The 72,089-nt window shown below is 41.0% G+C and overlaps 1 protein-coding gene across 5 annotated transcripts; it reads left to right on the forward strand.

The window, feature by feature from the left end:
- Positions 1 to 26,254: 26,254 nt before the first annotated feature.
- On the forward strand, positions 26,255 to 53,517 carry LOC143031681 (uncharacterized). Of its 5 annotated transcripts, none has more exons than XM_076195808.1 (6): positions 26,255 to 26,388; positions 33,259 to 33,423; positions 44,822 to 44,900; positions 51,386 to 51,537; positions 51,631 to 51,791; positions 51,968 to 53,517. In XM_076195808.1, exons 2-6 carry the CDS (start codon positions 33,307 to 33,309, stop codon positions 53,013 to 53,015), a joined length of 1,557 nt encoding a protein of 518 aa, XP_076051923.1. In that variant the 5' UTR covers positions 26,255 to 26,388; positions 33,259 to 33,306; the 3' UTR covers positions 53,016 to 53,517. The 5 variants fall into 5 exon arrangements, with proteins under 5 accessions (XP_076051923.1, XP_076051928.1, XP_076051925.1 ...); XM_076195813.1 differs by having other exon boundaries at positions 51,389 to 51,537; XM_076195810.1 differs by lacking the exon at positions 26,255 to 26,388 and adding an exon at positions 26,504 to 26,635.
- Positions 53,518 to 72,089: the final 18,572 nt, after the last annotated feature.

The raw sequence follows: 72,089 nt of genomic DNA on the forward strand, positions 1-72,089 counted from the left end.
CTCTACCCAGTCCCTCATTGGTTTCTTACAATTAATAAATGAAATAATAAATGATAAATAATAAATAATAACGTAAGGTTTCCAGGTACTTTTTTGTTAGTAATATCTATCTATATTAATCTATATTAATTTCGATCTATATTCTATATATTTTTGTTTTTGATTGATGTACATACACTGTATATCTTATGAATGCAATTTGTTTTATTAAGTTTATTTCATTTAATAATTTTATTTATTTATTGACTTATTTACATATTGTTTTTACGTGTTTTAATTTTTGTTAATTCCTTTGTTTTTTCTTTATTAATTCTATTTGTGGTTTTTTTTTATTGTTATTATTTTTATATTCTCAAGGGACAAAAACACCTTTACGGGTTTTTGGGGAAAAAAATATCGACTGTCTTTTTGTCATGTGTGAAGGAAGTCCATGTGAGGAAACTACTACGGTATTTCTGTCCCGTTGAAGGAACTCAGTCGATGTGGGATTTTTTTTTTTTTTTTTTTCACGCGAATAAAACAAAAAATAAACGATTTTTCTGCCAAATGTGAAGGAAGACATCGACGTGGAAAACCAAAATCGACGGCATTTTGCCTAGTGTGAAGACGGCATTTTTGCCTAGAGTGTACATGAAAATCGACGGTAATTTTGCTTAGTGTGTAGATGGAAATTGGAGGAGGAAATCGACGTCATTTTTGACGGCTTTTTTCCCTGTGTGAAGGAGGAAATCGACGGCATTTTTACCTTGTGTGAAGATGGAAATCGACGGTGTTTTTGCCTAGTTTGAAGATCGACATGAAAGGGAAAGATGTCATGGTATCAGGGAGCGAAATTTTCAGGTCAGCACGTGGCCTTACGTAACACTGAACGAAACATTCTGAGAAAGTCGTGTAGAAAAAAATGTTTTAAGAAGAAAAGACGATGAATTTTGACAATTGGTCTTATCAAAACAGAGCGAAACATTCTGAGAAAATCCTTAAATACATGTAGAGAGTAACGTTTTAAAAATATGGAAGAGACGATGAATTTTGACAATTGTGTTGAACGAAACATTCTGAGAATTTTTTATGCGACATGACGTCATAACGTCGGCATCAGAGCGCGAGAAGATATTTCGGTCCTTGTGTATGGTCATCGCGAACAAAACAAAAAATAAATGTGAAGCAAGATATCGACATAGGTAACCAAAATCGACGGAATTTTGCCTAGTGTGAAGATGGAAATCGACGGCATTTTTGCCTAGTGTGTACATGAAAATCGACGGTAAATTTGCCTAGTGTGAAGATGGAAATCTACAGCAGTTTTGCCTAGTGTGAACATGGAAATCGACGGTATTTTTGCCTAGTGTGAAGATGAAAATCGACGGCGTTTTTGCTTAGTGTGAAGATAGTGATCGACGGAATTTTTGCCTAGTGTGAAGATGGAAATCGACGGCAGTTTTGCCTAGTGTGAATATGGAAATCGACGGTATTTTTGCCTAGTGTGTATATGAAAATCGACGATAATATTGCCTAGTGTGAAGATGCAAATCGACGGCAGTCTTGCTTAGTGTGAACATGGAAATCGACGATATTTTTGCCTAGTGTGTAGATGGAAGTCGACAGCATTTTTGCCCTGTGTGAAGGAGAAAATCACAGGCATTTTTGCTTAGTGTGAAGATAGTAATCGATAGTGTTTTTGCCTAGCATGAAGATGGAAATCGACGGCAGCTTTCCCTATTGTCAACATGGAAATCAACGGTATTGTTAGTGTGTAAATGGAGATCGACGGCATTTTTGCCCTGTATGAAGGAGGAAATCGACGGCATTTTTGTCTAGTGTGAATATGGAAATCGACGGTATTTTTGCTTAGTGTGTAGATGGAAATCGACGGTATTTTTGCCCTATGTGAAGGAAGAAATCGACGATGTTTTTGCCTAGTATGATGATGGAAATCGACGGCAGTTTTGCCTAGTGTGAATATGAAAATCAACGGTATTTTTGCCCAGTGTGTAGATGGAAATCGACGGTATTTTTGTCCTGTGTTAAGGAGGAAATCGACGGTGTTTTTGCCGAGTTTAAGACGACGTGAAAATGAAATCAAGATGTTGTCATGGTATCAGGGAGCGAAATTTTCAGGTCAGCACGTAGCCTTACGTAACACTGAACGAAACATTCTGAGAAAGCCGTGTAGAGAAAAATGTTTTAGGAATATAGGAAAGACGATGAATTTTTACAACTGTGTTCTTATCAAAACTGAGCGAAACATTCTGAGAAAATCCTTAAATACATGTGGAGAGAAACTTTTTAAAAATATAGAAGAGACGATGAATTTTGACAATTGTGTTGAACGAAAATTCTGAGAAAATTTTTAAACACGTGGAAAGATGATATAGAAAATGTGATGGATTTTGATGCGACGTGACGTCATAACGTCGGCATCAGAACGCGGGAAGATTTTTCGGTCCTTGTGTATGGTCATCGCGAATAAAACAAAAAATAAACTATTTTTCTGCCAAATGTGAAGAAAGACATCGCCATAGAAAACCAAAATCGACGGCATTTTGCCTAGTGTGAAGATGGAAATCGACGGCATTTTTGCCTAGTGTGAAGGAGGAGATCGACGGTATTTTTGCCTAATGTGTAGATGGAAATCGACGGCATTTTTGCCCTGTGTGAAGGAGAAAATCGACGCCCTTTTTGCCTAGTGTGAAGATAGTAATCGACGGTATTTTTGCCTAGTGTTTACATGAAAATCGACGATATTTTTGCCTAGTGTGTAGATGGGAATCGACGACATTTGCCCTATGTGGAGGAAATCGACTGCATTTTTTCTAGTGTGAAGATGCAAATCGACGGCAGTTTTGCCTAGTGTAAAGATGGAATTCGACGGTATTTTTGTCTAGTGTGTTGATGGAAATCGACGGTATTTTTGCCCTGTGTGTAGGAGGAAATCGACGACACTTTTGTCTCGTGCGAAGATGGAAATCGACAGTATTTTTGCCTCGTGTGAAGATGGAAATCGACGGTATTTTGGCCTAGTGTGAAGATGGAAATCGACGGTATTTTTGCCCTGTGTGAAGATGGAAATCGACGGTGTTTTTGCCGAGTTTAAGACGACGTGAAAAGGTAATCAAGATGTTGTCATGGTATCAGGGAGCGAAATTTTCAGGTCAGCACGTGGCCTTACGTAACACTGAACGAAACAATCTGAGAAAGCCGTGTAGAGAAAAGTGTTTTAAGAATATAGAAAAGACGATGAATTTTGACAATTGTGTTCTTATTAAAACTGAGCGAAACATTCTGAGAAAATCCTTAAATACATATAGAGAGAAACGTTTTAAAAATACACAATAGACGATGAATTTTGACAATTGTTTTGAACGAAACAGTCTGAGAATTGTTTTGAACACGGGGAGAGAAAGATGTTTTAAAACTATGGAAAATATGGATTTTGATGCGACGTGATGTCACGTCGGCATCAGAGCGCGGGAAGATTTTTCGGTCCTTGTGAATGGCCATCGCGCGTAGGCAACTTTTTCCTTGACTTTTGCCGACGAAGACATATTTCTGTATTTCGAGGACCAAAAACTCGATGGAGATAATCAGGAAACTTAATATATACATATATACATACAAAAATATCGTTTCTATCGACGTCACGAAAATAATGACGCAATAGAGCGCGGTGCATTGTGGGATTACTGACGTCTTTCCCAATGTGAGAATCTAAAGATTGTTTTTCTTTTTCTTTTTGTCAACTATGCATGAGCACAGTTGTATGATGAAGCAGTTGTTACACATAGATATTTGTGATAACAACACATTTCCACCAAAATGTAAATATTTCTTTTCCAAACTCACCCTTTTTGGCGCATTCCGTGTTTTGCAAAGTATCTACATTAAATACAATGTTTTCTTTTGATTCCTTCTTCCTTAAAGAACCTAATATTGCAAATTAATCGACAAAAGTAATTGTAAAGATACCAAGTAATAATGTTGATCATCAAAATTCGCAAACACAATAGCGACGTCTCTAAGGACATATTCAACAGCATATGACGGAGAGATAATTTGTTGTTTGGAGATTTGAAAAATTAAAATTTGTAACCATATATCAAAATCCCACGAATCAAAATGCCATAGTCAATATTATCCCATTGTTCATAATCCCACACATAATATTCCAGGCTGTTGATAGTATTAATAAACACTATATATTAAAGTATGATTTCATTTGATAAATTTATTAAGTCATATTCTAGTTGTATTCTAGTTGTAGTCAAATGGAGGAGGTTGGAGGTAGGAGGATGTCGGAGGAAAAATAGCCCAGTGTGATTGATAACCCTCCTGGAGGTCAGCCATATTGGATTTGCAAGTCTGCACCTAGATGCTACGCAAGTTTGACGACAATTATTAAAAGATCAAACTACTTGTAACGAAAATTCCCTTAACGATAAGAAATATAAAATAATGAAAATAATAATATATATTTTGGGATACGGCGAATTCAACGACAACAATTCATCGACACGCTCAATTCATCGATATACACAATTCACCCCCCCCAAAAAAAAAAAATATATATATATATATTCTAATTTGAAATATATAATTAGGTTGTGTTTTCATCCTTGATTTAGCATACTTTTACCTATGATAATAAAATAATTACTTTCATAACCTTTATTTAGGATGAAGAATTTCTTTTCGTAGTATTGATCAAGAATAGTTAAATTCTTTTATGACAGAACTATTGAAAATGACAAATTAGTTTAAACTAAACTTAGAACTATAAATTGGTTTACTTAAAATGATAAAGCTAGGTTATGGGCTATTGCCCGCAAATAATCAACGACGTTGCTATATGAAGGATATCTTTCTACAATGTTTTTTATCCGTTCAGAAGAGTCACGATATTTCTTTCTTTGTAGTCGAGATGAAGTACCAGCCAAGTATTGATCGACTTTGACTTCATTATAGTTTTGTTCCTTGATTTAGCACACTTTACCTTTCATAATGAAATAGTTACTTTCATAGCCTTTATTTAGGATACTACAAAAACAAGGTAGAATTCCTTTTCGTGTTTATTAAGAATAATCAAAATTCTTTAATGACAGAACTTTTAAAAATGACAAACTAGTACTTAAAACTATGGCATAAGACATTTGAGACACAGGTTGCTGGACACCACCCTAATATTTGGATTTTTTTCGACTGCCTGAAGAAAGAACAAAACTATAATGAGGTCAAAGTCGATCAATAGGCCTACTTGGCTGGTACTTTATCTCAACTACAAAGAAAGAAATATCGTGACTCTTCTGAACGCATAAAAAACATTGTAGAAAGATATCCTTCATATAGCAACGTCGTTGATTAATTATTTGCGGGCAAACATGTTTGTCAAACGTGTATGAAGTGATGTTTGACCGTGTGAATGGTTGTCAAACGTTTTTAAGTGATGTTTGACCATGGGAGTACTTGACAAACGGTTTGACCGTGTGAATGGTCCTTTATACATGAATATCTCCCTTCGACATGTCGATTTGTACACAAACATTTCACGTCGATACGTTTAGTCGACACGTTTAGTCAAACGGTTTGTCAAACACATTTGACAAACGTGTTTGAAGTGACGTTTGACCGTGTGAATGTCAAACGTGTTTGAAGTGGTGTTTGACCATGGGAATGCTTGACAAACCGTTTGTCGAATGAGTGAAAAGTAATGATACAAGATCCATTTCAACATCCTTGTAAGTTTTGACTAATTCATTACATAGTGATGGATATGTATATGTTGATGTTAGATGTAATTCTTCTTTCCAGGCATTCTACCCATCATCCATACGTACCACACGACTAGCCCATCTCAGTTTTGTTCGGCTTATAAATGTTAAAAATGATAATAAAGAAAATTAAACTAAAGGCTGCATGTAAAGGTGACACACACCCCCAACACACGCTGTTCCACAAGTGCAGGTTCACATATTCTTATCTTTTGCATACTCGTAGATGTAACAGTTCCACATTTTGTGTCGAAAATAATTTCTTTTAAATTATTTTTGTTTGTTTAGGGGGTGTTGACAATTATTTTGGCCCCTTCCAGTGGTTATTACTTGTTTTTGTTTTTGTTTTTTCGTTGCTTTGAAATTACTCTCATAAATTCCACATTGATGGGCGTCATGTGTACATTGTATTGATATTAGTGATCCAAAAAAACGTTTTTTTTTAATCGCAAGTTTTATTTAAAAAAAAATATATTATTTTTTTACACATCCAAATTTGTTCAGATATTAGATATCAAGTATATGAAGGCAGGTGTAAGTACTTGATTCATCCCTCCACATATGCGCATCTACCTTATCCAAAGAGACATCAGACGCAGTATGAAAATAAACAAGTAATTGAGCTTTTTAGTCAGGACTCTTAGTATAATCTTCAAAGATTAAACACTCCAAATTTCCTTGTCATGAATGGTTAAACACGCACATAAAATAGGATACACAATAAGGTATGCACAAATTACTCATGGTCTACGGGCCTGGAAGGAAAAAGCAAGAAGAGAGTGCAGCAAGGAAGGATAGGGGCAAAGGAGCCTTCCATCTGTCATGGCCATCCCCTGGAGGGGGCAGGGGGGGGGGAGTTCCCTAAGAGCAGGCATCAGACTCAGACATTGTAGGGCTCACTCTGAACTTCTGACTCGGTTTCTGCTGTTCCTCTTCAGGCTCCTCTACTGTATATCAGATGGGGACATGTGGGGCCGGCCGGCTGCCGGGAAGTGCTACCGGGAATCGAGTACATCGATGCGACTTATATGAAATAAAAAAAAATTAAGTTACCCCTTCAACATGTTTATTTATATGTTCATTTAATTTAGTAACAAAGACCCAATGTTGTATACTAGTTTTATCACAAATGTCATTTATTTTTATTTTTAACATTTTAAAATATAAACATATATATAATAAATATAGCATTATTATTGTTTCATTTGTATTAAAATATTCATTATATATATTTTAATAAAAAAAAATTAATTTGAATATACCGCATATAACATCGTTGTAAAATTTTGGAATATATTTTGAACAGGGATAATTCCCTTGGATAGATATCATCAGAAATTTGCTTTAACTAAGAAGAAGCTTCAGACTGAGAGTAGGAGGGTGATCAAAAAGAGGAACGGTGAGAGGTAGTTTGATATTACGGCAAAGATATGTCGCTATGCCTAAATTGACATCATTTGTTCAGCATTAAAGAAGTGTTTAAATTACTGGCCAGCATAAGTGCCAATAAGGCTATAGGGTTAGACGACATTCCTGCGAGGTTTGTTAAGGGTGGAGCCACAATTATAACTCCCCCAGTAACCCACATAATAAATTTGTCTATCAGTTCAGGATTTATCCCAAGCGACACTAAAAGGGCTCAGGTAACACCTCTGTATAAGAAAAACAAAAACTGAGGCAGGCAACTACAGGCCTGTTTCAATTCTAGATATCATTTCCAAGGTTTTGGAACGTATCGTATACAATCAGTTAGATACCTACCTCAGGGAACGTAATCTACTATACGGCATGCAATCTGGTTTTAGAACGAATTACTCAACAGACACCAGCTTAATGTATCTTTACGATCTCATAAAACAGGAATGCGACAGAGGTAACTACACGGGTTTAGTCTTGTTGGATCTACAAAAGGCATTTGACACAGTGGATCATGATATTTTATTAAAAAAAACTTCAGGCATTAGGAGTGGCGAATATTGGCTGGTTCAAGTCCTACCTTACAGGTCGCAATCAACTTTTACAGGTAAATGGAGCCTGCTCAGATGACGGAGAGATAACTTGTGGTGTACCACAAGGTTCAATTCTAGGACCGCTACTGTTCCTGGTCTATATTAACGACATGCCAGGTGCGGTGAACTGTAAGTTACTGCTATTTGCAGACGACTCCGCACTAATTGTCTCAGGTAGGGACCCAGTTGAAGTAGAGGAGAAACTGAGTTGCGAGCTGTCATCAGTCCAGGACTGGCTCATAAATAATAGGCTGTCTTTACATACATACGTACATACATATACCAAGGCTTTTTCCCCCTTACAAGGGAGGTAGCCAAAAAGGAGAAGGCATAAAATCATTCCCACCCATTCCATCCCTGAATACACTCCACGGGTATCTGTAGATATGGTAAGTTTCTTCTGGGAGGAATGTATGTAGTGGCAATGGTGGTGGAACCCAGTGTTGAGACAATGGTGATAACTAGTGTGTCGGAAAAAAAATATGTCAAAGATTTTTTTTTTTTTTTTTGTATTTACCTAATTGTATTATATGGGAAGGGGGGCTATGCTCGTGGTAATCCGTATTTCTATCTCGCAACATCTAGTTTGTTCTTAAATTCTTGTATGGCGTTTCCACACACTATTGTTTCGTCCAATTTGTTCCAGACATCTACTACTATGTGGAAAACTGGTTGTTTTTTCAGATCTCTTTTATAACTATCCTTTTTGAGTTTCTTTTCATGTCCCCTTGTTTTTCTTCTATCACATCTTAATAAATCTCTCATGCCTTTCATGATTCTGTGGATGTATTTGTAGTGAAATGCTGACGCCGGCGTGCGTTTCTGCAGTTGTATTTTTCGTGCACATGTGGTATCCGGGAATTCTGATTGGGTGTTCCGTAGAACAACCATATGCATTCCTAATGATGATGTCTGTGTTAACCCATTCAACTCCGATGACAAGATGTCTTGTCATTTGGTCAAATAAAACAAAAAATCATAATAAAACAACAAAATGTTTGATGATCAAACAGCACCAGAAAAATATGACGTCATCAGTCCTCCTCCTCGAGGAGGAGGAGGAGGACTGATGACGTCATATTTTTCTGGTGCTGTTTGATCATCAAACATTTTGTTGTTTTATTATGATTTTTTGTTTTATTTGACCAAATGACAAGACATCTTGTCATCAGAGTTGAATGGGTTAATGTGATTGTATGTGTTTATGAGCTCAAAGCGTCTCGGCCGTCAGGCCAAGACATTGTGTTGGATAATGGTGAGGGTGTTGTACATGTTTGTGTTGCAGGCGCTGTCGATAACGTGATTTGTAATTATTTCTTCTGTTTGGCTAAGATTCAACCACAGTTCATTATTGTAATTTTTGCCAGAGTGAGTAGCATCAAAATCATATTAACTATCTGGTTAATAATGGTGATAATAATCTATTTAGATATACTAGTATCTATTTACTTCCATAGCTGACAAGGGCGATCATTTATTATTATTATTATTATTATTATTATTATTATTATTATTATTATTATTATTTACGTGATCATGAGGATAGAGGGGACGGATAATCAAATTGATATATATTTTCTACTTTATTGTTTGGTTCGTCGTGTTAGCAATAATGCTAACAGTAACGACGACTTTCTTCCAAACTCAAGCACAATCATTGTGTTAAAATACTACATCTTATTTGTATTTGTCATACATAATATGGTAATTGATATAATGCACATATGGGGAATCCAGTGCAACGATGGCATATACATGGATTCAGAAATGCTTAAGTTTCCCCTTAAATATGTTTATTTGTATGCTTATTTAATTATATAACAAAGACGCAATGCAATGTATACTAGTTTTATTACTAATTTTGTAGTTATTGTTTTTTTGTTAAAATACAAAAGTAATAATAGTAAACATAACACTATTACTCTTTTATTTGTATAGAAATATTGGATATATGTTTCTTAAAAATACCTTTTTTAAATCGATACGATAGACACCTGATATAACACTACTAATTTGTTGAATTTAATGTATATATTTTGCAAAGGTAGGACCAGATCCTACCTTAATATCAAGCATATAACGAACAATAATTTGTGAAGTCTGGTGAGGTAAAGTACAGGATCCGTGAGGAGGGTCGAAATGTACAAGGGAGTTCATAATCGCTGCAAAGGTGCATTATGCTTAAATTGACATCGTTTATTCTGTATCTATGTTGTGTTGCTTGGTTTAACAGGATTATTAAAGCATACATTAATATTCATGACTGCCTACGTAAGGAGTGGCAGGCCTAACGTGGCTGGCCAAATGTGAAGCATCTAAACATATCCTGCTATACTACTTGACACACTGCGTAAGAGACCACTACAGAAATTGCATTGTGTACCAAGCAGAGCTTTACACTTCATCACAAACACGAAATATACAGACCTAATAACGGCCGAAGCCACAGACACAAATACACCAGCAATCAACATACAACTTCACATTCAGTCAGTTAAAACATGATTAAGATTGCTCACACTCTACACAAGGTGACACTACACATACAAGAACTCACATCATTACCAGAAACCACTAAACAACACAGAAACTTGCCACTAAGCAACGAAATAAACATGACGTGATCTATCTCCACAATACACAACATACACACGGCGTAACTAATAAAATCTCACAAGGACATTGCAACTACACACCCATAACCAACTCCCACTCCCGCCGGCACCCTACAACCACCCGACATGCAGACAGCCACTGACAAAAGTTTACCCACCTCCTCCACTCACCGGCACACTCCAAATCCCTTCCATTCCGCCCCCACCTCCACAGCCTAAGAGGGCCTTGACAAGGTCTAACGGTTCGACGAGCCGTTAGACCGTGTAAAAAAACCCTCTAACTCCTAACTACCCTCCATACAGCTCACTCCCGATTAGAACAAAAAGCACGGCACACATATCAACGCAAAACACAGAAGACCCGCAAACAAGCACATATGAACACAAACACGCCCACTCAATGGAAATTTAAAGTCCGCCCTAAACAGTGCTCAGAGACCCATCCAATCAGTACTACTCCCCAGAAAAACGTACAGCGTGATGGGTAGGGGTGTGTTGATACACACCTGCACGCACCTACCAATTGTGTCAAGTGTGACTCCCACAGTCCAGTTATTAGAAGACCAGTCAATCCTCCCTACGCGGTGTTAAAAAAAAAAAAAAAAAAAATGAGACACACAGCTCGTTGGTAGCCCAACACACTTTATATCTCTCACTTCTTTCCTGACTTCAAACTTTCTCCTCCACCCAATGAGCATATCCTCCTTGCCTCGCAGTTACCGTCAGATACTGCTAATTTGTTGAATTTAATGTACATATTTTGCAAAGGTAGGATGAAATCCTACCTTTATAGAATCACTGTTTAACAATCATTTACTAGGGACCTCTGGTTGGTTATAGTATGGGATCCGTGAGGAGGGTTGATATGTGAAAGTTAGTTTGAAATTGCTGCAAAGATATGACATTATACGAATTCTGACATAATTCATTCTGTATCTATGTTGTATTGCTTGGTTTAACAGGATTATTAAAGCATACACTAATATTCACGACTGTCTACGTAAGGAGCGGCAGGCCTAACGTGGCTGGCCAAGTGAAGCAAGGCCAAACTGTTTCGCCCTTCTGTATCGACTCTGCCAAGAACAGGAGGACAAAAGGTGCGCCTAATGCTCTTCTCCCTTCCTCACCCTCCGCATCCTCTACCTCCTGCATCAGAATCTCATTCCAAAAGACGATATAACGGGTGTCATCCCCCGAGGCTTGCTACTGCCCCTTGCAGTCTACTGGCCAATTCCACCCCCGCCTTCAAGTTCCGGTGCCGTCATGTCCGGGGCGAGGACAACTACCTTGACAATTAGTTGTCGACTTCCGTGGTGGCGTGTGGTGGCAGTTATCCTCCACCATCCCACAGCCCTCGGTCGCACGGTGTCCCAAAGGAACGCACCTGCACCTCAGCTGCCCACGTCAGGATGGACAAGCTGTTCCTTGAGGACCCAGCTCTATACACTCCATTCTAGTTAGATCAGTGGCCAGGGAACGCCTTGCGTCTGGCTTCCCAGGCATCGGCACATGGCTCCCTAGCGGACAATTAGAACACGGGTCATGACCTGACCCGGTATATAAGCTGCACGGAGTCGCCAAAGATTCAAATAACCTCGGAGTACCACGTTACAAGCCTAGCTTGCTGCCTCCGTCACCCCCTCCACCCTACCCTACTGGCAGACCGCCTTGTGGGAATCACTTGACGAGCATCGCCGTCGACTCCCTTGCCGTCTCCTCTTTGCCATTCTCTTGGCGCCCAACTAAAATATAAATCTGTATACCCCTAGAGTGTTTACCATACAATACAATAGGGGGTAGCTAGTATGAAGGGGGTGGAAGGTGAGGGGGGTTAGATGAAGAAGATAAAGTAGAAGATGAAGGAAGATGAGTGTTGCAGAGTGGGGCAGACCCATTTGCATGGTTTCTTTACTAATTTGATTACAAAGGATTACAAAGGCGGAGCATGCCGACAGGAGACCTTTTGATCCATATCTAGGTCGGATGCAAAAAAAAAAAAAAATCATATTAATAATAAATTAAAACTATAATAATGTAAATAACAAATAAAATACATAAATAAATGCATAGGTATAGTTGAATAACAAACAAACAGGTAAATAGTAAATGATTATAAATTGACATATAACTAATAATAAATGAAAATCAGACAGACAAATTATAACAAAACAAAAACAAATAATATAATATAAATTATAATCATTACAGCATCTTACTTAGGTATTTATCTAAATGATTCTTAAAGCTTCGAACTGAACTACATTGCACTACCTGTGCAGGAAGTTTATTCCATTCATTAACTACACGGTTGGCAAAGTTGCTTCTACCTACTTCCAAATTGAATCTATTTCCGGACAGTTTGAGACCATTGTTTCTTGTCTGATTCTCATTCAATGTGAAAATTTGGTCACTTTTGATGTTGTCAATTCCCTTTAAAATCTTAAAGACCTGTATCAAGTCACCTCTGAGTCTACGCTTTTTTAGGGAAAACAGATTCATGTGCTTAAGTCGATTTTCGTATGATTTATTTTTGATATTTGGAATCAGTTTTGTGGCTCGCCGTTGTACTTTTTCCAGTCTGTCAATTTCTTTAATGAGATTCGGTGACCATACGGAAACAGCATATTCCAAATGTGGACGAACTAACGATTTATATAGCTTGTTAATGAGTGATGGACTTTTGAAATCAAAAGATCGCGCAATCAATCCCAGAATCTTATTTGCTTTCTCAGAGGCTGAAATACACTGCTTGGATGATTTGAGGTCGTTACTGATAATTACGCCGAGATCTTTTTCACTATCCACTTTTGTTAACGAATTTCCAAATAACTTGTAATCGTACTTATTGTTATTTTTACCTATGTGCATTACCTTGCATTTACTTGTGTTAAATTTCATTAGCCACTTTTCAGACCATTGCTGTAATTGATCTAAATCTTCTTGAATATCTAATTGGTTTGAGTGATCATTTGCCACTCCGCACAGTTTTGTATCATCAGCAAATTTGGAAACAGTAGATTTTAGTCCATGGTCTATATCATTTATATATACTATGAATAGAAGTGGCCCAAGAACGGAACCCTGAGGAACTCCACTTGCAACACTTTTCCATCCAGAAGTTTTTCCATTTAAAACAACTCTCTGTTTTCGACCTTTCAACCAATTACTAGTCCAACCTAATAGGCTACCACTTATTCCATGCAAAGCTAATTTAATAAGTAGTCTTTCGTGTGGGACGGTATCAAAAGCTTTTGCAAAGTCTAAATATATTAAATCTATATTGTTTCTTTTGTCATAATTCGAGATAACTGTGTTGTAGAATTCGAGTAAGTTAGTCACGCAAGAACGTTTGCGTCTGAAACCATGCTGGCTATCATTTATCAAACGGTTACTTTCTAAATAATATTCGATAGCATCTCTGATGATAGTTTCCATTATTTTTCCTACGATTGAAGTCAAACTTATAGGCCTATAGTTATTTGGTTTATTTTTGTCACCTTTTTTGAATATGGGAGTAACGTTAGCTAGCTTTCATTCTCTTGGGACATCTCCGGATATGATGGATTTCTTGAAAATAATTTCTAATGGAACAACAATCTCATTTTTCATTTCCTTTAAGATTCTTGGATGCCAACCGTCAGGCCCTGGTGTTTTATTAACTTTGAGTTTGTCTATACACCTTTTAATTTTTTCTTTTGTTATATTTACCGTAGTGAGTAAGTTTACCCCAGACTTTTCACAGGTTTCAGTTTGGAATTCACTTTGAGGTGTTTCGTTTACGAATACCGAGCTAAAATAATTGTTTAAGATATTACACATTCCTTCATTTGACGTTGAGTGGGTTATTAAGGGGTGAAATAGGATGTGATATGTTTTTTTTTTCAATATGTATGTTTTATATTTTCCCTTTATATAGGATATATAATATCCTATATATATAATATATAATATAATATACGGGGTATTTGGTTGTCGATATGGATATTGTGGTTTGTCTACTTGGATGGGGGATTTATATATATATATATACATATATATAATATATACATATATATAATATATATATATATATATATATATATATATATATGTATGTATGTATGTATGTATATATATATGACGTAAGCGGAGTAGGAAACACAGGAGTCTTAGTCCTGAGTTTATTCCTGACTAGTTTCGCAGGTATGCTTTTTTGAAAGGAATGAAAAAGCATACCTGCAAAACTAGTTAGGAATAAACTCAAGACTAAGACTCCTGTGTTTCCTACTCCGCTTACGTCAACCTGTCAGAATGTCTCAATATATATATATATATATATATATAAATATATATATATACATATATATATATACATATATATACATATATATATATATATATATATATATATATATATATATATATATATATTCTTCGTATAAATGGGCAGGAGATTCTCTCTCAAGCATATTTCATTAAATGAAATGGCAAGCTTGTTGTGACAAAGCTTTTTGTCAATCTTCTCTCTCTTTCGTAAGGAGACTTTGCCTTCCATAGGCAGGAGTCTGAGTAATTCGCCGTATGCCATGATGTATAAATAGGCATAGCCGAAAGCCAAAACGCGTTTTCGCACCTCCTGGTGCTTCTTCAGTGGCAATTGAAGTAATAAAGATTCTATGAATATCAGCAACTTTTATATACGGAAGGTGGATGATGATTGGCTGGATTGCTGCGGGTTACGTACGGTCTGTTCTCCCATTGGCTGAGCGGTGCGTGACGTCATCAGTTTGCCCCCCCCCCCCCCAGCACCGTAATGGGCGGACCTCCTAACGCTGGGTAACGCTTGCAGGTCATGGGCTTGTATATTGAGATTTGGGGAAAGATCTTTTATGAACAGAGCCTCCGGGATAAGTAGTCTTCTCGGGTCTTGGTGTGTGGTTAAAATTTCAGTGTTGTTGACTAGGGTTTTCCTTCGTAAGATGGTGTGGTGAGTATCTTTGGAGTGACTCTTAGGAGCACCTGCACTCAGATGGTATGACAGTCTACGTGACAGCTTCATGGTTGTCATACCAATATAGGATGAAGGTTGGGTTGCGCAGTCCCCAATGTTACATGTATACCTATATATAGCATGAGATCTCTGAAGATTATCCGTAACGCCCATAACGGATAATCTTCGGTCTGCTGCCTCGTTCCCTGGGATGCCGACATGCCCAGGGATCCAGTTGAGGGTGACCAGCTGTCCTTGCTGTTGAAGGGTACTGAGCTGAAAAAGAAGAGTCGTCAATAAGTGTGTGTTGTCTTGGTGGAAGTCCTTCTTAAGAACATGTAACAAAGATAAGCTATCGGTGTGTACTACAGCATTCTTTTGATGGATGTTGAGCGCGTGGATCAGAGCTAGACCCACTGCCACTCCCTCTGCCTGCATTGAGCAGCGAGTGCCCAACACCCTTACTCCCTGCCGTGTGTCCTGCGTGATAAACGTCGCTTCCACTGTGTTGTGCCTGGTGTCTACTGAGCCGTCCGTATAATACAGCACGCAGTTCTCAGGTGTACCTACCTGTTCTCATTGTCTGTTCCGCTTTCACCCGTAACTGTGATGAAGGTACACTGCGTCTCACCGCCACGATGGACATCCTTGCCGGTAATCTCTCCCAAGGTGGAGGTTCCACATGATCTACAGCAGGCGTATCACTTCTTTTCTGAAAGATAAGCTCCTTCAGGTGCAGGTCCCTGATGCGGCGTTCAACTTTGGCTGACCACCTGTTTTTGGTGAAAGAGAACAGGGTCTTGTTGCAGGGCCACAGTTATCCTTCGACGTAGGAAGGAAGGACTCCTGTTGCCTTTGAATGACTCGAGTAGCGAAGGCAACAACCAGTCCTGAGACCCTGGCATTGACTGGTAGTAGTAGTCCCGTTTCCTGCAACCAGAACCCAGGGTGGTACACCAAGCATGACACGCAGAGCATTGTTTTGGGCCGCCTACCTCCAGCTTGGCCAGTTGGGTCTCAGTTATGCCAGCGAGAGCACCACTGGCATAGTCTATCAGTGGCCGCACAGCGTTCATGTAAAAGATCCAGAGAACAGCAATGTTGGCTCTGATCTCTCTGGTTGCCAGGGACCTCATGATGTTAATTCGTGTAAGGACCCTTTCCCTGATGTAGGCTACTTCCATCTTGAATGACATCCTCCTGGAGTCGATCCACACGCCAAGGTACATGTGCACATGTACCCACTCTACCTCATGCCCTTGCAATAGTAACTTGTTCACTGGGAGCACGTTACCACCAAAGCACATGCCTTTGGTCTTGGGCGGTGATATTTTGAGACCAAGCTCCTCGCATCTGGCGGATATCCTGTCGAGGCATTTTTGCACCCTTCTGGCCTTGGATCCTCTGCCTTTCACCACCAGGGCAACATAGGATATCAGATGACATCCTGTGGGTAGAGGAGTGGCAAGCAATTCTGCCATTAGCGCATTAAACAGAATGGGGTTTATCACCCCCACCCTGTTCCAGAGGATGGGAGCTGTACTCCGCTCCCTGCAGCCGGACTTTGGCTCTTTTGTTGGATACATAGTCCGATATCCACTGCAGGAACCTCCCCTGGATTCCCCTAGCGGCAAGGCCCTCCAGTATTGCAACGAGACTAGCCAGTTCAAATGCCCTTTCCAGGTCGAAGAAGACGATCGTCGTGTGACCCCGCTCCACGTGACTCAATAGTGTTGCACTACTATGAGCCGTCCCTATCCCTCTAGTCAAACTGTAGAGATTCTCCGAGGGTGGTCCCAGTTTCCATTGTAATCTTCGTAGGACCATCCTTTCCGTGGTTTTCTCTAAGCAGCTCGTCAAGAATATAGGGCGAAATTTTCCAGGATCCTTGGGCTTGGGGGTAGGGACAATGTCGGCCTGCTTCCAATTAGATGGGAGTCTCCCGTACTACCAAATAGTGTTCACTATGTGAAGAAACGCTCTCTCCCCTGCACCCCCTAGATGTGCGATTATGGAGTAGGTCACGTGTATCTGTGTCTGCTGGAGTTTGAATGGCAGCTTGTGTCCTGGCCCTCCTAGCCAGAGAGAGCCGAATCTGTGTTTGTTGCAGCTCGATGGGTAGTAGCGCGGTAGTGTGCGTACGTCTAGCAAATTATTGCGCCAGACGTTCTACCTCGAGTTGTGGTGCTTGGAATGCTTACCGTGGGGGAACACGTTGCGTGGCTGTGTAGTTTACCTCACAATTCCCATAGCGTTGTGTGTCCGCTAAATCTCTGACACCATTCCAACCACTTCTCACTACGCACACGTCGAGCTGTATCTCTGGCCTCTTCGACGGCAGTCCGGAGGTTAGCCAGGTTAGCAGGGTTGTGGTGTCGTGGTAAGATCTTCCGCAGGATATTGACCCTATGGTTGACATCTTTAATGTCTTGGTTGTAATACCAACCATCACGATGACACCTCCTTTTCGGTATAGACTTGGGTATGGCCTCCGTCGCTGCTGCATGAATGGTGGAGATCAAAAAGTCCTCTGCCTCGTCCAGATCATCTATGGGTAGGGCGGGGCCGGTGACCCACTCAGTCACTTTTTCCCCTTAAGAGCAGTCAGTTGGCTCTACACACGCTCCACCTTCCCACTCTGGAAGCCGTTGGAGGTGATGAGGTTATGTTGAGCGTTATATCAATGCCAAAGGGATCGTTCGTGGCCATGCCATTGATGCCCCACGATATTTGGTGCAGAAGCGAGGAGTAGGCGGTGGAAAGGTCAAGCCTGCCATGCCGGACGTGCGTCGGTGACCCGTCGTTCAAGAATACCACGCCGTGGGAGGTGCTCAGGATTCCATTAATGTGTCGCCCAGTTGGGTTTGCGGCTGTCTTTGAGTGAAGTATGGGATGGTGGGTATTGAAGTCTCCTGCAATAATGTACTTCTCATTTTCCGCAATAGTGCAGACCACCCCTAGCTCCAAATGACCGTGGGTAGGGGACCTATAGATGTTGTATACGTGCACGGTTTCTTAGGGGGAAGAGAGGTTGAACCGTAAGCACCTCAGCACCCTCCCTGCAATCTATTGGTGGTTCAACTCTAGTGCACGGGATGGATGCATGGACAAAAGTCGTGTATCCCCTGCCTGTGTCCGTTTGTGGCAACACGAAGACGAGGTGCCCAGGTACCCTGATCTCTTCCTCTGCCACCAAGGTTTCTTGCAGAAGGATAATATCCTTCTCCTCCTGCCTTGTGATAGCCTTTAGCAGGAGTTACTTCATTCTGTAGCCCAAAATGTTCCGCTGAAAGAAACGGGAGGCCTGGGGAACTGGACGAGGTGTAAGCGTGTTATCTATAGTGGGTGTTGTCTTCCTCCTGTGAATCAGCTGATGATGGGCTCGGCGGTGGGAATGACTCCCCACTGCCATCGTCTGGCTCCGAGTCGTCTTCTGATCCTTCTGTAGCAGGCAGGGAGGAAACCCCAAACGTAAAGGATGGGCCCCCCTACTTGATTAGATTGACTTCCCTTTTCATACGGCGGGTGAGGATGCGCACTGGCCCCTCCGGCAATATGCTACTAGTCTCAGAGCTGGTAGGATTCCTACTGCCTGCTTTGTTTTTCGTGGGTAACTCGGCAGACCTAGGGTCCTCTGCACCTTCTTGGATATGTGCCGGCTCCTCCACGCGAGGCTGGGCAGGTGAGGGCACTGGGGGGCGGGGACAAAAGATGAGGCCTCCATGCGATGATGAAGCACTTGCGGGACAGCTGATGCTGCAGTAGTGGCGGAGTTTTCGCTGGCGCTGGTCGAGGTCTTCTTCACGTTTATAATTCCCTGAACGATGTCCGCAAGAAAACCCGTGGCTTCCTTGATCTGCGAGCTAGGGCGGCCGCGGCGACCCCAACAAGCTGCACCAGGTCTTTCTCCTGGAAGCTGAGGGACGGGGTGGGGCCGGGATGAGTTCGCCCTCGTTGACTTTGCTTCCGTCCTTCGCATATTGCAGGACAGGCTCCAGACATGGTGAATTTTCCCGCAGTTGGGACATTTGGCCGTTGTTGACTCATCATTTTTGTGCCACTGGATGCAAGTCTCGGTGGTGTGCGCTCCACTGCATATGCCATATCTAAATGGCAGTTTGCATCGTCTCTGGTGGTGACCGTATTGCTGGCACCGAAAACACCTCATGGGTTCAGACACGAAGGTTCGAAGTTAGTAAGTACCTCACATGCCCAGCTTGAGTTCCTTTAGTGGGGCCCCGCGTAGAGTGAGTGACCACAACCTGCCGCGTCTCTTCCTTCCTCTAGGTGTACCTTTCCGCCTTAACTACGCCCGGGTGCTTCCGGATAGCATCCAGGGTGTTGTGGACAGGGTAGCCCTGCAGAACCATCCTTGTCTCCCTCGCTGGTCCCTGGATGCTTTGCAGTTTGACCGCTTTCCCGCTATCCTCCGTCAGATTCTGCTAGGAAATTGTGGCTGCATCATCCTTAGGGGTGATAAAGATCTTCCCAGTCGAAAGGTACTTGAAAGTAATGCTCCAATTGATGTGTGCCTTTTCGATGTACCTAGACAGGTCATAGGGAGATTGGAAACCTGAAGGGGGGTTTTCGATCTTGAATCTCACCCCAGAAGCCAACGCAGGTGCGGGTGATGCCATTGCGCTGGAGCTACCCGATTGCTCACTGCGGGTCGGAGCTTGGCTCCCCTGCACGTCTCCTGAGTGGTGTCTATGCTCTCTTTTCTTGTCAGTCCTTTCTCTCTCCCTTCCTCCTACAGTGCCCCATTGTCCACCACCGCCATCGTCTGATTCATGTGAGGGCCTGGACGGTTTCATCCTACTCGTCCAAGTACATGCAAAGGATGATAACTAAGGAGGTGGAGAAGGCGGAGGGAGAAGAGTGGGTGAGGATGAGGAGGATAAGGGAGGGTAGACGTTGAGATGGGGGTGAAGGAGGGGGCAGGAAAATAAAATGGTCAGGAGGAGCGGATGAAGGAGGATTAGGCTGAGGGGAATGGAAGGTTCAAGGAATAGGTGGGGGGACTGAGGAAGAAACGGAGGAGTAGAAGGGGCAGGTGGAGGAGGAGGAGGGGGGAAAGGAAGGGGGTTAGGTCGTTACACAGTCATAACTATCAGGGAAGGTTGTTAGAGGAAACGGAGGGGCAGGAGGGGAGGAGGGGGAAAGACAGGAGGAGGTGGAAAAGGAGGGGGTTTGGGAGGACGAGGGGGATAGGGAGGAGGAGAAGGGAAGGAGGGGGAGGAAGTGATAGTAATAGTAGTGGTGGTAAGGGGAGGAGATCATGAGGAAATGGGGAGGTTGAGGAGGAAGGTGAGGGCAAAGGGAGTGGGGAGGAGGAAATATGCCGGAAGAAGGAGGGTGAAGAAGAGGAGGAGGAGGAGGAGGGGGAGGAGGTGGAGGAAGTAGATAAAGTATCACTAGCACACACTAAACCTTAATTGGAGAAACTGACAAACAAACCAAGACACAAGCTGACCCCTATGTGGGCAGAGCGAAAAAAATAACTCGAGCATTTCTTACTAGAGTGCAACGAACTATCATCGATCAGAGTCCGAAACAAAATGCTCCAGCAACCCTACCCAGAAAACATAGACGCGATCCTCAAGAAACTATTAATGTTTGATGCTAAAACGAGAAAACCTGGAAGCGAACAGATAAACAATATATAATCTCTGGAAACACAGAGCAACCAAAGTACGAAATTAAACGAAGCGAAAACCAAAACTGACTAGGGGTGCAGAAGACAAAACATTCAGCCCACTACTACTTTTACTACTACTACTGCTACTACTACTACTACTACTACTACTACTACTACTACTACTACTACTACTACTACTACTACAACTACTACTACTACTACTAGAATACAACAGCACCAAACATGATAATCAACACTACACTTGTATAATTACACTTATATCACTGCACGTATAACACTACACATTCTACATTGAGAATTGTCGCAAATTATCGTTTCACTGTTATATTTCGTTACACTTTAATTCTGCACAAGCACTAACACTACGTTTAACACTACCAAGTCAGGACACACAAATTGCAAGCACTACGTTCACTGTACTGAAATAACTCAGTAAAAGTTCACAATAAACTCTACCACTATACTACACTTATAATAATCACTCACCTTTACTCCATTAATTATAATTATCACTATATATGGGTAAAAGGTGATGAGATGTACAAGGGGAGAGGGTGGTAGCACACCGAAAGTGAGTATTAAGGAAGAGAGGCTGGAGGAAGTGGATAGTTTTAGATACTTGGGTGCGAATGTGGCAGGAAAGGGAGGAGTGGGGGTGGAGGTAGAATGCAGATTGAGAGAAGCGAGTAAATGCCTTGGAGGATTAAAAAGTGTAATGAGGAATAGACATTTGGGAATGGCTGCTAAGAGGAGATTGTATGAAGGAGTGATTATGCCGACAACACTGTGCGGGGCAGAAACATGGAGTTGGGAGATAGGGTTGATGAAAGAGTATTGGAATGGTTTGGACACGTGGAAAGAATGAGTGAAGAAAGATTAGTAAAAGAGATGTGGAAGGCAGAGGTGGAAGGAGTGAACACGAGGGGTCGACTATGATGAGATGGATGGATGGGGTAAAAGGGACATTGGAAAAGAGGAGAATGTCTTTTGAGGAAGGACGGAGGAGGACAAAAGATAGGGGTGAATGGAGAATGGTTGCGTATGGATGATGCTGCGATGCATGAGAGGGAGTAGGTGGGGATGGGGGTGAGGGAGTATGTATGAGAAATAAATTGACGCAGCCCAAAAGGATTTCTAATATTTCGTTACACTAATGACGTACACTTATCGCCAATTATCGCTCCACTCTATTGGTTATATTTCGTTACACTAATGACGTACACTTGTCGCCAATTATCGCTTCACTCTATAAGTTATATTTCGTTACACTAATGATGTATACTTCATTTTAACTGCATACGCACTAACACTACGCTGAGCACCACCACTTTTCTGTAGATGAACGATACATCCCGCACCATCACAACACTTAGCGCTTTCACGTCACCCTGGGAAATAACACAATAATACATCGTATTATCCAACATGGCGACGACATATCAGGATTAAATTACATTCAGTAGCACACAAATCATATTGCTCACTGTGGTATAAAAAATCAATATACATCAAAGTGTTTGATGGTGCATGAAAAGTGCATTCAAATGGTCGTCAAAGAACATTCAAGGTAGTAGTGATAAAGAAAATTTGCATTGGGTGAGTCACGCAATTAACGGGAGGAGGAGGAGGAGGAGGAGGAGGAGGAAGAGGAGGAGGAGGAGGCACCACGAGCGTCATGACACAAAATACTTATAGAAAACTTTGATTTATTTTTATGATTTTCAATTTGAAATGTGAAAGCACCATCGTGTCCAGGTGTTGTTTATATAGAACATATGTTTTATTCTACACTTGTTATCATAATTGCTGTAAACATGGATTATAAGTAAAGATGTGTATAAATAGATCATTTATTTTTCTTGATTTCAATTTCATATAATTAGTTTCTTACCCTATCTAGTTTTTTTTTATTGATTGATTGATTGATTGATTTTTGGCTTTCGTGTTTGTAGAATGACTGCTCTCTCTAATGAATGAAACCAGACAAAAATACATTTTATGAAGAAATATTATATTTTATGAAGGAGGTGAGGAATTTGCCTGTCGCTCGTGCCTGTGTGAAGCAGGAGTTTGCAGGACTAGCAATTGAACCGAGCTGCGTGACAGAAATCGATTGTAATTGGAATGGAGTATATGTAATGTATACGAATGGCGTAACATAAACCATAGTCCACCCAGAAAGATCAACCAAGATCGTGAACTTTGAGAAGAAAACATGAAATTAAAAAGCAACGAATCTAAATATGAAGGGATACCAAAAAAACAAAACTCATCGCGGCAAAACTAAGAAGTAGCAATGGCGGAGAAAGAAAGTGTCCACCTATACTTTGGAAACCTCCACGATAGAATATACACAACACATTCTTCTCAATACCTTACCAAAACCCCAGCTGATATTACAAAGCTTTCAAAGTGTTTCTTCAGACTTGCCAAAAGAAAGACCCCCACCATATCAAGAAACCACCGGAAAAAAAAATGAATAACCACTTAACATCAGATTCCACTCCATGGAAGTTGAATTTACAATAATGAATAAATAAACTAATTAGTTAACCAAACAAATGAAATGATCAATAGATAAACGAATCATTCTGTTTGAGGACCTAAGTACTACAGGGAACTTGGAAATGACAAACTGCACGACTCCTACATGGTGGCCAAGGGACTTACTCAAAACTTACCCTCATTACTTGCATCAGGCCAATCTAAATGATAAATCAACCTTGATAAAAAAAATTAAAAAGTCTAGATTAGCTAATTGATTCATTTCCTTATAAACACAACTAAGTGTGTCATAATTTTGTTCATCACCGGGCTTCGCAAGCCCCAATCGTTGAGAATTCGTTTGAGTGAAAACGACTTCGGTTACAACAATTTAGGTGAATGGAGAATAGTTGTATGTGGATGATGTTGTGATGCATGAGGTGGAATGGGCGGGGGGATGTGGGGTGAGGTAGTATGTGTGAGCAAAATTCGACGCAGCCTGAAGGGATTTCTCCCCGTCTTCTCCTTTTATGCCTGGGGGACAGAGAGGGGGGGTCGCCGATTTAATGAAGCGGGCTTGCTGTGGATGTGCTGTGTCTTGCGACAGTGCTTCTGACCCAGGGCAGTGGACAAGGTGCAGGGATGACCCGTCATCTAGGAGGTGATAAGATAAGAGGGAGGGTGGAGGGGTGTGGAGTGTATTCAGGGATGGAATGGGTGGGAATGATTTTATGCCTTTTCCTTTCTGGCTACCTCCCTTGTAAGGGGGAAAAAGCCTTGGTATATGTATGTATGTAAATATCAAATCCTCTCCCTGCCATATATAACAAAGCTGGATGGTGAAATAAGATACTGTAAACATAACGAATGTTAGACATACGGTTGACATGTTCTCAGAAAAGTCTAGATTTCTGTAAGGAAATTCATATTCTAGTTATTTGAATGGAGGTTGGAAGTAGGATGTGGGAGGGAAAATAGCCCAATGTGATCCCTTAACAGTTATGTAGTCATAATTTTATATACGTCGAAACTTTAGAGGTCCTGACGAAAGACTGCCAGTGTTATGGTGTTAACACACTGGGCTACACTATAATTTCGCTTACAGAAATCTAAACTTCTTTAAGAATAGTTCATCAGTGTGTCTAACATTCGTACATATATGTATGTATGTATATATATATATATATATATATATATATATATATATATATATATATATATATATATATATATATATATATATATGTATATATAACGGATATTTTTATATTTTGAGATTTGAAAACTAACTTATTGTAATCGAACTCTCAACTGTTGGTGCTTCTGAAGCCCAATGTATCCGTTATTCAACACCCTACTCCAATTTTTATTTATTTCTTCTTTTCTAATGTTGGGTCGTCTACTCGGCTGGCCACGGGTGTCGAGAACCAACACAGGAACCCACAGCGAACCCCGGGAACCGCGCTCGCTACTACCTGCTCATCAGATCGACATGGTATCCACTACGATGCCGGGCGTCGTTGCCAGTGTTACTAAGAACACAATTACAAAAATAACAGAAATAATGTTTTTGTCACGAAGCTAAAGTGAAAGAAGAATATGAATAAAGAATGACTGTCTAATGAACTATTTGCTAAAGCCATGGAAATAATCGCTTAATATTAGTATCAAAAGCGGAAGTTTGGCATAATCAAAAGGGGAGGTTTGGCAACATTGCCTCGTAACGCTGATCTCTCAGAAATGGACACGAAGTGTATTATATGTTTCCTGGTTCGTAGCAGTACAAATACAACATGTTTACTTGTAAATGTATAAAAATCTAGAACATAAAAAACACGAAATAATATTAGAATATGATGAATTTATTCGTAGTGCCATACTAATAATTTCCTGCCGCCACCAAACACAGCAAAGCCATCATCCGCTTTCCTTCCTCCACCCCTACCGTTCACCACTTACAGATGTTTCGGAACGGCATCCGGCAGGACTGTATACCCGACGGTTAAAATATAATCAACACCAAATAGTTGGACACATTGCTGTCTTTCGACTTCTGTTTTGTTTCACCATAAAATAAACCTAATTTGACTGACCACTGTTGCTAACTAGGTTTTCATTTTTCAACTCCTTCTCCTTCTTAATGAGAAAAGGCCTATACTCTTTATATTTATGATGTAAGAAATATATACATATGGAATTAGATTATCTTATATAAATTTATGAATATTATGTACTTCAATGAACTGTGATGGCAAAATTGTACGTTGCAAGTAGGCCTACGTGATGTTGTCATTTACTGAAATACTGTTGTCGAGATGAATAAGTTATTAAAAGTCAGCTAAAAAAATTGATATTCTAGTAATATTACTAATTGGGACAGTTATGAAAAAGGTGCAATGGTAAGATAAAGAGTAATTTTAGTAATACTGAAATAAAGGGGCAGACAGTAAGCGGTACTAGTCACTATGGAGAAATTCATATTGGAACATACTTCAAATGTGTAATCTTCAAAGTATGGTGAATGAAAAAAAAATACAACAACATTGTTTACTAGTGTAGTTTTAGTATATATTTTATACAAACGGTAGAAATGGAAAAATACAAATGGACACAAGTGTTCATATACTTTGGAACTTTAATTTGAAAATTCTTGTGGATACAATTCGGTTTTGTTCTAACTTCTTCACTAATGAACACTCATACAATTGAACAAAACATTCTGGCAGTAGTGAGAATAAAAGGATATGTTGCCCGGTACAGAAAAGCATTCAAATAGTAGTAGTACACACGCCAAATATTATTGGAACTTAGTGTGACGTCAACTTCGATTACCCGCGTCACTTCCTAGGCGACCAGCAGAGAAAATAAATAAATACATCTATTCTTGGTAAGTTAATGGAAATCATTATTATTTATTTTCTAATTGTAATATATATGAATATCCAAAAGAACCCGGGGAAAGGCTAACAGGTTTTTAATATATCAGGAGAGTATTTGTGAGACAACAAACCGTCCAACAGACATGTAAACATATAAACACAAGTTCCCTAATACTTTCATAGAAACTCCGTTTCTCCGTTTTTCTTGTTTTATACTCGATTCCCGAGTTAAAGTTGCACTGTCTACATTCACAGGTAATTTTCTAAAATTATAAAAAAGTATGAAACCATAGTTTTATCCGATAAAAAAATAAATACAAATGTAACAACATCGAATCATATGAACAAGGAGAAAGCGTGTTGCATTTTCATCTAGTACTGCATAAAAAGTAAGTTGTTGATCAGAATTAGTTTTGAACCGAGGCTTACCCTATCTCTTCATTAACCTTTCCGATGCGGTGAAAGTTACCTCAGCATAAATTCCAGAAACATTCAAACATATTAAGCATGAGACTTGTAGTGCAATAGATGATCTTAACCTAATCTAACCAGCCCTTAGGGGGAAAAAAATATTTTAAATGCAAAAAGAAAGAAAATGATGAAAGGGAAAAATGTATTAGGATGTTACTGAAATAGAAACCAATTTGCGGTCAGGGTAAAGGTCCTCTTTCTACAGTACAGCGGGTGGTACATGGGGTATTTCCTTAAGGGGACCCTATATACCTCTTCATCATATTATTATTGGATGAATTATGCCTTATATACTCTAATTGCTGTTTCTAATTGATAAATATGTATTGTATAAAAAAGAAACTAACTTGTAAATATGTAATGGATTACCAACTTCGCAGCCAGGTACCCTAGGCCGCAGTCAATCACAATTTTACTTACTTGGTTAGGTTTGGTGGGTTTTTGTTATCATCCCACCAGGCCAACATGCAGTGTCCACCTCCAGTTTACCTTAGCCGTTATGAAGGAGTTTTGCCCGTCTGGACATCTGGGGGTGTCTTCCAGTTTGGCTAGGAATTTGTCGAGCAACCCTTACGATCTTGGGCTGCAGTTGAAGAGCCTGGCAGCTCTCCATCTGAAGCTATTATAGGGGTCACCCTAATTTGCATTCAACAAGGAAAATATGCTTTTTATACACATTAATTGTTAAATTATAAACAAACTATTTTTGATTAATTTTTATCTATGTCACATAGATTCAAATAAATTGTTCTATTTGGTCAAACATGTTGAAATAAAAAGAGACATATTTCAAGTACCCAATCTTAGATACCGTATTTTATGGCTTATAAGACGCACTTTTTTTCCTAAAAAATACCCTGAAAAATACTAGTGCGTCTTCCAAGATGAATGTTGTATTGTAAGGCAACATCCAGGCTCAAGTGAGCTTGGACACTTGACCGATAGCGACCTGGATTTGTATGTTGAGTCATTACACTATGATGTTAGCTTAAATACTATTTAATTCAGTCTTTTATATGATGTGAACTCAGTACTTAGCTGTTACAAGTATTTCCAATACCATAATCCTTCCTGGAGCCTACTCGGCATGTGGAGAAAATGTGCTGCTCCCTCGTCTCATAGCAACATACACACACATACACATGAATGCACGCACATGCCCCTGTACCTGTATACCTTTATTAATAGAACATCCAAATGGCTTACTTGTACAAGCAAGAGTCAAAACTGCACTTGTGAATTATATTGACATTGATAAAGCCTGTAAAGCACGATTGTAAAATAGAATAAATACAAACTACAGCACTGACGCTTTCGGTTTTTTTGATTGGCGGATTCAGCTATTTTAATAACCTAAGTTATTCAGCCTCCCAAATTTCCGAAACTTTGGAATTTCTGAATGACAAACCTCTGAAATTAAGGACTTTTACTGTATAAAAGGTTTGCCCACACTCTTATGTCGTGAAATATATCAGTTACCACCAGGCTGTCACGCATGTCACAAGCTTTTTTGTCCTGGAAATTATCACCCATGGCTAGTTCATCAAAGCAGTTTAGTTATACTATCGCATACAAGCTACAAGTTGTATGATATGCCAAAGAAAAATGTATAGTATATTTACTAACCACCAACTAGTATCATCGCCATACAAACAAAATCGGACAAGTGATTACGGTACGTAATGTAAACGATACGTCCAATACGTGCCTTCGCCCACCACTAAAACAAGAAGAAGAGAGGACTGCTTCACTGTGTGTATGTATTTACCTATGATATTTTTATTTACATAGTTGTAAATTTGTGATGAGTGCTCCAGCAAATTTGTAATGATTGCTGAGACAATAGTGTCTTGCAGACTCCTTGCTTCTTATGTGTTTGTGTTCAGTGGTCGGGTATATGGTGAATGTGTTCTTGTATGAGAATGACTTCTTTTTTTTTCTTAGAAATTTCTTTCAAATATTAGGGTGCATCTTCCAAGATGCAGCGTCTTGCAAGCCGTAAAATAAGGTATATATATATATATTGCGTCACGGCAAAGGACAAGATGCAGGGATGACCCGGCATCCAGGAGGTGCCAAGATAAGGGGGAGGGTGGAGTGGAGTGGAGTGTATATAGGGATGGAATGGGTGGGAATGTTTTTTTTATGCCTTTTATTTTTATTTTATATATATATTTCCCTACCTCCCTTATAAGGGAGGAAAAGCCTTTGGTATATGTATGTACTGATATTAATTTCACACGATCATATTATAATAAATCCGTTGGTTACAAAATTACATTACAAACAGATATGCATTGGAAATGTTTTCACATGATCATATTTTTACAAATGACTAATGATTAACCCATTAAACTCCGATGACAAGATTCCTTGTCATTTGGTCAAATAAAACAAAAATCATAAAACACCAAAATGTTTGATCAAACACCAGAAAAATATGACGTCAGTCCTCGCTTCACGAAGCGAGGACTGACGTCATATTTTTCTGGTGCTGTTTGATCAAACATTTTGGTGTTTTATGATTTTTGTTTTATTTGACCAAATGACAAGGAATCTTGTCATCGGAGTTTAATGGGTTAAAGTAATACAGGAGTACAACAATACCATATAGAACAAATCCAAAGCAGTTGTACCTAAAATCACAGATATGTATAGGAAATATTTTCACACACTGCCCAATTCCGTCCAACTGCGTCCAACGACGAAAACATGCTTTTTAGACACATCAAATGCTAAATTATAAACGATAAACTGTTTTTTATTCATTTTCATCAATTTCTCATAGATTTTTTGCATGTTTCATTTCAGCGACATTACATGGACCCAGCAAAAGTTGCAGACTCGGGTAATTGAGCTATCATGGTTGAATGCTAAAACAATGATCCTCAAGAAAATGTGAGGTGTTGGTATTCAGCTGTTTGTCGTGTCTTATTCATTTTTGTAGGAAGATTATCTGAGTGTCTGCAGCTGTTGCTGGATCCACATAATGTCGCTGAAACAAAGCATAAAAAAATATATGTGACAGATATAGATGAAAATGAATTAACAATTTATTGTTTATGATTTAGCATTTAATGTGTATAAAAAGCATATTTTCATCGTTGGATGCAGTTGGACGCAAATTAGGGCGCCCACTGTTTTAGCAATCCAGCTCTACCATGTTGAACAGTGTTGACAGGGCGGCTTTTGCCTCCGTGTTCAGACACCTGTGACATTATGGGGTTTGTCAGATTTGGCCCATTCCTCCATTGTTTTCCATAGATAAGTTATGGGGTACCTCTCTTGTCTCTCCAAAGAGTAGAGATTCATGTACTTTAGCCTTTTAAGTGTTCTATATTTTTAGTGAATTCTCTCTGGATTTTCTTTAACAGATTTACGTCATTAGCACAAGTCGGACTTCATAGTTGGGAACAGTAGCCTAGCCGTGGCAGTGAAAGGGATTTCCAGAGTATTAAGATTGTGTGCTTATCGGTTTAAATGTCCTAACGGTGATATTCTTGAAGCGGCCTTGCTGTGGATGTGCTGTGTCTTGTGCCACTGCTTCTGACCCAGGGCAGTGGACAAGGCGCAGGGATGACCCATCATCCAGGAGGTGCTAAGATAAGACAGAGGGTGGAGGGGTGGAATGGGTGGGAATGATTTTATGCCTTTTCCTTTTTAGCTACCTCCCTTGTAAGGGGGAAAATGCCTTGGTATATGTATGTATGTATAAATCTTATATAAATCCTTGGATGGGAAAGATTTATATGTAGAAATAATTAAAAAAAAAAATGCCACCATAATAATCTTAGTGGTATTCTTAAAAAAAAAATCTTTCCTTATATGATTCTTTCCCTTCCAAGGATTTATATAAGGAAAGACTTTTTTTTTTTATGAATACCACCATTAGTATCCAGCCAGAAAGTTGATAAAATTTGCTCCTTGAAATCACAATTACTCAATAAAATTACTCCGAGATCTTGTACATGCTCTATCTTTTTAATAAATTTTTGGCAGGGGTCATGTAATTGTTGTTGTTGTTCCCTAGACTGTCCGAGCAGTCCCATTTCCCCAAGGAATACCACAGCCAGAATGGGGTTTTCCCATAGATCCTTTACAGAGTGTATACTGTGTTGTTTGTGTCCCTGGTTGTGTATAATGCAGTCTTCCATTATGTGTTGAACAGTATGGGTTGAAGTGTTACATCCTGGGCAATTGTCCACAATGCGGTCATCCAGCCTCTTCTGGTAGCTTAGAAGGGCTGCGTGGTGGCCGGTCTGGCCAGGTGGACTCTGTCCTTTTGTGGGAGAGAGGATTCAGAGGGATGAATATCAGGGTCTGGCATGCAGCAATGTGTTGTCTTTTAGTGTGTTAATGGAGCAGTGAGTGATGTGATTATGAATATGTTTCTGGAGGCTGGTATTTTTGTGTGATATATATATATACAGGGTGGTGCAAAAGTCTGGACCCATAGCCATTTTTTACATAATTTTTATCATTTAAGTATCATATATAATTTTATTCATTATCTGTCAGATTGTACCCTTGGCAGGAAAGCTAACAATTCCAGAAAGAGTAGAACTTGTGCTTCTGTATGCGAAGTGTATGCTGACAGTTCTTTGTGTAACTGGTTGCCTATTCGGGTACTTAGCATAAAAAATATCTGCGACTGATCGCGAGCTGGCGCCGTCTTTTGCATACAGAAGCACAAGTTCTACTCTTTCTGAAATTGTTAGCTTTCCTGCCATGAGTACAATCTGAAAGATAATAAATAGAATTGGAGATGATACTTAAATGATCAAAATTATATCAAAAATGGCTATGGGTCCAGACTTTTGCACCACCCTGTATATATATATATATATATTTTTTTTTTGGGTGGGTGTGGGTGTTCTGCTGTGTAGTGTAGCGGGTGCTGTAGCGTCTGTGTTGTGCCTCCCCCCCCAACCCCAAGAGTTGGGGGCCAAACTACAGCAAACATCCCCAGCCACTGGTTCTACGCTGGTGGCACCTATCTCCAGGGGTCATGTAGTTCCTTTAACCCATTCAACTCCGATGACAAGATGTCTTGTCATTTGGTCAAATAAAACAAAAAATCATAATAAAACAACAAAATGTTTGATGATCAAACAGCACCAGAAAAATATGACGTCGTCAGTCCTCCTCGAGGAGGACTGACGACGTCATATTTTTCTGGTGCTGTTTGATCATCAAACATTTTGTTGTTTTATTATGATTTTTTGTTTTATTTGACCAAATGACAAGACATCTTGTCATCGGAGTTGAATGGGTTAAATGGTCGGTTTTGGCTACATCTATACACTGGCATAGGTGCCTTACCTTTACCCTTATGAATTCCCAAAATTCACTGATAATCAGAATCCCTCATTGCAAAACCTATGAGCCAGTAATACTGAAGTAGAAGTAACATTGAAGACTATAAAATAGGTAATTATTGAGAAAGTATTTACTGTACCTGTAGGTGTATTTACCACATTGTAATAAACAAATTCAAGTAAATTCAAATATGACAATTGGAAATTAAGAATATGGGCAAAGTCGTAACCATACATGAATCTGAAGCTGGGGGGGGATAAATTAGAGGGTACAAAACATGATCCAACAAATACTGCCCCTTTCCTGTATACAGGAAAGGGGCAGTATTTGCTAGTTTAATGAAAAAAGAAAAATCTTATTTATATCCTTTACTGTGTGTGGGACTATACCATTCATGTATATTTGAGTCTTGGACAAACCAGGGTTTCTACGAGTTTTTTCATCCATAAACTGAAAAGACACTTTAATTGTGTGAGACATACAGAACACTACAGAAGATTAAAGTGTCTTTTCAGTTTATGGATGAAAAAACTCGTAGAAACCCTGGTTTGTCCAAGACTCAAATATACATGAATGGTATAGTCCCACACACAGTAAAGGATATAAATAAGATTTTTCTTTTTGCTGATATGTCTGTCATGTGAGATGTTGCCTTTCATCAACACTTTTCGTTCTTGTTCTTCTCTTTTTGCTTTTGTAATGGATTTGCATCTCAAGGAATACTTTAACCACTTCCATATGGTGACGCCTACGTAGGTGTCATGAGGAGCAAGTGGGTATGCGATGATGCCGACGTCGGCGTCTTGATTATATTTATTGTAGTCGCACCTATGTAACCTCCATTCTCTCTAAATTGGCTTCATCATATTTTCTATGGTTATCAAAATTCACGGGTGAAAGAGAACAAACGATTGAGCACTGACTTTATTTTTCATAATGCGATTATTATGACGCAACATCGCATGTCGGGTAGCTAATGCTGCCAGACATGCGATGTGCCCTGGAGTGAAGAGGTTAAAGAGGGTCCAAATTTTGGAGCTACTTCCAGTACTTCTAATTTTTTTTAACCACATCTTGTTCATTTTCAGGCATCAGCAGCTGATGCTAACCATGTAGACTGTACCCCACCTAAGGATATGGGTTACGTGTCACAAACGCAACAGGAGGAGGCAAGTTTGATTCGATACCGACATAGTAAGCAGCCAAAAGATAATACAGAGGGTTGTACGGACACTGCTGCAAACCATTTTGAGGTACGTGAACATTAGTTTGGGTTAGGGATTAAATTAAATCCAAATTGGCCGCTACTGCTTGCATGTAAAGTGCCGGCATTGTTTTTAATGCATTGCTCAGGGAGAAGGCAGCCAGTGGAGGCCATGGCCTGCTATTTCAAATTATACATTTCAATATAATGTGAGGAATTGGAGGGGGGGATCCATCATTGTCCCGGCCGAACTTATATAATTATGATTGTCAACTTTGTAATAAAAGAAAGGGTTTCTCTCCATTAACATGTCATTGTTGTTTTATTTTATTGTCATCATTATTATTTATTTTATCGGGAAGGGGGCAGGGAGGATTTGGGAGAAAATGGAAGGGGAGCCACACAGGGGTGTCTGCTGTAACTTGCATCCAGGGGAACATTAAAGATATACAGGCATCCACAGGGGGAGAGAGGGGCAAATGCACCCCCCCCCCAATTTTACGAGGAAAAAAAAAATAATAATAATAATATGATTGATGAAAGTCAAAATGTAGCTTATGTATATCATGTAAATATATGTGTATGTGGCCAATTTGAAGAATCTTGATACAACTTTATAGAGTACCATTAACCACATATTATGTGGTTAATGGTACTCTATAAAGTTGTATCAAGATTCTTCAAATTGGCCACATACACATATATTTACATGATATACATAAGCTACATTTTGACTTTCATCAATCATATTATTATTATTTTTTTTTTTCCTCATAAAATTGGGGGGGGGTGCATTTGCCCCTCCCTCCCCCTGTGGATGCCCATGGAGCCACAGGAATACTGAGAATTCATGAAAAGGAGAATAGGGTGAAAAAGATTAAGAACCACAGTGCTAGTTGTAATGTTAGCAGGAGTGGTAGATGTTTGTCGTCGGGAATGGACACTAAGCACCTGCTCGTGATGTTCCTGTGAGATGGACATTGGAGATGTGTTCATTTACTTCCTTTTTTTTTTCTCCCCAATTTCTAGGGCAATCCCATCAGATATAGACTGCCAATTTTAGGTGAAGAGGTACAAAGAGTCAATGTTGATCAAATCTTTGTTGCGCTCTGAAGACAGATGCCAGAATCCCTGTGGTAGATGTGGTTGTTTCATACTTCTCTCTGATCTTTAACCCATTAAACTCGGATGACAAGATTCTTGTCATTTGGTCAAATAAAACAAAAAATCATAAAACACCAAAATGTTTGATCAAACACCAGAAAAATATGACGTCAGTCCTCGCGAGCGAAGTGAGGACTGACGTCATATTTTTCTGGTGTTTGATCAAACATTTTGGTGTTTTATGATTTTTTGTTTTATTTGACCAAATGACAAGAATCTTGTCATCGAAGTTTAATGGGTTAACAGTAAAACAATGCACCACATATACACTGAACACTTCATCCTATACTCTCCTACATACATATACCAAAGGCTTTTTCCCCCCTTACACGGGGGTAGCCAAAAAGAAAAAGGCATAGAAACCACTCCCACCCATTCCATCCCCTACATACTCCACTCCCCTCCACCCCTCCACCCTCCTCCCTCCCTCTCATCTTGGCACCTCCTGGATGACAGGTCATCCCTGCATCCTGTCCACTGCCCTGGGTCAGAAGCAGTGTCACAAGACACAGCACATCCACAGCAAGGCTGCTTCATTAATTCAGCAACCCCCCCCCCCCTCCGCGTCCCCTCATGAAGAAAAGAAGACGCGGAGAAATCCCTTCGGGCTGCGCCAAATTATTTCTCATACATACTTCCCCATCCCCCACCCACTCCCCCTCATGCATCACAGCATCATCCATACACAACCATTCTCCATTCACCCCCATCTTCTGTCCTCTACCATCCTTCCTCAGCACATTCCTGTCTTTCGTAATGCCCCTTTTACCCCATCCATCCATCTCATCCTAGGACACCCCCTCATATTCACTTCTTCCACACCTCTTTTACTAATCTTTCTTCTCTCATTCTTTCCATGTGTCCAAATCATCCTAATACTCTTTCATCAATCCTATCTCCCAACTCCCTTTCCACCCCTGTTCTCCTCCTCACCTCCTCATTTCTCACACTAGCCTAGTAACCCCTATCATACCCTTCAGACATTTAATCTCAAACACATTCAAACTCCTTCTCTCTTCCTCTTTTATATTCCATGTTTCTGCCCCTTACAGTGCTGTTGGCACAATCACTCCTTCATATAATCTCCTCTTAGCATCCATCCCCAGATGTCTATTTCTCATTACACTTTTTAATCCACCAAGGCATTTACTCGCTTATCTCAATCTACATTCTACCTCCACTCCATCTCCTCCCTTTCCTGCCACATTTGCACCCAAGTATCTAAAACTATCCACTTCCTCCAGTCTCCCTTTATGCTCACTTCCATCCTGCTGTCACTCTCACCCCTTGTACATCTCATCACCTTACTTTTACCCACATTTATCTTCAGCTTCCTTCTTTCACACACCTCAAACTCTGTCACTAGCTTCCTCAGTCCCTCCTCTGATCCAGCTACAAGCGCAGTGTCGTCAGCAAACAACAACTGGCTTATTTCTCACTTTTCTCCATTTTCTTTAACCATCTCCAACCCCTGACCCACTACCCTTGCATTCACCTCTTGCACCATCCCATCCATGTATAGATTGAACAGCCAGGGCGACATAACACATCCCTGACCAAGTCCCACCTTTACCTCAAACCAATCACTCTCCATTTCTAATCCTAACACAAGCTCTACTAATCTCGTAAAAACTCTTGACTGCTCTTAACAGCTTTTCTCCTATCCCATATGTGTGCAGTACCTCCCACAGTGCCTTCCTGTCTACCTTGTCGTAAGCCTTCTCCAAATCCATAAAAAAAAAAAAAATGTCCCTACCTTTTCCTATAGCTTTCTCACATGTGTTACCACAAAAATCTGATCTACGCAACCTCTACCTGTCCTAAAACCACACTGTTCCTCACCAATTACTCCCTCTGTTCCTCTCTTAATCCTATCAATCAAGATCCTAACATAAGCCTTCCCAACTACTCTCAACAAGCTGATCCCTCTGAAACTACTACACTCACACTTATCCCCCTTTCCCTTGTAAAGCGGAAATATACAGGCACTCCTTCAGTCCTCCGTCACTCTACCCTCTCTTAAACATTAAATAACCTCACCAGCCAGTCCACCATAACTGTACCTCCTTTCTTCAGACATTCTGCATGGCATCCATCCAACCCAGGTGCCTTACCTGCTTTCATCATCTTAAGGCCTGCTTTCACTTCATCATTCCATATTTTTCCTCCATTTTCCTCACTCATCACTCTCATTTTCTTAGCGCTTCCCACTGCAACTACCTTTCCTTCCCTATCCTCCTTCACATTTAGCAACTCCCTAAAATACTCTGCCCATCTTCCTCTCACTGCCTTCTCTTCCATTATCATCTCTCCATCTGCACAATTTACCTTTTCTTCTCTACTTGATTCACCTCCTCTTCCTCTCATAATTTCTCTCCAAAACATCTTTTTATTACTTGTAGAATTTTCTGTCATACTCTGACCCCATTTCACATCTGCTCTTGTCTTTGGTTCCTTTATCTTATGCTTAACTTCCCTTCTCTTTACTTTGTACCTCTCATACGATTCCCTCGTCCTAATTTGTAGCCAATCTATGAATGCCTGCTTCTTCTCTTCTACAGCCTTCTTTGCTTCCTCATCCCACCACTCACTACCCTTCCTTCTATTTCCTCCCACCCTCCTTGTTCCACACACCATCTTTGCACACCTTATGACCCCCTCCTTGAACCATCCCCATTCCTCCTCCATTCCCTCTCACTCCTCTCTCAGCTTCCTCTTATACTCCTTCTCCTTTTCTTTCTCATTTAAGCAGTTCACTCTAAGTACCTCCCTACCTTCTGCCCTTTTCCTCTTTCTCCACCTATTCTCCACTCTCAATTTACCTTCCAGAATTAGATTTGATATTCCCCACTCTCTTCCCTTAGAACATGTACATCCTTAACTCTTCCTACCATACTCCTGGTCACCACTACATAGTCCATTAATGCTCTATCTGCCACCCTTCCATCCACCACCCTCTCCCATGTGAACTTATGCTTGACTTTCTTCCTAAACACGGTATTTGCTATCGTCAACTCTCTTTCAAGACGCATCTCCACCATCAATTCTCCACTACAATTTTTACCTGGAACTCCATACTTCCCAAACACTCCACCTATTGGTTTGTTTCCTACCCTAGCATTAAGGTCTCCCAATACAACTACATTGACATTTCTCCCTAATCCCTCTATGCACTCATTTAAATCTACCCCAAAAGGGTCCCTTTCCTCTATGCTGTTCTCACTACCAGGCCCATATGTACTTACAAAAACCCTCATCTCCCTTCCCAGCTTCACCTTCAACCACATCAACCTTGGAGGAACCTCCTTCCACTCCACTACATGCTTACCTATCTCTTCACTTACTAGTATAGCCACCCCTTCTCTCCCTCTCCCTCTCTTCACTCCTGAGAACCTCCCAGCTACACTACCAAACTCACACTCACCCCTCCCTCTCAATTTAGTTTCACTCAAAGCCAGCACATTCATCTCTCTTATCACAAACATACTGCCTATTTCTTCCCTTTTACTCTCATCTGTACCACATCCACGCACATTAAAAGACCCAAACCTTAGGGTACTGGTTGGAAAACTCTTAGATCCTCTTATGTCTTTACTTTTTTTAGGAATGTGCCCTTTGGGGCTACAGGTAGCAGGACTCCTAATCCTATCCCCCGTCCCATTTTTTGTTGCCTCTTACGACTCAAGTAGGAAGACTTGGTGGTAGCAATCTTTTCCCTCCTACTCTGACTTTACATAGTGATGCAACATCTGCCTTAACCCAAACTCCGATGACAAGATTCGTCATTTGGTCAAATAAAACAAAAAATCATAAAACACCAAAATGTTTGATCAAACACCAGAAAAATATGACGTCAGTCCTCGCTTCGTGCGAGGACTGACGTCAGAAGGAGTAATTGGTAGGAACAGTGTGGATTTAGGACAGGTAGAGGTTGTGTAGATCAGATCTTTGTGGTAAGACAGATATGTGAGAAAGCTATAGGAAAGGGGAAGGATGTTTTTTGGGCTTTTATGGATCTGGAAAAGGCTTATGATAGGGTAGACAGGAAGGCACTGTGGGAGGTTATGCAGATATACGGGATAGGAGGAAAGCTTCTGGGAGCTGTCAAGAGTTTTTATGAGAATAGTAGAGCTTGTGTCAGGATTGGAAACGGAGAGAGTGAGTGGTTCGAGGTAAAGGTGGGACTTCGTCAAGGATGCGTTATGTCGCCCTGGCTGTTCAACTTATACATGAATGGGGTGGTGCGAGAGGTAAATGCAAGGATAGTGGGTCAGGGATTGGAGATGTTTAAAGAAAATGGAGAAAAGTGGGAGGTGAGCCAGCTGTTGTTTGCGGACGACACTGCGCTTGTGGCAGGATCGGAGTAGGGATTGAGGAAGTTGGTGGCAGAGTTTGGGAGAGTATGTGATAGAAGAAAGCTAAAGATAAATGTGGGTAAAAGTAAGGTGATGAGATGTACAAGGGGTGAAAGTGGCAGTAAACTGGAAGTGAGCATTAAGGGAGAGCGACTGGAGGAAGTGGATAATTTTAGATACTTGGGTGCAAATGTGGCAGGAAAAGGTGGAGTGAAAGTGGAGGTAGAATTTAGATTGAGAGAAGCGAGTAAATGCCTTGGTGGATTAAAGAGTGTAATGAGGAATAGACATTTGGGAATGGATGCTAAGAGGAGACTGTATGAAGGAGTGATTGTGCCAACAGCACTGTATGGGGCAGAAACATGGAACATAAGAGAAGAAGAGAGAAGGAGTTTGAATGTGTTTGAGATGAAGTGTCTGAGAAGTATGATGGGGGTTACTAGGCTAGATAGAGTGAGAAATGAGGAGGTGAGGAGGAGAACGGGTGGAAAAGGAGCTGGGAGATAGGGTTGATGAAAGAATATTAGGATGGTTTGGACACATGGAAAGAATGAGTGAAGAAAGACTAGTAAAAGAGGTGTGGAAGGCAGATGTGGAGGGAGTGAACATGAGGGGACGTCCTAGGACGAGGTGGATGGATGGGGTGAAGGGGGCTTTGGGGAAGAGGGAAATGTCTGTTGAGGAAGGACGGGAGACGACAGAAGACAGGGGTGAATGGAGAATGGTTGTATATGGATGATGTTGTGATAGCATGAGGTGGAATGGGGGGGTGAGGTAGTATGTGTGAGCAAATTTTGACGCAGCCCGAAGGGATATCTCCCCGTCCTCTCATTTTATGCAATGGGGGGACGGAGAGGGGGGGTCGCCGATTCAATGAAGCGGCCTTGCTGTGGATGTGACGTGTCCTGCGACACTGTTTCTGACCCAGGGCAGTGGACAAGGTGCAGGGATGACCCGTCATTTCAGGAGGTGCTAAGATAAGAGGGAGGGTGGAGGGGTGTGGAGTGTATTCAGGGAAGGATTTTGTGCCTTTTTCTTTTTGGCTACCCCCCTTGTAAGGGGGAAAAAAGTCTTGGTATATGTATGTTTTATTTGACCAAATGACAAGAATCCTGTCATCGGAGTTTAATGGGTTAAGGTTGTCGGTATGCACATATTGAAATGATTACGCTAGACTGATCTCTTTTCTGTAAATGATTGGCAGGGTAGAATTATTCTGTTCCAACTTTTATGGAAATACATTGAAAAATGTAAAAGTTTAATAATTTAATGTCATTTTTCTTATATCTTAGTAATTAATTATACTGTTATCTAGGGGTGTGCTGATTCCATTTTGTTATTGATGCCAATGCTGATTCCTATTTACTCTTAGTTGCTGATACCAATTCCAATTCACTCTTAGTTGCTGATTCCAATTTATATAATTACAGTATATCAGTTTTTAATACTAATTAAACTATTTTTATTTGCTTTATTTATTTATTTTAATACTAATTGAACTATTTTTAGTTGCTTTATAATCTATGTAGATTTATACATGTCAATTGTTGTGCTCTTGGATGCTGATGATTGAATGAACTTAATGAAGTGCTTATTGATTGACTACTTTATGATTATCATTGTATGATTGTATTATTTTCTATTGGTTGAAAAAGAGGTCAAAATTATATATTTCATAGATTTTGATATAACTACTAACTTCAAGTAACTTGAATCATTTAATGCATGGTTTTAATAAAACACATATGCAGAGTAAAATTTATTAATCAATTTCTTAATCCTGACTTAATAGTTAAAACCTAAACCTGACTCAATCTCTACTAATGTTTCACCCATGGAATTCTCTCTCTCTCTTTCTCTCTCTCTCTCTCTCTCTCTCTCTCTCCAAAAGCTGTGTCTGGGCATAAAATCCAAAAAGAAACAAAAAACTTTTTTTTTTTTTCTTTTTTCTCCTTTCCCTCCAACATGCTGATTCACCTTAGTACTGCCGCATTCCATGGGTCAAAAAGCATAAAGATGTATTGTTATGTATTTACTTGTCAAATTCATAAAAAAATTCTTTATAAATGATCCATTTGGCTATAAATTGCTGCGGAGTAAGTGGGAGTAAATCCATCTGCCATATTTTCACACTATAAGCGGGTAAAATCAACAGTCATGGACATCCAGATGATTTACTCTGCTTAATTTCTGTTGTAGAAACTTTGCTTTTAGAAATATAGAAATATATATTTATAAATATGGGTCTAGGCAAATTTATCGACAACAATTTACCGACTAGGCAAATTTACCAACAACAATTCACTGACAACAATTCATCAAAAACAATTTACTGACAGTTCATCGATAAGCACGATTTATCGATATACACAGTTCATTGGGAAAAAAATATTCTAATTTTAAATATATAACTAACCTAACTTAACCAACATAACCAAACCAACCTAACCTAACCTAACTTTTTTTGATGAATTGTGTACAGGAGTCCCTCAAATAACACGGGGGTTAGGTTCCTGAAATTACCGCGTATGACCAAATCCGCTTATGCTGACTTTCCATATTAAATACCAAGAACCGTATGTATGTGTGTGTGCGCACGTGTGTGTGGTGTATGTATGTGGCGTTTGTGGCGTATGTATGTGTTTGTGCGTATATACATGTGTATATGGCGTATATGTATATGTGTATGTGGCGTATATACATGAGTGTATGTGGCGTATACACATTGTGTGTGTGTGTGGCGTATGTATATGTGTGTGTGTGTGGCGTATGTATGTGTGTGTGGCGTGTGTGTGTGTGTGTGGTGTATGTATGTGTGTGTGGCGTGTGTGTGTATGTGTGTGCGTGCGTGTATGTGTCTGTTAACATGTACAAGTAAGCATGTACGTGCGTGTGTCTGTGTTCGTATTTGTGTGTACACGCACGCGCATTCACAACATACACTGGTTGTCTAACACGTGTCTACATGTGCGTGTCTACACGTGTGTAAGCGTGTATATGTCTGTTTTTTATCTCCCAAACCACCACCGCCAGTAACAACAAGAACCTCATAAGAGAAATTAAGACACGACAAGCGCAGTCATTATCAGACTTATTAGTTGTGTTCCAAACGAAAGAAACATTACACTTTAACTGGTTAGGGTGGTAAAATTGTTTGTGATGTTGCCGCATGTGTGCGTATGCGTGCCCGACTCGGCGCGAATTTTAAAACGGTTCCCTACATTTGAGATGGTTTTGAAATAAAATCCGCGTATGATTGAATCCGTGTTATTCGAATCCGCGTTATTTGAGGGACCCCTGTATATCGATATATTGAGCATGTTGAATTGTTGTTAGTAAATTTGCTGGATCCCTATAAATATATATGTTTTTAGCTTAATTTTGTATAAGAAATGTAAAAATAAAATTGAAAGTTAATATAATATGCTCCAACATTTACTACAACTTGTGCTGCTATTTTAAAAGTTTCTCCGGTCGTATGTCCTCATGTCTGCAGATTTTAACACCTCTGCATAATATTTTCGAAACGTGTGTTATGGCACCAGACGGCAGTGTAGGTTTACCACTACCACAGCATATTCCTAGTCACCTCATTCCCTATGATTGTGATGCAGTGTGAAAAATTAAAGTCATGATTATTTGGTAGTGGTATCTCATAGAGCACATATGCTGCATGGCTCTATACAACCACCAGAACAATGAATAATAATGAATTACTTAATTGCCATCAGCATCGGCAAATTACTAACAATGCTGAATCCTGTTCTAAAAAATGCCAATTTTTGCTGATTAATTGGCACACCCCTACTGTGATCTGTTGATTTTTTGTAGGAAACCAGAAGCTTTCAAAGAAATGATCTTGTTAACTTATTACTCAATGTGTAAGAGTTATACCACACTGGATTCTTCTGTGAATGCCCAGATTTCATAGAAAAAAAAATCATAATTGTATTTCTGAAAGCTATATTTTTACTCTTAGAGGCATAATTCAACGATGATCTTGAAAAAGGATAGGTATTGTATAAACAAAATTTTATATATAGAGAAAAAAAGTTTCGGAGTTAAAAGCATAAATGTGACAAAATACTGGTGCCAAGATATCAAGTCCCAATGATAAAACAAAAATTGTCACCCTCTATGAAAAAACTATTAGCAGTATAGATGAAAAATGTATAGAACTGATAAATTATAAATTATAAAAGAAGTGCAGTGTTTGTAAGTGATATTTTTCACATTTTATCCCAAAATTTTTATTGGATTTCATTGGGGCATTAAAGAAACAGTGATTCATGTTGGGGTTTTGTTTCACCATGGATGAACCACTTCCCAGCATTCAACACAGTCCCTAGTTACATAATGATTTGCACTAAAAACAGGAAGAAAGAAAAGAGTCAACAACAACACTTGAGCAACACAGAGTGAATTGTTTCTTTGCGTTTCTTGCCTTCATATCTCACTGTCAGTACATGTTGACAAACATACCCTTTTGAAATTTTATATAAGAAAAACCCCAAACATGTCGAATAGAAAGCTAGTCTTACACCATGTTCCCTCTTCAACGCAACTCAAATATTTGCATGCACATTAGCTGCCTGACGTACAATGATGTCACAATGCACACATGAAATATAAAGTTACGGCTGTTCCGCTTGTTCTCTTTGACCTAGAAGGTTTGTAACCACTGAAAAAGCAATCGGGTCTGTTCACAGAATAAAAGGGTCACTCAGCAACAATTACAAAATAGATATAATCAGGAAGCCAATGCTGGCATTCTCACTCGTGCCTCATAACGCCAACATAGGCATCATCATATTCAATAAGGACATGGCCCACTCGAGATAGATTTTGAGAAAATTAATTAGAAATAGTAGATTGTGCCGTATGACACTCTTCTCCGGTATGTTGTGCATACTTCAAATTGCTTTTCCACAAGTTTTCATAAAATTGTAAAAAAGAAAATAATTGATATAGTAGTTCATCTGTAAGCTTGGTTTCACAGAAACGGAAGTTACCCAGGCTCGGTAACTCTTGTCCTAAAGTTCATTAGCAGTTGTCAGCCTCACAGTAGTTAATATTACTTCTGGGAAGAAATATTGGAATTTTGTATGTGTTTTATTATCGTAAGTTTGTATATCGACACGGAAATAAACCTATTGTAATACAACACGTAGATGATACTTTATTGATGTGTGGATGGTATTTTGATGCAGCCCAAAGGGATTTCTCCCCGTCTTCTCTATTTTCTGCACGAGGGGACTGAAAAGGGGTTACTGATTAAGTGAGCAGCCTTGCTGTGGGTGTGCTGTGTCTTGCTGCATTGCTTCTGACCTGGGCAGTGGGCAGGAGAGAGGGATGACCCTTCATCCACGAGGAGCTACGATGAGAGGGAAACAAGGGTGGTGGATGAGAGTAGAATGGGTCTTTGAATTGGCTACCTACCTCCCTGATTAGGGGGAAGAACCCCTTGGTATACCAAGGGGTTCTTCCCCCTTATCAGGGAGGTAGGTAGCCAATTCGACCCCTTCTACTCTCATCCACCACCCTTGTTTCCCTCTCATCGTAGCTCCTCGTGGATGAAGGGTCATCCCTCTCTCCTGCCCACTGCCCAGGTCAGAAGCAATGCAGCAAGACACAGCACACCCACACTAACCGGGAATGGGAGAAAGAGAACTGGTGGAAGATAGAGTCAAAGTTGGACAGAGGTCTTAGCTTTGATCTGAAGAACATGAGTCATCATCTCCTTGGGGCAACACTGCCAGATGGACGGAGGTGATCATGTAGGTTGGCTCTAAATAAAACTATTAGGAGGACACTCTTTACTTATGTACAACCCATCAGCAGTTTATTTGTAGATTTCCAGTGCATGTGACCAATTTCACTGTGTGTTGTCGTACATGAACACTCATGGTAGGCTTTCTGTTTTTACAGTCTACGCCAGGGAAAATTGTGATAACGTACTCAGGAGCCTCTGCTCAGAAAGGGCTACAACCAGCAGCTCCATCTCACGGTAAGGTGGCATTTGATTGAGAGGGAGGGCAACAACAAAACTCCCAAGAAGTTATCAAATTAGTATTATTGATTTGAACATTGCTGTACATACATATACCAAAGGCTTTTTTCCCCCATACAAGGGAGGTAGCAAAAAAACAAAGACATAGAAACCACTCCCACCCATTTCATCCCTGACATACTCCACTCCCCTCTACCCTCTTCCCTCCTATCTTGGCACCTCCAGGATGACGGGTCATCCCTGCATCTTGTCCACTGCCCTGGGTCAGAAGCACTGTCGCAAGACACAGCACATCCACAGCAAGGCCTCTTCATTAAATCGGCGACCCCCCCCTCTCCGTCCCCTCATGCAGAAAAGGAGAAGATGGGGAGAAATCCCTTCGGGCTGCATCAAATTTTTCTCACACATACTACCTCACCCCCCATTCCACCTCATGCATCGCAACATCATCCATATACAACCATTCTCCATTCACCCTTGTCTTCTATCCTCTCCCGTCCTTCCTCAACAGACATTCCCCTTCTTCCCCAAAGCCCCTTTCACCCCATCCATCTCATCCTAGGTCACCCCTTCATGTTCACTCCCTCCACATCTGCCTTCCATACCTCTTTTACTAGTCTTTCTTCACTCATTCTTTCCAAGCGTCCAAATCATACCAATACTCTTTCATCCACCCTATCTCCCAACTCCCTTACCACCCCTGTTCTCCTCCTCACCTCCTCATTCCTCACTCTATCCAGCCTGGTAACCCCTATCATATTACTCAGACACCTCATCTCAAACACATTCAAACTCCCCTTCTCTCTTCCTCTCTTATGTTTCATGTTTCTGCCCCATACAGTGCTGTTGGCACAATCACTCCTTCATACAATCTCCTCTTAGCATTCATTCCTCATTACACTTTTTAATCCACCAAGGCAATTACTCGCTTCTCTCAATATTCATTCTACCTCCACCTCCACTCCACCCTTTCCTGCCACATTCGCACCCAATTATCTAAAAACTATTCACTTCCTCCAGTTGCTCTCCCTTAATGCTCACTTCCAGTCTGCTGCCACTTACACCCCTTGTACATCTCATCACTTTACTTTTACCCACATTTATCTTCAACTTTCTTCTTTCACACACTCTCCCAAACTCTGTCACCAATTTCCTCAATCCCTCCTCTGATCCTGCTACAAGTGCAGTGTCGTCCGCAAACAACAGCTGGCTCACCTCCCACTTTTCTCCATTTTCTTTAAACATCTCCAATCCCTGACCCACCACCCTTGCATTTACCTCTTGCACCATCCCATCCATGTATAAGTTGAACAGCCAGGGCGACATAACTCATCCCTGACGAAGTCCCACCTTTACCTCGAACCACTCACTCTCGCCATTTCTAATCCTGACACATGCTCTACTACTCTTGTATAAAGTCTTGACAGCTCCTAGAAGCTTTCCTCCTATCCCGTATATCTGCAAAACCTCCCATAGTGCCTTCCTGTCTGCCCTGTCATAAGCCTTTTCCAGATCCATAAAAGCCCAAAAAACATCTTTACCTTTTCCTATAGCTTTCTCACATATTTGTCTTACCACAAAAATCTGATCTACTGTACGCAACCTCTACCTGTCCTAAATCCACACTGTTCCTCACCAATTGCTCCCTCTGTTCCTCTCCTAATCCTTTCAATCAAGATCCTCCCGTAAGCCTTCCCAACTGGAATAAAGTCTAGGTGGGGCAATGTTACTAGCGGGGTCCCCCATGGCTCGGTTTTGGGTCCCTTGTTGTTCATTATGTATATAAACGACTTAGACGAAGGGTTGAATAGTGATGTTAGTAAGTTTGCGGACGACACTAAAATAGGACGCCTAATTAGGTCAGGAGACGACGCCCAGATTCTGCAGGATGACCTTAATAAGCTGTTAACATGGTCGGTGAAATGGCAAATGAACTTCAATATCTCTAAGTGTAGCGTGTTAAACGTAGGGCTACACAACCCCGAAAATAGATACAACTTAGATAACACATTTTTAGAAAAATCTGAGTGCGAGAGGGACTTGGGAGTTCTGGTGAGTCCGGACCTTAAAACCAGGAAGCAGTGTATTAGCGCCAGAAATAAAGCTAACAGAGCATTAGGCTTCATTGCTAGGATGGTAACGAATAGAAGTGCAGAGGTAACTATTAAACTCTATCTAGCGATAGTTAGACCCATCCTTGACTATGCGGTATAGTTTTGGTCTCCGTCCTACAGAATGGACGTAAATTCACTAGAATCAGTACAGAGAAGAATGACCAAAATGATACAAGGACTCGGAAATTTGCCTTACGAAGAGAGGCTTAGGCACCTAAACTTACACTCTCTGGAAAGACGCAGAGTGCGGGGTGATCTAATAGAAGTGTTCAAGTGGATCAAAGGCTATAACAAGGGTGATGCAAACAAGGTCATCATAATAAAACAACAGGGCAGGACTCGCAGTAATGGGTATAAACTGGACAAATTTAGATTTAAGAAGGAAATAGGCAAGAATTGGTGTACTAATAGGGTGGTTGATGAATGAAATAAACTTAGTAACCATGTAGTAAGCGCTGAAACTATCAGTTGTTTTAAAAAACGATTAGACAACTTTATGGATGGGGATGACAGGTGGTGATGGATACGGAGCTGCCTAGTGTAGGCCTTATGGTCTTTTGCAGTCTCCTTTATTTCTTATGTTCTTATGTTAACAAGCTAATCCCCCTGAAACTACTACACTCACACTTGACCCCTTTTCCCTTGTAAAGTGAAACTATACAGGCACTCCTCCAGTCCTTCGGCACTCTACCCTCTCTCCAGCAAACATTACCTCACCAGCCAGTCCACCATCACTGTACCTCCTTTTTTTAGACATTCTGCATGGCATCCATCCAGACCAGGTGCCTTGCCTGCTCTCATCATCTTAACAGCTGCTTTCACTTCATCATTCCATATTTCTTCTCCATTTTCTTCACTCATCATGGTCATTTTCTTAGCACTTCCCACTGCAACTATCTTTCCTCCCTATCCTCCTTCACATTTAGCAACTCCCTAAAATACTCTGCCCATCTTCCCCTTACTGCCTTCTCTTCCATTATCATCTCCCCATCTTCACCTTTTACCTTTTCTTCTCTACTTGATTCGCCTCCTCTTCCTCTCTTAATATCTTTCCAAAACATCTTTTGATTACTTTCAAAATTTTCTGTCATACTCTGACCCCATTTCACATCTGCTCTCCTCTTTGCCTCCTTTACCTCGTGCTTTACTTCTCTTTTCTTTTCTTTGTACCTCTCATATGACTCCCTCGTCCTATTTTGTAACCAATATGTGAAAGCTCGCTTCTTCTCTTCTACAACCTTCTTTGTTTCCTCATCCCACCATTCACTACCCTTCCTTCTATTTCCTCCCGTCCTTCTTGTTCCACAAACCATCTTTGCACACTTTGTGACTCCCTCCTTGAACCATCCCCATTCCTCCTCCACTCTTAGCTCTACTCTATCCTTCACTCCCTCCCACTCCTCTCTCAGCTTCTTCTTGTACTCCTTTTCCTTTTCATTTAAAGAGTTCACTCTAAGTACCTCACTACCTTTTGTCCTTTTCCTCCTTCCCCATCTATCCTCCACTCTGAGCTTACCTTCCACCAAAAAATGATTGATATTCCCCACCCTCTCCCCTTAGCACATGTACATCCTTAACTCTTCCTTTTATACTCCTATCTACCACTACATAGTCCATTAACCCATTAAACTCCGATGACAAGATTCTTGTCATTTCGTCAAATAAAAAAAATCATAAAACACCAAAATGTTTGATCAAACGCCAGAAAAATATGACGTCAGCCGTTTCTCTCGCCTCTTACGATCCAAGTGGAAATACTTGGTGGCAGTATTCTTTTCCCCCCACCACAGGATTACAGTCCTCAAAATTCATTTTAATCTCTTTAAGTTTCCATATCCATCAACTCTGTCCAACTAAATAACATACTTTTCCTCTCCATCAGCATCATCCACAATTAGTTTAGCACAAACTGACTTATGAGAAATTCCGTAAAACTTTTGAGGTTTAAGTTTCCTCTTGACAGCAGTAAATTTCCATCCCATGTGGCTGTCACATCCTGAACAGTTGGCAATAGTCCAGGCATAGCCTGGAAACCATGAATGTTCTGTTGATGGCCCCTCATAATATGAAAGGCCCAATATTTTGGACAGCGTAATCATCTTGTGTACCAGTACATAACCTCCTGGATTAATCCATTATACTCCAATGACAAGATTCTTGTCATTTGGTCAAATAAAAAAAAAAAATCATAAAACACCAAAATGTTTGATCAAACACCAGAAAAATATGACGTCAGTCCTTGCTTTATTCAAATTACACTTGTTAAGATGATGAAAGCAGGTAAGGCACCTGGTCTGGATGGATGCCATGCAGAATGTCTTAAATAAGGAGGTATAGTGATGGACTGGTTGGTGAGGTTATTTAATGTTTGCTGGAGAGAGGGTAGAGTGCCAGAGGACTGGAGGAGTGCGTGTATAGTTCCTCTTTACAAGGGAAAGGGGGACAAGTGTGAATTTAGTAGTTTCAGAGGGATTAGCTTGTTAAGTGTAGTTGGGAAGGCTTATGGGAGGATCTTGATTGAGAGGATTAGGAGAGGAACAGAGGGAGTAATTGGTGAGGAACAGTGTGGGTTTAGGACAGGTAGAGGTTGTGTAGATCAGATTTTTGTGGTAAGACAGATATGTGAGAAAGCTATAGGTAAGGGGAAGGATGTATTCTGGGCCTTTATGGATCTGGAAAAGGCTTACGACAGGGTAGACAGAAAGGCACTGTGGGAGGTTATGCAGATATACGGGATAGGAGGAAAGCTTCTGGGAGCTGTCAAGAGTTTTTATGAGAGTAGTAGAGCTTGTGTCAGGATTAGAAATGGAGAGAGTGAGTGGTTTGAGGTAAAGGTGGGACTTCGTCAGGGATGCATTATGTCACCCTGGCTGTTCAACTTATACATGGATGGGGTGGTGCGAGAGGTGAATGCAAGGGTAGTGGGTCAGGGATTGGAGATGGTTAAGGAAAATGGAGAAAAGTGGGAGGTGAGCCAGCTGTTGTTTGCGGACGACACTGCGCTTATGGCAGGATCGGAGGAGGGATTGAGGAAGCTGGTGACAGAGTTTGGGAGAGTGTGTGATAGAAGAAAGCTGAAGATAAATGTAGGTAAAAGTAAAGTGATGAGATGTACAAGGGGTGAAAGTGGCAGTAATCTGGAAGTGAGCATTAAAGGAGAGCAACTGGAGGAAGTGGATAGTTTTAGATATTTGGGTGCAAATATGGCAGGAAAGGGTGGAGTGAAGGTGGAGGTAGAATGTAGATTGAGAGAAGCAAGTAAATGCCTTGGTGGTTTAAAAAGTGTAATGAGGAATAGGAATCTGGGAATGGATGCTAAGAGGAGACTGTATGAAGGAGTGATTGTGCCAACAGCACTGTATGGAGCAGAAACATGGAACATGAGAGAGGAAGAGAGAAGGAACTTGAATGTGTTTGAGATGAAGTGTCTGAGAAGTATGATGGGGGTTACTAGGCTAGATAGAGTGAGAAATGAGGAGGTGAGGAGGAGAACAGGGGTGGAAAGGGAGCTGGGAGATAGGGTGGATGAAAGAGTATTAGGATGGTTTGGACACATGGAAAGAATGAGTGAAGAAAGACTAGTAAAAGAGGTATGGAAGGCAGATGTGGAGGAAGTGAACATAAGGGGACATCCTAGGATGAGGTGGATGGATGGGGTGAAGGGGGCTTTGGGGAAGAGGGGAATGTCTGTTGAGGAAGGATGGGAGAGGACAGAAGACGGGTGAATGGAGAATGGTTGTATATGGATGATGTTGTGATACATGAGGTGGAATGGGCGGGTGGATGGGGGATGAGGTAGTATGTGTGAGCAAATTTTGACGTAGCCCTAAGGGATTTCTCCCCGTCCTCTCCTTTATGCATGGGGGGACGGAGAGTGGGGGTCGCCGATTTAATGAAGCGGCCTTGCTGTGGATGTGCTGTCTCTTGCGACACTATTTCTGACCCAGGGCAGTGGACAAGGTGCAGGGACCCATCATCCAGGAGGTGCTAAGATGAGAGGGAGGGTGGAGGGGTGTGGAGTGTATTCAGGGATGGAATGGGTGGGAATGATTTTATGCCATTTCCTTTTTGGCTACCCCCCTTGTAAGGGGGAAAAAGCCTTGGTATATGTATGTACAAGGCCCTCTGTTAGGAGCACCCCGATAAAGGGGGTGGGACTCATGACATTAAACCGAATCATCACAGAGATAGATAGGCTGTAAGTAGATCCTAGGAACATCACTAGAAGCTATTTATCACAGGTCTGAAAGGGGCAAATGGAACTAGCTGTAAGAAAGATACCAAATTCTTCCAAGGTGTATGAATTCTTTTATGTTGAATGAGAATATAAATATGAGACTGAAGCTTTATTCTCTTATCTTGTTTTAGCAGGGCAAGATAAGGTGTTTGAGAATGTTGTTAAACGACAAGGTATGATGGAAGAGAACCGTTATTCTGGTAGACATCGTAAAACAACTGAAGATCCTAGCACCTTCTGGGTCTGTGAAACGTTGGGAGAAAAATCATACGAAATGGTGCAGGTAAGTAGTGGCTTTCATTTCATAAGTTTATTGTAATGTCTTTTGCATATGCCTTCGAAATATGAAGAAATAATTCATTGTTGTTTATTTCAGGAGTCTGACGTTAGCACAGTGGATGTGGCATACATGTGCCCATACTGTGATGAATGCCTCACGACAAGACCCTCTTTCAACACTCACACTGTGATGAACCATGCCGATGAGCTGGACGAGCACCGATACCACTACATGAGATGTGACCTGTGCGGTCGAAGGTAGCACGTTACTTGCTTTTTTTTTTTTTTTTTTTGTCGAATGTAAACAAAATCAAGCAGGTTTTGTATACAAAGAAAACCAAATGAAAAAATTCTTTGCACAAAATTCATAATGGCTCTTGAAATTTGATTGTTGTTGAAGTTTTTCATCAGGATTCTTTCAATTTGTTTTGCAGGTACGAGAAAATAGATGACTTGGTATCGCACATGCAGATTATGCATAAGATTAACCTAAGAACAAATGCCAAAGACTTTAAGAGCGAGGAAGGCTACGCTCGGTGGAAAGGCGCTGTGGAGAGGGACTGCAAAATAGAGGTCGAAAAAGAGGAAGATTACGCAATCGGTCCGGACATAGTAACCTGGTACTTGTGCAGAAGGATAGGTGGAAAACGCTGTGGGTTCATGCAGTGTGCAAGGAGCCCCGATGGCCAGGTGAAAGCTCAGTGTTGTTTGGATTTCTTGGGTTACGGCAAGATGGAGAAGCCGGCACTTAAGCCTCAGGAAGTTATCTTGTTACCTGACGAAAGGGAAGGTGATAAACACAACAATAGTAGAAACAACAATGAGGTAGCTCCTGGAGCGAGTGCAGACTACAGACAAAAGAATACGGTGATTAGTGTGAATAGGGAAGACAAGTCAGCTGATCCTCAGGACCCCTTGCCTGCTGCTGCTGCTGAGGGAGACATAGATCCATTATTACCATCAGAGGATGAACTGAGTTCCATTAAAGAACCTGAATTGGAGCCGCTGGATAAGCTCTCCATATTTTCAGTTAGTGTTTGCGACTGGATAAAAGAATTGATGGAGGTTGATCCATCATCTGTCTTGTTGTACAAGACGCAGGGTTATATTAAATACGGTTTAGGCAAAGAGGACATTCTCCTTGGTTTGCAGACCGAGTCTCAGGCAGATATATTGAAAAAGTATGGTCATAGGTGCATTCATGCGGCTGACTCCAGTAGCACAATAGCTCCCGAAGTTAAGCTTACCAGTGTCACGGTCCTTGATGAGAGTGATCAGAAGGTACCAGTTGCTTCTCTGATAACGAGCAAAAGGACCCCAGAAACACTTGGCATATTCTTCCAAGCCCTTCAGAAAAGGATTGGGAAAATTCAGACAGGTTTATTCATAACAGATAATATTGATTTGTATAACTGTCTGGAGATGAGAGAGTTTAGTCAACCAGACAAGATCATTCTTTATAGTGGTCTTGATGTATCGTAGGGAAGAGCATTCCTTTGTACTGACATAGGTGGCCAGTGCAAAAACAAGCCCAAGTTGAAAATAATATTTATTTTCAAGTGTAAAAGCATTACTGTGCTTGTTGTCATGGACACTTTCCTATGTAACATAAAATTGTTTAGAATACTTTTATGCTAATGTTTTTATCGTCTACAGTCTTTTGGGTTACCAAACTGTCTGTCTCTCTCTCTCTCTCTCTCTCTCTCTCTCTCTCTGTGTGTAGGCCTTATGGTCTCATGCAGTCTCCTTTATTCTTATGTTCTCTGTATTTCTCTCAAGTAATGTTTACCAAGAAAGAAAAAGAGAAGTTGAAATTAGTGCTTCAGCAGAAGATGCAGCACAAAGAAGCTCAGCATAGCAGGAATAACATGACTGTGATTTCATTTCAATTCCAGACTGGACAAATTGAGAGATAGTGTATATTGATGTTACAGAAAAATCAATTAAAAGAAAAAGTACTTGAACATACTCTGAAATCCACAGTATACTCTGCTCCTATATATGTATAGTTTAGTTAAGGAATTTAATATATTTTCTTATATAAATTTTCTTCATCCTTAAGTACTGAAGCATGAGGACCCAATGATAGATACCTGCTCGTGGTGGTTCTGGAAGATGGACGGTGGAATTGCCCATTTTCGAAACCCGTCAGGAGAGTGAATGCCTTCAGGTATTATCCAGCACCAGTCATAAATCTTGTTTCAAAGTCTGGCAAATCTTCACCTCATCTTACCAAGAGGTGGGGAAGCTCTTGAATATATGAGGATTGGAAAAGGAGGGCTAACTAACTGTTGCACCGTGGTGCTCCTTGAGATGTACTCCCACTGAATGAATTGTCGTCATGGAGTGAAGGCAGGGACCAAGACTTGCCGTATATTTAACCTCTATCTTTTCTTCTTCTTCCTCTTCTTCTTGTTCTTCTAATTCTTCTAATTCTTCTTCCTCCTCACTGGGAGCTCTTAGTCACAATCCACATGGTAGCACAGCTCGGTAGCAGCAGCCTAGGGATTTGTGAGTGCCATCTGCAAAAATGGCAAGGAAGGACTTTTTGTGATTCTTTGGCCCACAATTCCTTCCATGCTATTGGGTGTTCTCACGATGTAGATGATGCCACCACAGTGCTGGAGGCAGCTGAACGACCACGGTGCAGATGAATGTCCGGGAAGTAACACTCCACCCCATATTATACAACAACACATGGAAGAGTGCATTGTGCACAATTACCCATGCCAATAATACTACATACACTCCATTAGGGATTTGTGGGGAAACCCCCATTCCAGCCAGCCATGGCGTTCCTCAAGGAGAATGGGACTCTTGGGTCACACAGTCTAAGGAACGACGATGGCGACAACAACAGCTTGGCACCCATATTTAGGAAATTGCTCACTCTACATGGAAAAAGTGCTGTAGACAACCTCTGAAAAACTGATCAGGCCAGGGAGGTGCGAATAATGACAACAACAACAGCGGAGGGAGCAAGAGACCTCATGAGACCAATAATCCTCAACTGCGCTCTGCCCTGCTGAATGAGACTATTTGTGCGAGGAAGGTGAAGAGGACCTCCCCCCCCCCCCCCGTCTCCACAAGAGTGTAAGGATTGGTGCAGCGCTGCCATTAGTGTCATCAACAGACCCAAGCACCCCAGTTAGTAACTACCAACCCCAATCCCATTAAGACAGTAATCGGTAATCCTTACAACAAGAAGAGCCCCCCCCTCCTCCTTTTTTATGTGCTCTCAGAGCAGCAATACAAAAAAATAAATAAAGTTCAGATTAGGAAAGGCGTTTATACAAATGATAATTAATGACTACAGATCTTTTCAAAGTTGAATAAATATATATATGTTACAGTAAGAACACGTACCTAGGGATTACGCGTAATCCCTAGGTACGTGTTCTTACTGTAACAAATATACTTTGGCCTGGAATGTTTTACAAATGCAGTACATCACATCTTTGTTTTGATGGGATAATTATTTCATGAGAAGCCACTGGAGCACAAGTGGCCTGAAAAAGCAGCAGGTTGCTGCACCATTGCACTAAGAAATACTCTGTGGTATATATATATTTTTTTAATCTTAAATAATAATCTTGGATATATATTTTTTATCATGCTACCGTAAGAGACTTATGGTCGTATTCTTAAAAAAAAAAAAAAATAGTTCCTTATATAAATCTTCTATAAATCCTTGGAAGGAAAAGATATATATATATAGATATTTTTTAATACATCACTGATGACTTGGATTACCCATGAATCTTGGTCGTGCAGTCTGCCAACAACGAATTTATAACAGAAATAATCCATGGAATTGGAAATAGGCAAGAGTTGGTTTACCAGCGAGTGGTAAGTGAATGTAGACTTGGTAACTGTCGTGAGCGCTGAAACCATGGCTTCTATCTATGGATGGATGGGGATGAAGGGTGCTAATAGATAGACCTGGAACTGCATAGTGTAGGCCTTATGGTCTTGTGCAGTTTCCTTCATTCTTATGTTTTTGTGTAAATACGTGAGGATTTTCAAAATATGTGGGAACCCAAACATAAGAATTTAGTTCAATAGCTCACGATGACAAAGCCAAAGCTTGACTAACGCTTGCAAAGAAAGACAATTCAATACCACACAGAAAGAATAGCTTCTGTCCCTCCGGCCCCTTGGCAATGGTAACGTGCTATTGTTACCAAGCACCTATGACCTTGTCGAGGAGCTGGATGGGATCAAGTCGCTTGATGGCAAGCCTGTGATCCTGGAGCGGCTTAACCCGGAGGACAAAAAACATCGACTCGTGGTACACAATTACCCGACCAGCTACTTAACTGAGGCCATCGAAGATCACAGGTAATTGCGGCCACGAGGATGCGCCAATGGGACAAGACGCCCACACGTCAAGTGCTAATTACGATCAGAGGCAAACCTTTTGACTCAATCGACCTGGGATGGTATGGCAGGTATGATGTACGAACGTACATCCCTGATCCTCTCCGTTGCTTCAGGTGTCAGCGCTATGGTCATCACCAGGTGAGGTGCACTGCGAAGCAGCCCAAGTGCGGCATTTGCAGCATGCCTCATGCCACTGAGACTTGTCTTAACAAGTTCAAGGCTGGCACTGAGACTGTTGCCAAGTGCCCCAATTACAGCAAGAAGCACCACGCCTGGAATACCTCACGCGCAGTGTGTAAAGTTCAGGCCATTGCCTGTAAGGAGAGGACAGAGAAGCAACAGGACTTCATACCTGCCCCTCCAGGAACATTTGTATGGGGCAGCAGGAAGCACTCTCTCACCACAGTACCACAACCACCTACACCTAGCGCTCTTGATTTGAACAACCAGGAGCAATTTCCATCACTTAACCAAGCCCCCACACAGACACAACCAGCTCCCAAGAAAATTAGCGCACCCAAACCCACGTCAACCTCCAAAGCCGCACCCACTTCCAAACCCACGGCTGCCTCCAATCCCACCCCTAAACCTAAAGCCAAACCCACGCCCTCAGTACCAACCCCACGAGCACGGGAACGACAGCTCCCTCCACCTCGGTATCCGTCTGATGTCAGGAGGATGATATCGACCTGATTGTGACTGGTGTTGTCTCTGCAGTCGCTACTACCCTAGGGGAAAGCGATCCGGAGAAGATGGTAGTTATGGTGGTTAGGGCCGTCAAGAACGTGCTCAAACTCCTTAAAGAGAAGAGGAACCCCAGGCGAAAGGAGAGGACTCCCTCCCCCTCTACCTCCTCATCTTCCGCCTCTTCCTCTGCCTCCTCCTCCCCTTCCACTTCCCCCAAGCCCGCCACGCCCACTTTCACTGTTGGGAAAGCAACACCAACAAAGACGAGGAAAGTGCTTTCTGCCAGGCCCCAACGTCAATGTGCACTTAGGCTTGAAGACTCCTCTTCTGATGATGAGGAAAATGCTCCCACTATTATAAAGTCGCAACCCATCTTGTCGTCTGACCGGGGAGGACAAGATGAGACCGTTATGGAAACTGACAGGGAAGACGATCGCCCTGTTCAATAGTCACTTGGTTGCTACAGTGGAACATGGCGAGTTCCGCAGCAAAAGCTCGTATCTCCTTGCGCTTGCGCAAGAGCATGATTACGATATGCTTCTCCAGGAGACATTGGTGAGCGACGAGGTGCGATTTCCGGGATATCGCATCTCCCTCCCTCGCTCACTCACTGCTAAAGGGTGCATGATCTTAAGTCAAATCATCCATCCCCTGCAGTGAGATCGTGGACCCTGTATCATGTGGGGATGGTGTGGAAGTTCTTGCGGTTCAACTCCATCGAGCCCATGAAACGTACACCATCTATAATGTATACAGGGGCCAGAGAGCGGAACTGGACCTTGGAAAAGTGTGTGCTCTTGCTGCGGACAGGCTCCTCATCATAGGAGGGAGACTTCAACGCCCATCATGATATTTTGATGTCGCCCCAAGGGCCCAATGTCGCTGGGCGCCACTTAAATTACGTATTAGATGAATGCCCTGACATTGCGTTGTTGAATGATGGAAATCCGACGCACGTGCAAGGTGGACGACTTGATCTGACCTTTGCGACGGCCACTCTCCTCCCTAGGGTAACCTGGGAGGTGCATCCTATTGTCACTAGCGATCACTTCGGTGTCTCTGTGCACATACGGGATACACCACCCATACCAGCTGTATTACCTGTTCCCATGTGGAAGACAGCTTTGGCAAACTGGCCAGTATTTGAGAGGTCTGTTGAAGAATGGGCAGCGTCCTACGTTCCACCACAGGACATGGAAACTTTAGAAGCTGACTTTTCTGCAGCCCTTCAGGTGGCTGCCAACAGAGCCATCCCAAAGACTCGCCAGTCCCCCAGAGAACATAAGAACAGCTGGTATTATACCCCCGAGGTGAGAGTGAGGCCAACCATCGGGTGAACATGCTTAGGCGTGTTTTCCGACGGCGCCGAACTCGTACCAATTTGGCCAACTTGCGCGCTGCAGCTTATGACGCTCACGTCATAGCTGCAGATGCCAGAAGAGCTAAATTTCTTGAATGGTGTAAGGGCTTTAACGCTCACACCTACCTAGCAGAGCTGTGGTCTAAGCTCCGTAAAGCTACTGGCAGGACTCGACCGCGACGCACTCATCATGCCCCTGATGCTGAGGCGCAGCGGCTGGTGCAGGAGTTTGTCTCTCGCTCCAGCAGCACCTCACTCCCGCAGTGTGCTCAAGACACACTGCAGGACCTCCAAGGAGTGAGGCGCCACAGTGTTGAGGATATGGTGAGTCGATCGGATGATACTGACGCTAGCTTTACGCTTCAGGAGCTACGGGTCACACACAGGACCAGCTCAGACACGGCACCTAGAGAGGACCTCATCACCTACTCCATGCTGACCCATCTTGGGCCAGCGGGTGACGAGGCACTTCTAAGGGTGATAAACGCGTCTTGGAGGACTGGCAAGCTACCAACAGCCTGGAACACGGCAATCATAACGCCAATTCCAAAGCCAAAGGAATCTAGTGCTTATCGCCCCATCGGCCTGACAAGCTGCATGGGGAAGATAGCGGAGATGATGGTGCTAAGCAGGCTGCTGTGGAAACTGGGCCCAATGCATGAGCATATACATGCTTACTGCAAGGGCACTGGCACAGCAAACAGTATAGCAACACTCCTCAATGCTGTCAGTGGCACACCGCCCATCGTGGTCTTTTTTGGATTTGGAAAAGGCGTTTGAGCTGGCCAGTCCACTGGTGATATTAGACACCCTTGCCCGCAAGGGTGTAAAAGCCAAGCTGCTTTCTTGGATTGCTGACGATCTCAGTCACCGGTCTGCGAAAGTAAGATTTCAGGGTTACATATCAGAGGCCAGAATGCTGGAGAATGGCACTCCTCAGGGGGGGGGGGGTGTCCTCAGCCCCATTCTGTTCAATGTGCTCGTCCAACATTCTGGAACTACCTCTACCCAACGGGTGCAAGGTTATCTCTTATGCAGATGACATTGCACTCATAATTACTGGGAAACGGCGGTGCTTCAGCAGGGCTCAGCGCTGCCTAAGCACTGTGGCGACGGAGTGTTGCAGGTTAGGGTTAAAGATCTCCCCTACAAAATCGAAGGCCATGGCATTAAGACTCTGGAAAGAGGGGGAGCACCTCACCATCCAGGACCTTAGGCTGGACTGGGTTCACCAGTTTCAGTACCTGGGGGTCTGGATTGATGAGAGGCTCACCTTTCAGAAGGAACTAGCCTATCTCAAGGAGAGACTGAAGGCAAGAACCACAGTTATGAGAGCAATGACGGGGAAGGCACTTGGTGCCACGCATCAGGTCCTTCGCACATTCTATGTGCACGCAGTCCGCAGCTTGGTGGACTACGCTGCCCCAGCTCTCATAAATGTGGCGACTGCCAAGCTTGAAGACCTGGAGCCTTGCCAAAATGCCGCAGCAAGGATTATCCTGGGAGCTCAACCTTGGACCAAGATTGTTAACCTCCAGATGGAGGCTTCATTGCCTTCATTAACCCATTCAACTCCGATGACAAGATGTCTTGTCATTTGGTCAAATAAAACAAAAAATCATAAAACACCAAAATGTTTGATCAAACACCAGAAAAATATGACGTCAGTCCTCGCTTCGCTCGCAGCGAAGGAGGACTGATGACGTCATATTTTTCTGGTGCTGTTTGATCATCAAACATTTTGTTGTTTTATTATGATTTTTTGTTTTATTTGACCAAATGACAAGACATCTTGTCATCGGAGTTGAATGGGTTAACGTCACGGGCCAGAAGGCTGGAGGTCGACTTTCTTGCCAAGATAGTCCAGAGCCCCAGGATAACTGAGCTAAGTCAGAGCCTTGTGACAGCTCTGGGATGGGTGGGTACTCTTATCCACTCTGATACCTGGCTATCACAGGCGGCTGGACTTCTGGACTCCTTCAGGCTCACCAGCGTTCTCCTTGAGAAGGGTAGGGACTCTCCACACCCAGAGTTCAAGCCCCCACCACCATGGCTGTCGATACCTGCAACCTTCGTTGTCACAAAGCTTCCCAGTAAGAAGTTATGTGACCAGGAAAGAGTACGAGCGCAGGCCCTACAAGGCATCCGCGCACTGTCGGAACCTGGAATGGCGGTCTATTATACGGATGGCTCCGTAGACCCCAACAGGCCCCGTAGTGCAGGGCCTGCCTTCGTGACGAATGGTTTGACCTTCGGCAGGAGAGTATCTGACCATGCGTCCACTCTCCAAGCTGAGGCCATAGCGGTCCAAGGAGCGTTAGAGCATGCTCTAATATCTCGAGCTGGTCCTGTGGTAATCCACACGGATTCACAGTCTCTGCTAGGCAGCTTAGAATCGACACAGCCCAGCGACAATGTACGGCTACTGATCTCCATTCTAGCACTCCAGCTGAAGCTGCATCAGCAAGGCAGGAGTGTTACGCTCAACTGGGTGCCGAGCCACGTAGGTGTCACAGGTAACGAGCTAGCCGACGCCGCAGCAGAAGCGGCGCACCAAAGACCCAAAGTCGATGTTGTAGTCCCTCTTAGCAGAAATCAGTTACGCCTACGCACCAGGGCTCTTAACCAGGTACAACGGTTCCTTCAGCACAGACTGGAGGCAGAGGTGTCAGAGAGGGCGAGGTGGTACAGGGCAGTCACAGACCACGAGCCCCATGTACTCCCTCGCTCCACACCTAGAAAAGTGGAAACTCTGCTTTTCCGTCTGCGGCTGGAGGACCGTTGTTTCTGGCAAATCAAGAACAACTCCACGCCAGAAGAGAGAAGATGTCAACATTGCCGCCACCCTGAAGCCACCCTTGTCCACTACCTCAAGCATTGCCCCGCAACTGCTTTTCTGAGGAGAGGGCCTCCGACAACATCTGAGGGTCTTGTGCGCCGCCTATGCAGCCACTTAAGACCGTACAAACTGCGTCGGCTGGAGTGTCAGCCCCCCTTTAATTTTTTTTTATATATCTGTACTGATTATATACACCGTTTATGTCCGGAAGGGTGAATTCACAGCGATGTGCATACGTATATTGCATAGGTATGCACATCTAGTGAATGTATGAGTGGGCGTGGCCAAGGCCACACACACACACTTATACATTGAATCACCCCCCCCCCCTTTTTTTCCAATTTATTACACCTTAACTGACTACACTTAACATCAGGAAGGGTGCATTCGCCGGGATGTGCATACGTATATCACATGCGTATGCACATCTTGTGAATGTATGAGTGTGTGGTTGGGCCCACACACATTCATAAGTCAAATCACCCTCCAAACGGGCTTACATTAAAAGCCCGTGGGAGCTTCACTCCCAAATTTAACAGAACAGAACACCGTTGGATGTGTTGATTGGTTTGGTGCATGTAAAGGTCGAATTTGGTGCATAGATAGATAGAGGATAGCTATTACTATTATTAGATGTCTGTTTTAGACAAAAGTTGACACCATCAGTGCTGCTCCTGCGTCGGTCATTGACCCTGATGACGTCATTTGCTGTTTCCAGTGGGTGTGGTTAGGTCGTTGGCCTCATGACGTCACGTGTAAGGGTTTTATGTGTTGATTGGTGGTTGTACATGCGGCACCGTTGGATGTGTTGATTGGTTTGACGTAGGTAAGGGTCGAATTTGATTGGTGCATAGATTAATGGAGGTTAGGGGTCAATGGGACCCTGATGACGTCATATGCTGTTTCCTGTGGGCGTGGCTAGGTCGTTGGCCTGATGACGTCACGTGTAAGGGGTGGAGTTTAGGAGTGACGTTTTATGTATTGATGCGTTGTATAAAAGAGGTTGTACATGCGGTACCGTTGGATGTGTTGATTGGTTTGACGTAGGTAAGGGTCGAATTTGATTGGTGCATAGATAAATGGAGGTTAGTGGGTCAATGTGACCCTGATGACGTCATATGCGGTTTCCTGTGGGCGTGGCTAGGTCGTTGGCCTGATGACGTCACGTTTAAGGGGTGGAGCTTAGGAGTGACGTTTTATGTGTTGATTGGTGCATTGTATAAAAGACGTGCATGAGGCACCGTTTGGATGTGTTGATTGGTTTGACGTATGTAAGGGTCGAATTTGGAGGTTAGCAGGGAAAAAATACTTTTTTATTTTCCAGAGCCATTTCTCATTTGTTTTTTAATTTCACCAGAGCCGTTTTTTAATTACCAGAGCCATTTTTTATACTTCCAGAGCCATGTTTTTGCAGGTTCGATTTCCGTCAAAGTATTGGAAGGCTAACTCATTACTCATGTGCATGAAAAATAACTTTTTTTTTTTTTTTAACAAATCAGGCTTTGATTTTTGGGGAGAGGGGGATGGGTGGGGGAAGAATAAGATACATGCAAATTTACTGGCTATTATTGTAATGTATTGATAACACATGTCAAATTAGTTCATGGATTTCACTATGATGCAAATTACTGAGTTTCCTTAAGTTAAGATCCACTTGCAGAGTTTTGTAGAATAAAATTAGTAGTTTCTGACTTTCTGCTGTTCTGCATAGTACTATGGAGGTCTTCTATGGTAGCAGTACAAGGTCACTATGCAATTTTCATTACTTGATATTAATCTAATTATAGCAACCTAATAGGTTAAACCTGTTTATATGATTATTTGATTAGATTATTTGATTAGTCTATTAGCATGTAGTTCTCAACTTCTCATTCTCAATGCTCAGTTTACACTAGCTCTCTTAATCAGTTTTACTCACTCTTTAACTCTTGCACTTTGAATTTTTGATGATTCGATCCAGTTACTGTTGTTTAGTCAATGGTGCATTGTACATGTAGTCAGAGCGTTGATTGGACAGCTAGCTGCATGCAACCAATGAACTTCCCTGCATACAGGTACCATGCAATTCGCAACTAGCGACATTATGTAGCACGATAGTCGTGTATAGTAGTATACGCGCGCATGCAGCTGATACGAAGCTAGGCTAGGTAAGCCATTGAACTCTAGCAGCTATACCGCGTGCACATACGTACGTACATCAACAAAAAGTTGATTGATGCGTTGCGTTTATGATATCGATTGATAATGCAATGATTGATCACGGGTAAATTGTGTTCTGATCCTTTCATCAATGGTGATGGGATTCAGAGATTGCCAAATGATGGATAATGCATGAAAAACGTTGAATCTTGCCGCGGGAGCGATTTTTTTTGTGAGGGATCGCTCCCGCTATTGGATTTGCGAGAGCGACATTGGAACTTTCCCGAGCGAAATCGCTCATCGCTCCCGTGTATTTTTTTTCGCTGTGCTCATGCCTCATGATGCCAACACCAGCGTCATCATATGCTAAGTGTTAATCCCGTTAACACTGGCACACTTTACAGGATCTTATCCAAGGAAACACATTAGTATTTTATACATAAGAGGCTCCCAAGTACACTCCATAGTAGAGGCTTTCATTTGAATGGAGTTTGCACTGATGTTAGACAAGAATATATCTTACCCAAACCTTGCATGAGTGTCTGAAATTATTCTGTACAAATCTTCCAAGTCCACCATGGTCAACATTTCCGAACAAGTCATTACTTTCACATGACAATTATCATCATCATCATCTGGCAATCAAAATATGTTCTCAAGAAGTACCTTTAACCATTACCTGCACTACCACTTCACCAGAAACTAGAAACACTCCCACTTGATATACACCTGTTATTACTAATTTGGCTACCTCCCTTGTAAGGGGGGGGGGAAGCCCTTGGTGTATGCATGTGTGTATTATTACTATTCCTCAACTACTTAAACAGCTGGGAAAGTGACTGTGTTGACGACCGCTGGGTGTCGATGCGTCCATGGTGTCCAGGATCCCTGTATTGATGGGAAATCTGTGTGTTGATATTTGCGGAGACGTTCCACTGGGTACCCTGATCGCCCACGCATGCATGCATGTACTCGACCCACTTTGCGACTCGCTCCTCCCCATTCAGGTCATGGGTGTTTATATACTCCTCTCCTCCATTTACTGAAACCATAGATCTAATTAGTAATATACCATGGGTAGAAGAAAAAAAATAATGATAATAAATCAATAACCACGTTGTCAATATTGTATATTCTAGATACATTTCCCTTAGAAATACATCTCAGTCATAATCAAATTGTAAATTGATTTCTTGGTTTGCTCAGTTACTATGCTGCAGGACATGTGGGACACGTTTTAGAAATGGTACACAAAGGAAAAAATGTGTGCACACAAGGTTTTCAAGCTGAAATTGAAATGTTCTAATTAAAGAAATTAATTGTATAATTTCATAACAAGCCAAAAGAAAGGTGATTTTGAGAATTTGTCAATTTCATAAAATCACATGGCTTGAGATCCTTTGTACTGTGTCCTACAGTCAGGATGGTGACCCACATAAAGTATACATATACTTTGCAAAGAAGGCAAAATTTGCACACAAACAAATTTCTGTGCTCACTCACAGCAAAGAATTAAGAGGGGGCAGGCTTTTAGAAGTGATTTCTCTGCAAATGTCATTAAATATAAAATCTTTAATTCAGGCTAACACCAGTAAATTTTATTCTGCTAAGAAGAACTCCAGCTCTTCAAAAGGAAGAAAATGCCTTTTTTTCCAATAATGCAGGTAACAGTGTTTTTGTTACAAGGGATTAGGGGGAGAGGTGTTACTGTACCAGGAGTATGAGGGTCTTGGGTTTGCCACTGCTGCAGGTGTAGGGCCCTCACGCTTTACAAGGTTCCTGAGCTTAAGCTCAAATGTAAAAGAGGCTACTACCTGTTGCAAAAGTCAAACCTACAGTACTCTGCTTTGATGCAAGGTGATCGATGCTTCCGAGGTTTTAGGTACAACACCACTCCAGGGTTGTTGTTGGCGGCAAAGTTGACCCCTCCAGGGGATGGCCATGACAGATGGAAGGCTCCATTTGCCCCTATCCTTCCTTGCTGCACTCTCTTCTTGCTTTTTCCTTCCAGGCCCGTACACAATGAGCAATTTGTGCATACCACCTTATTGTATATCCTATTTTATGTCTATGTTTAACCATTCATGACAAGGAAATTTGGAGTGTTTAATCTTTGAAGATTATACTAAGAGTCCTGACTAAAAAGCTCAATTACTTGTTTATTTTCATACTGCGTCTGATGTCTCTGGATAAGGTAGATGCGCATATGTGGAGGGATGAATCAAGTACTTACACCTGCCTACATATACTTGATATCTAATATCTGAACAAATTTGGATGTGTAAAAAAATAATATTTTTTTTTTTAAATAAAACGCGATTAAAAAAAAACACGTTTTTTTGCATCACTAATCTCAATACAATGTACACATGACGCCCATCAATGTGGAATTTATGAGTAATTTCAAAGCAAAAAAAAAAAAAAAAAAAAAGGTAATAACCACTGGAAGGGGCCAAAATAATTTTCAGCACCCCCTGAACAAACAAAAAAATAATTTAAAAGAAATTATTTTTGACACAAAATGTAGAACTGTTACATCTACGAGTATGCAAAAGATAAGAATATGTGAACCTGCACTTGTGGAACAGCGTGTGTTGGGGGGGAGGGGTGTGTGTCACCTTTACATGCAGCCTTTAGTTTAATTTTCTTTATTATCATTTTTAACATTTATAAGCCGAACAAAACTGAGATGGGCTGGTCGTGTGGCACGTATGGAGGACCATACAACTCCAAAACGATCAGTTATGATGGGTAGAATGCCTGGAAAGAAGAATTACATCTAACATCAACATATACATATCCATCACTATGTAATGAATTAGTCAAAACTTACAAGAATGTTGAAATGGATCTTGTATCATTACTTTTCACTCATTCGACAAACGGATTGTCAAGCATTCCCATGGTCAAACATCACTTCAAACACGTTTGACATTCACACGGTCAAACGTCACTTCAAACACGTTTGTCAAATGTGTTTGACAAACCGTTTGACTAAACGTATCGACGTGAAATGTTTGTGTACAAATCGACATGTCGAAGGGAGATATTCACGGGCAAACGGTTTGTCAAGTATTCCCATGGTCAAACATCACTTCCAAAACGTTTGACAACCATTCACACGGTCAAACATCACTTCATACACGTTTGACAAACATGTTTGCCCGCAAATAATTAATCAACGACGTTGCTATATGAAGGATATCTTTCTACAATGTTTTTATACGTTCAGAAGAGTCACGATATTTCTTTCTTTGTAGTTGAGATAAAGTACCAGCCAAGTAGGCCTATTGATCGACTTTGACCTCATTATAGTTTTGTTCTTTCTTCAGGCAGTCGAAAAAATTCCAAATATTAGGGTGGTGTCCAGCAACCTGTGTCTCAAATGTCTTATGCCATACTTTTAAGTACTAGTTTGTCATTTTTAAAAGTTCTGTCATTAAAGAATTTTAATTATTCTTAATAAACACGAAAAGAAATTCTACCTTGTTTTTGTAGTATCCTAAATAAAGGCTATGAAAGTAACTATTTCATTATGAAAGGTAAAGTGTGCTAAATCAAGGAACAAAACTATAATGAAGTCAAAGTCGATCAATACTTGGCTGGTACTTCTTCTCGACTACAAAGAAAGAAATATATATCGTGACTCTTCTGAACGGATAAAAAACATTGTAGAAAGATATCCTTCATATAGCAACGTCGTTGATTGTTTGCGGGCAATAGCCCATAACCTAGCTTTATCATTTTAAGTAAACCAATTTATAGTTCTAAGTTTAGTTCAAACTAATTTGTCATTTTCAATAGTTGTGTCATTAAAGAATTTAACTATTCTTGATCAATACTACGAAAAGAAATTCTTCATCCTAAATAAAGATTATGAAAGTAATTATTTCATTATCAAAGGTAAAAGTATGCTAAATCAAGGATGAAAACACAACCTAGTTATTTATTTCAAATTAGAATATTTGTATTTTTCGATGAATTGTGTATATCGATGAATTGAGCGTGTCGATGAATTGTTGTCGGTGAATTCGCCGGATCCCAAAATATATATTATTATTTTCATTATCTTATATTTCTTATCGTTAAGGGAATTTTCGTTACAAATAGTTTGATCTTTTAATAATTGTCGTCAAACTTGCGTAGCATCTAGGTGCAGACTTGCAAATCCAATATGGCTGACCTCCAGGAGGGTTATCAATCACACTGGGCTATTTTTCCTCCGACATCCTCCTACCTCCATTTGAATATAACTAGAATATGACTTTGCTTATTACAGAACCCTAGACATCCCTAAGAACAATTCAACAGTATGTCTAACATCCGTATCTAGGTTTACACAATCTCTTAGTTCATCCTTCATCTTTGCTAGATGTAACGGATATATTATTTGAATATTTGAAAATTTGAATTTTGTAACCGAAGTCGTTTTTGACTCGAACGAGCTCTCAGCGGTAGTCGGCGCCCAGTGTGATAAGAACATAAGAACGAAGGAGATTGCAAGAGACCATGTGGCCTACACTAGACAGTTCCATGTCCATTACCACCTGTCATCCCCGTGCATAAAGTTGTCTAACCGTTTCTTAAAACAACTTAATCTAAATTTGTCCAGTTTGAATCCATTACTGCGAGTCCTGACCTGTTGTTTTGATATGATGACCTTGCCTTTGTCGAATCTATGACAGAGTCCCATAAGGTCATAATCCCATTAGTAAAAATCCCACGGCAATTAACCTAGGCCTATATTCATTAATAAATATATCAAATTGAATTATACTTTAACATATAGTGTTTATTAATACTATCAACATCCTGGAATATCATGTGTGGGATTATGAACAATGGGATAATATTGACTATGGCATTTTGATTCGTGGGATTTTGATATATGGTTACAAATTTTAATTTTTCAAATCTCCAAACAACAAATTATCTCTCCGTCATATGCTGTTCAATATGTCCTAGACGTCTAGATGTCTGCTATTGTGTTTGCGAATTTTGATAATCAACATTATTACTTGGTATCTTTACAATTACTTTTGTCGATTAATTTGCAATATTAGGCTCTTTAAGGAAGAAGGAATCAAATAAAGACATTATATTTAATGTAGATTCTTTGCAGTACACGGAATGCGCCAAAAAGGGTGAGTTTGGACAAGAAATATTTACATTTTGGTGGAAATATGTTGTTATCAGAAATATCTATGTGTAACAACTGCTTCATCATACAACTGTGCTCATGCATAGTTGACAAAAAGAAAAAGAAAAACGATCTTTAGATTCTCACATTGGGAAAGACGTCAGTAATCCCACAATGCACCGCGCTCCATTGCGTCATTATTTTCGTGACGTCGATAGAAAACGCTATTTTTGTATATATATGTATATATTAAGTTTCCTGATTATCTCCATCGAGTTTTTGGTCCTCAAAATACAGAAATATGTCTTCATCGCCAAAAGTCAAGGAAAAAGTTGCCTACGCGCGATGACCATACACAAGGACCGAAAAATCTTCCCGCGCTCTGATGCCGACGTTATGACGTCATGTCGCATCAAAATCCATATTTTCCATAGTTTTAAAACATCTTTCTCTCCACGTGTTTAAAAAAATTCTCAGAATGTTTCGTTCAAAACAATTGTCAAAATTCATCGTATATTCTGTATTTTTAAAACGTTTCTCTCTACATGTATTTAAGGATTTTCTCAGAATGTTTCGCTCAGTCACAATTGTCAAAATTCATCGTCTTTTCTATATTCTTAACACATTTTTCTCTACACAACTTTCTCGGAATGTTTCGTTCAGTGTTACGTTAGGCCACGTGCTGACCTGAAAATTTCGCTCCCTAATACCATGACATCTTGATTTCCTTTTCACGTCGTCTTAAACTAGGCAAAAACACCGTCGATTTCCATCTTCACACAGGGCAAAAATGCCGTCGATTTCCATCTTCACACTAGGCCAAAATACCGTCGATTTCCATCTTCACACGAGGCAAAAATACTGTCGATTTCCATCTTCGCATGATACAAAAATGTCGTCGATTTCTTCCTACACACACGGCAAAAATACCGTCGATTTCCATCAACACACTAGGCAAAAATACCGTCGAATTCCATCTTTACACTAGGCAAAACTGCCGTCGATTTGCATCTTCACACTAGAAAAAATGCAGTCGATTTCCTCCACATAGGTCAAATGTCGTCGATTCCCATCTACACACTAGGCAAAAATATCGTCGATTTTCATGTAAACACTAGGCAAAAATACCGTCGATTACTATCTTCACACTAGGCAAAAAGGCCGTCGATTTTCTTCTTCACACAGGGCAAAAATGCCGTCGATTTCCAACTACACATTAGGCAAAAATACCGTCGATCTCCTTCACACTAGGCAAAAATGCCGTCGATTTCCATTTTCACACTAGGCAAAATGCCGTCGATTTTGGTTTTCTATGGCGATGTCTTTCTTCACATTTGGCAGAAAAATATTTAATTTTTTGTTTTATTCGCGATGACCATACACAAGGACCGAAAAATCTTCCCGCGTTTTGATGCCGACGTTATGACGTCACATCGCATAAAAATCCATCACATTTTCTATATCATCTTTCCACGTGTTTAAAATTTTTCTCAGAATTCTCGTCCAACACAATTGTCAAAATTCATCGTCTCTTCTATATTTTTAAAACGTTTCTCTCCACATGTATTAAAGGATTTTCTCAGAATGTTTCGCTCAGTTTTGATAAGAACACAATTGTCAAAATTCATCGTCTTTCCTATATTCCTAAAACATTTTTCTCTACACGGCTTTCTCAGAATGTTTCGTTCAGTGTTACGTAAGGCCACGTGCTGACCTGAAAATTTCGCTCCCTGATACCATGACAACATCTTGATTTCCCTTTCATGTCGTCTTAAACTCGGCAAAAACACCTTCGATTTCCATCTTCTCACTAGGCAAAAATACAGTCGATTTTCTCCTTAACACAGGACAAAAATACCGTCGATTTCCATCTACACACTGGGCAAAAATACCGTTGATTTTCATATTCACACTAGGCAAAACTGCCGTCGATTTCCATCATCACACTAGGCAAAAACATCGTCGATTTCTTCCTTCACATAGGGCAAAAATACCGTCGATTTCCATCTACACACTAAGCAAAAATACCGTCGATTTCCATATTCACACTAGACATAAATGCCGTCGATTTCCTCCACACAGGGCAAAAATGCCGTCGATCTCCATTTACACACTAAGCAACAATACCGTTGATTTCCATGTTGACACTAGGGAAAGCTGCCGTCGATTTCCATCTTCACGCTAGGCAAAAATACTATCGATTACTATCTTCACAGTAAGCAAAAGTGCCTGTGATTTTCTCCTTCACACAGGGGAAAAATGTCGTCGACTTCCATCTACACACTAGGCAAAATATCGTCGATTTCCATGTTCACACTAGGCAAGACTGCCGTCAATTTGCATCTTCACACTAGGCAAAATTACCGTCGATTTTCATGTACACACTAGGCAAAAATACCGTCGATTTCCATATTCACACTAGGCAAAACTGCCGTCGATTTTCATCTTCACACTAGGCAAAAATTTTGTAGATTACTATCTTCACACTAAGCAAAAATGCCGTCGATTTTCATCTTCACACTAGGCAAAAATACCGTCGATTTCCATGTTCACACTAGGCAAAACTGCCGTAGATTTCCACCTTCACACTAGGCAAAATTACCATCGATTTTCATGTACACACTAGGCAAAAATGCCGTCGATTTCTATCTTCACACTAGGCAAAATGCCGTCGATTTTGGTTACCTATGTCGATATCTTGCTTCACATTTATTTTTTGTTTTGTTCGCGATGACCATACACAAGGACCGAAAAATCTTCCCGCGCTCTGATGCCGACGTTATAACGTCATGTCGCATCAAAAATTCTCAGAATGTTTCGTTGAACACAATTGTCAAAATTCATCGTCTCTTCTATATTTTTAAAACGTTTCTCTCTACATGTATTTAAGGATTTTCTCAGAATGTTTCGCTCAGTTTTAATAAGAACAATTGTCAAAATTCATCGTCTTTTCTTCTTTAAAACATTTTTTTCTACACGGCTTTCTCAGAATGTTTCGTTCAGTGTTACGTAAGGCATCGTGCTGACCTGAAAATTTCGCTCCCTGATACCATGACATCTTTCCCTTTCATATCGATCTTCAAACTAGGCAAAAACACCGTCGATTTCCATCTTCACACAAGGTAAAAATGCCGTCGATTTCCTCCTTCACACAGGGCAAAAAGCCGTCAAAAATGCCGTCGATTTCCTCCTCCGATTTCCATCTACACACTAAGCAAAATTACCGTCGATTTTCATGTACACTCTAGGCAAAAATGCCGTCTTCACACAAGGCAAAATGCCGTCGATTTTGGTTGTCTATGTCGATGTCTTCCTTCACATTTGGCAGAAAAATCGTTTATTTTTTTGTTTTATTCACGTGAAAAAAAAAAAAAAAAAAAAAATCCCACACCGACTGAGTTCCTTCAACGGGACAGAAATACCGTAGTAGTTTCCTCACATGGACTTGCAAAAAAAAAAAAAAAAGAATCCCACACCGACTGAGTTCCTTCAACGGGACAGAAATACCGTAGTAGTTTCCTCACATGGACTTCCTTCACACATGACAAAAAGACAGTCGATATTTTTTCCCAAAAACCCGTAAAGGTGTTTTTGTCCCTTGAGAATATAAAAATAATAACAATAACAAGAAAAAAATACAAATAGAATTAATAAAGAAAAAATAAAGGACTTAACACAAATTAAAGCACGTAAAAACAATATGTAAATAAGTAAATAAGTAAATAAAATTATTAAATGAAATAAAATTAATGAAACAAATTGCATTCATAAGATATACAGTATGTACATCAATCAAAAACAAAAATATATAGAATATGGATCGAAATTAATATAGATTAATATAGATAGATACTACTAACAAAAAAGTACATAGAAACCTTACGTTATCATTTATTGTTTATCATTTATTATTTCATTTATCAATTCTAAGAGACCAATGAGGAACTGGGTACAGTGGAGAATCTACTTCGACCTTTTTATCTAAATAAATGAATAAATGATTTTATA

This window comes from Oratosquilla oratoria, chromosome 12 (assembly GCF_046742065.1).
Source record: "Oratosquilla oratoria isolate Oo_2021 chromosome 12, ASM4674206v1, whole genome shotgun sequence".
Classification (NCBI taxonomy): Eukaryota; Metazoa; Arthropoda; class Malacostraca; order Stomatopoda; family Squillidae; genus Oratosquilla; species Oratosquilla oratoria.

Excerpts from the sequence above, each read along its gene's own strand:
- LOC143031681 (XM_076195808.1), top strand. The coding sequence starts at position 33,307 with ATGGGTTACGTGTCACAAACGCAACAGGAGGAGGCAAGTTTGATTCGA. Across the intron at positions 44,901-51,385 it reads ACCAGCAGCTCCATCTCACG|CAGGGCAAGATAAGGTGTTT; the intron begins GTAAGGTGGCAT and ends ATCTTGTTTTAG. Across the intron at positions 51,538-51,630 it reads AATCATACGAAATGGTGCAG|GAGTCTGACGTTAGCACAGT; the intron begins GTAAGTAGTGGC and ends TGTTTATTTCAG.